The 72,089-nt window shown below is 37.8% G+C and overlaps 1 protein-coding gene and 2 long non-coding RNA genes across 4 annotated transcripts; all 3 read right to left on the bottom strand.

The window, feature by feature from the left end:
- Nucleotides 1-34,072: 34,072 nt before the first annotated feature.
- LOC113280093 (troponin I-like) lies at nucleotides 34,073-34,555 on the bottom strand. The gene has a single exon (XM_026528743.1). The coding sequence runs from the start codon at nucleotides 34,553-34,555 to the stop codon at nucleotides 34,073-34,075; it is 483 nt and encodes a 160-aa protein (XP_026384528.1).
- A 1,424-nt stretch (nucleotides 34,556-35,979) lies between these two features.
- Nucleotides 35,980-37,846, bottom strand: LOC113278167. Of its 2 annotated transcripts, XR_003325338.1 has the most exons (4): nucleotides 37,651-37,846; nucleotides 37,473-37,560; nucleotides 37,239-37,371; nucleotides 35,980-36,184 (listed from the first exon to the last, which is right to left on the bottom strand). It is a non-coding gene; the product is annotated as an uncharacterized LOC113278167 (long non-coding RNA). The 2 variants fall into 2 exon arrangements; XR_003325337.1 differs by lacking the exon at nucleotides 37,239-37,371.
- A 3,639-nt stretch (nucleotides 37,847-41,485) lies between these two features.
- On the bottom strand, nucleotides 41,486-42,243 carry LOC113278166. Its single transcript, XR_003325336.1, has 3 exons — nucleotides 42,104-42,243; nucleotides 41,883-41,973; nucleotides 41,486-41,766 (listed from the first exon to the last, which is right to left on the bottom strand). It is a non-coding gene; the product is annotated as an uncharacterized LOC113278166 (long non-coding RNA).
- Nucleotides 42,244-72,089: the final 29,846 nt, after the last annotated feature.

Raw genomic sequence — 72,089 nt, 5'->3', positions numbered from 1 at the left:
TACTTCATAGTGGATGACAGCTCATGTTTCCCTTATTTTCGGGATCACCGTGCGACATTCTCGCACACTAGGAAATTAATGAACTTCGCATACTAACAAATGTTGTGCGATATTTTGGTCCTACATTTTGCCTCTTTTTTCTTGAATATCGCTTGAAGAATGATCTTCAAGGAAAAATCCACTTTGTTGTAGTTGTTGGTGCGAGATGCATGATGTTGCAGTAGTCTTTAATCTTTGTTGTTGAATGAACTACGCGAAAGAATACTTTTCTTGAAAAGTACGTACTTGCCTCTATTCTTTTGTGAAGTTCTGAAACTTTGAGAAGTATATATGAAGCTATCATTCCTTGAAGTATGCGAATTATGAAGTATCTTTGGAGAAGTATAAGAAGTATGAAGTATGAAGTATCCTTGAAGAAATATAAGAAGTATGAAGTATGAAGTATCCTTGAAGAAGTATAAGAAGTACTAATCCTCGAAATATAAGAAGTATTGCTAATCAATCATGCGAAACTTTTGTGATGTGATTCCTATTACATGTCTTCTATTTCTCTTACTCCGTTGTTGGTGAGAATTCTTGTTATTCATGAATGAGCGTCTTCTTTGGAAATGATTCTGACCGAGAGGATAAAGAGTAAAAAATTGTTTTCTTGATAATTCATAGTTGCCTCTATTTTTACTTATGAGGGAATAACCCTTAAGAAAGTGCTGGATGAGCGAATTGATCTTCACGTCTTTCTTCTTTGAGTATAATGTCTTCAAATTGCTTATGCGAAATAATTGAGCCAAAACACTTATGCGATGAAATGTGATGCGATGCTTATGCCATGTAATGCTTATGCGATGCTTATGTCATGAATGTGTATGCAATGCTTATGTCATGTAATGTATAGATAATGTTGAGTTACTTACCTTTGTTCTTTGTCCATCCTTAGTTCATCGTGTCGCATTGTATTGTTGCTTCTTTTCCCTTATTTCTTTGACTTTTCCTCAATCACATTTACTATGCGATCTTCTTCGCATCCTATCCGCTCTTTATCAATTTTTACAAAACAATATTAACTTGTGTTCTATTTTTCTCATGAGGTTTTATTTTGCCTAACGATTCCTTTGCCCATGTGCGAACTTAGTTTTGCTACTCCTTTTTCGGATATCCTGCAAAATAAATATATAGTTAAATAAACATATTTTTCTTTTCTCGGAGGTCTTATTGGCCTTCCTTAGTAAAGGTCTTACTTTTTCCTTTGGGCGGCAAAATCACAGGCCGTCTTTACATTTTCATGCAATGACCCATTGATCTTGCCTTATCATCTCTTGTATTATTGCCTCTTCAGGATACTGATGCGATAATGCAACAGGCCTAAGTACTCCCGTGAGTAGAAGCCACATAACATTGTCGTCTTTTGACACAATTCATCTCCCTAATAAAGGGTGTCGTCCCTATCTTCCCCTCTGTTTGCCCCTTCAAGGAAGCTTACCTCTATCGGGTTAAGATTATGGCTCTTCCCATCCGTCCTTTCAACAACCAGTTGTTTTCGCAGCCTCGCATATACTACCGATAAGGTTTATGGTAGCAAGACTGCACCCTAGGTGGGGCATCTTCGGACCGAGCGCATCATAGTCAGGACTTGTCAAGAGTGGCAAGGTACGCTCCAGACGCCCCGGGCACTCTAGACTCAACCGAGTACGTAGGCGCCCTGATCGAGTTTCTGCACTCCTTAGGAGAGCCTTTCTCACCTTATTTTCTCAATCTACGGGTGTTATCTTAGACTGAAAGTTTAAGGTATCTCTCCCGGATGGGCATCATCGTTTTATTCTCATCCCAAATTATCTCCACAACTCAAGTTCCGGGGTCGGTGTAGCCTTCCCTTGAGTTATGCCATCTAAGTATTTCCAATTATGACGCGCGATAGGTCTTACTATATTGCCTCTTGCATATAAGCGAACTAGGGTGCACGCCACATTCGGATTCCTAACCAATCTGATAATAAATATCATTTATGTTGTCTTTTCTTATAAGGTCTTATTTTATCATTTTTGGGGCCTTTTATTAAGGTCTTATTATTGCCTCTCTTTTTTTAATTTTCTTTCTTGTTGGATCGCTCTTGATTTAAGTTCCTCTTGGTGCTTAAATATCGCGTTTGACTAAAATAGTTATAGCCTTGGATCCGTTTCTTCTTGTTGAAACTGCACTTGTATCGTTGCCTCTTTTTCTTTAATTTTCTTTTTTGTTGGATCGCTCTTGATTTAAGTTCCTCTTGGTGCTTAAATATCGCGTTTGACTAAAATAGTTATAGTCTTGGATCCGTTTCTTGTTTTTATCTTCTCATACTGTCTTTGGGCAAAAATTCTTGTTTTTATCTTCTCATACTGTCTTTGGGCAAAAAATGTGTGTATGGTGAGACTCGATCTTGGTACCAACTACGCAAATTTGAAGCATCTAACCAACTATGCAAGCTCCTTTATGCGAAATAAACGCACAATACGTTTCTGTTAATTTTTCGCTCCGGGAGTTGAAGAAATCAAGCAAAAAAATATGATTGATGAGAGGATCGAACATGCGATGTCATCCTCGTTGTCTTCGCTTGTAACCATCTATACCAGTCTCTAATTGCGAAAGAAAGTCATACTGCTGTCTTGATATTATTATCTTCTCGCTGGCTTCATAGAAAATGTGTCAAAAAAGAATATTATTGCGGTGAGGATCGATCTGGTGACATCAAACTGCTCGTCTAATCCATTTACCTTCTAAACTGGCTTCTATTTGTCTAAGTTCTGCGAGATTTGCACAACTTATTTCATATTATCGCTCTTAGTATAATTTCTCCGTCTTTTCTTCTTCTGCTCCCGTTGCTTAGCTTGTAAAATCTGATTATCTCTGAATCTCATCTTTTAACTGCAGATTGATAGGTATTTGACTCCATTCTGTTCTTTCCATGAATTTTTAACGACCTTGCTTAAGATAGTTGTTATTTGAGGGAACTTGTCTTCGTTTTGCGGGTGATGAATTCATGAGAAATTTTTTTTTTTTTTTGTGTGATGAATTTATTTCATCCTTTGTTGTTCTTTCTGTTACTTCTATGTTACTTGTTTCTTCATGAATTCCCTAAGTCTTCTTCCTTGCTTGCAACAATGATCTATTGCTTTGACCTAATTTTTATACCTTCTTGGATAATTCCATCTTTCTTATGATGAGAATGATTGTTCGCAAATGTAGGTACACGAAATAGGATTGCCACGTGTCGAACTAAGTAAGGTAATGAAATCCTAGTCAAAGATTTGTGTCAGTAACCTATCAAATCAGTCAACATCAGAGGGCAAGAAACGGATCCCCGAACACGAAGTATTTCCTTACCCCGAAGAAAAACAGAAGGACCGTCAAGATGCTATAGCGAAGTCACAAAAGGATTTCTTGTCAAAGAGGACAAATCGCGAAGTAGGAGTAATACGGCGTAAGAAAAGGACAGGTGTCCCGACAAGACCACGTGAGACAACGAAAGGTGGGGGAAAACTTTATGGAATATGCACCAGGCGAAGCATAAAGTAACCTCGGTGAGATTATATGAGTTGTATACCACTATGGTTGCTTAGGCCTATAAATAGAGACCTTTGAGCAATGGAGGGGAGGGGGGATTCTGGCAGGAGAGAGTGGAAGAAAAGAGTGAGAGTTTTTTTGTAACCCATAGGCTTAGAGAGAGAATTAGGGTTTCTCAATAATCCACGAGTATAACTTGTATTTCGCTGGATATTAATAAAGAATATTTTTCTCTTGCATTTATCATGTCTTAGATCTTATTTACTTTCCATTGAGGTGTGTTGCTGGATTTCCAGTAATCACAGTTTAGCGCTAGAAACAGGGACTGAGCATTGGGGGTCAATCCTCATCTAAGAGTTAGAAGAAAGGCGAGGTTGTGAAAATAGGAGATCTAGGAAATTAGGGTTGGAAGAGTTCAGCTGATATTGAAACAAGGATAGGTTGACGGCTAGAGTACCAGATCGAGCAGCGCATGTAATAGCGGTAAGGAAAAGCAAACGATTGGCGAATAAAAGGGGAAGGATGGAATGGGCCGGAACATCAGCTCCAGGAGGCAGACGAGAAGAGAACCGGCGGCGGATGGAAGAAGATGTCCTCAGGGAAGGATCGGTGCACAGCTCCGATATAGACACTGTTGTCGAGGAGGAGATGACTCGGGAGGAGATGGAGGAAAATATCGGAGAAGAAAACCTGACGTTGGACCAGCTAAGGGAGACGCTCCGTCGTGAACGAGAACGGGACATGGACTTGGCGGAACAACACATGCAGTTGGAAAGGCATAACGCTAGGTTGAGACAGCAAAACCAACAACTTACCGAAAACGTAGAGGATGCCATAAATTCGGAAGGAAATATTGTATCTTCGGAGGAAGAAGAGCTGCGGAGAAGGAGATATTAAAACGAGGAAGACGAAGGAGGACGACGAATAAATGAAGACGAAGAAAGAGACTTAAGAAGAGCACGGGAGATCTCACAATGAGAAGATCAAAGGCGGAGACAAGAGGAGGAACAAAGACGGGAGGACGAACTACAACGTCGGGCGAATCTTATCCGAGATGAGGAGGAACGACGAAAACCAGGTGAAGGAAGGCTTAGCGTGATGATAGGCCGTCACCACGAGGAGGACGGAGGAAACTTGAACCAAGAAGTTCTAAACGAGCTGAGAGAAATGAGGGCTTTAATAAATAACTCACGAAGAGGTGGAAGAGTACAGTTAGCAGAAGCGATAGAGGAAGCAGATAAGTCACCATTCACCTATGAGATCATGCATGCGGAAATCCCGGAGAAATGGGTGTTACCAACGCTTGCAGGCATATTCAGTGGATCGGAAAGTGCAGTACAACATTTGAAGCAATATACTCTTTCGCTGATGCAGTGGGGGAGAAATGACGCAGTACTTTGTCGAAATTTCCCTGCGAGCTGAACATGGGAAGCATTAGCCTGGTTTTACGGGGGTTGGTCACGAGATGGAGAACAGTATGCAGCGAGCTAGCAGGGAGAGTTGATGAACGAAGCTTCATCTTAGCCTTCGTGAATGCTCTGATCCGAACGAACCTATTGTACACACAAATATTCATTATATGAAACTCGATAACGATGAACGAGCTGAGGGAGTATCAGGAGGAATACATAGCGTTGGAGGAAACCAAAGGAAGGTCAGTGAAATGATGCTGGCCCCAGCGAAAGAAGGGAATTCTAGGTTGTTACCAAGGACGGTGCACACAGTAGAGGATGAACTCGGGCGAGGAAAGGTCGAGCCAACAGTTCCTGTCCCATCTAATCTTGTAGCCGTCTCGAGTGGAGATCAGTAATGGATTGATCAACAAAGGTATGAGGAGTCGAAACGAAGAAATCATGAGCCACGAAGCTACAATGTGGGATACCAATCTAGAAATAACCAGGGGCCCAGATACGGGGAAAGATGTCCCAATGGACCGATCTTCGAAGATGTGAAACTCCCACGACTTAACACAACTGTGGAAAAAGTGTGGGAGGGAATAGTGCTTATAGAGGAAATCCCTCCCCCACCGAATTTCGGGAGAGATCACCCATCGGGGTCACGAAGTCATGAATTCTGTAAATATCACCGCTTCCATGGACACCACACAGGCGATTGCAGGAACGTTCGGCGAATCATACTACGCCTGATAGACCAGGGGAAACTCGTGCATTTCCTAGAAAGTTATGTGCCACCCCCGCCACCTCGTGAGAATCAGTCAGTATATCGGATTGAGATAGATCGAGGAAAGCAACAATTAAACTGTAACTCAATAATCCACGCGGCAAAAAGTCTCCAGGACTTTTATGATAATGTGCTTAAAAGAGTGCACAAGAGGTATTTCGAAGGAAACGAAATATTCATCGTCATGAAAAAAGAGCCGCTAGAGGAATGGAAAAAGAGGGAGATAACCTTCTCGGCGAAGGACGCACCTAATGGGGAAATTTCGCACACAATCCCTCTGGTCGTGACCTTGGGATTCGAAAAATATTCAGATGGGAGGACGAACAAACTGAGGAAAGGAGAATTTAGGCAATAGACAGAATCATGTTTGATACCGGGAGTTCAGTCGATATCCTATTTTATCATACCTTTAAGACCATGGGATATAAGGACTCGGATCTTGTACCTTCCACGTATAACATATATGGGTTCAATGGGTTAGCGTTTAAGCCGAAAGGGGAGTTGACCGTAAAGATTCTCGCCGAAAAACTAGAGACCAAGGTCACAGTTTGTGTCGTAGATGTTGATTCTCTCTACAACGCTCTCAAAGGGCGGCCTTGGATACATGGAATAAAGGGAGTTGCGTCGACATATCACCAGGCGATCAGGTTCCCGATGCCAAGTGGAAACGGCGAGATAAGAGGAGATTTGAGAGATGCAAAAGAATGTATAACAAAAGATGTGCATGACTGTGATGATAAGATAAGAAAGAAGATGGAACAAAGGAAGAAAGTCAATAAAGAAAGAAGAGCCGAGCAACTGATGGAGGCCAGGTCAACCAAAAGCCAGGGGGAAAGGCCAAGAAGGGGAAGGTTGCTGAAGGAAATTAAATGACAAAAAACAAAAAAGAAACTCCCACGACAAAAGAAAAATAAACTCCACGAGAAGGAGGAAAGATGAACCTATCAAGCGGTAAAAGGGTGCAAGGACAAGAGGTCGAGGAAAGCATTGAAATACAAAATTCGCATAATAAATGGAAAGAAAGTCGCGAAGACGAGGAGATGGCACAGTTAAAGGAGGAACTTTATCAAGAGAGGCGAAGGAAAGAAGATCTGGTCAGGGAACAAATAAGGTTAAAAAGGGAAAATGAGAAGTTGATTATAAGAAATAATCATTTGAAAAGGAGGCAGGTAGATAGTGATATGCATGAGAGGAGATATGCTACGGGAAGATCACGAACTGAAGGAAAACATTACGCGCGAAAACGAGAAGGTCCAGGGCGTGGTGAGCAAAAAGAACGAGAAGACCTGAAGAAAGCCATCGAAAACAGCGGAAGAGAATTCAGGGAAAGAGAGTATCGAATGCAGCAATCTATAGCGGTTACTCAAAGAATAAAAAATATCCCTAGGGAAGGGAGACAAAGAGATTTACAAATGATGAACAAATATTCAAGTAGCGAGCCATGCAAGCTAGAGATAGCAACGCTCTTCTCATTAAGGAAAAGGAAGAATGAGAGCTTGCGAAGCATCGTTGCAAGATGGGAAGCGATACGCAAAGAATTGAAGGGAAGAATCTCAGAAGAAGAGTTGGTGCGATTGTTCATCTATGCTTTGTCAATTGGGCAGCCGCTATTCTCGGCACTATTAAATATAATAAATGCAGTACGAACGAAGGAGTTGAAAGAATACCAGGCTGAGAACATTCGTAAGGAAAAAGAGTAGATGAGATAAGATAAATGTATTCACTTTATTTTGATGATAAAAATGAAACAATGGATGTACTCAATTTCCGAAGAGCATAGCAATAAAAATTTGATGAAATTTTGATGAGATAAATATTCGACGAGTAGCCAAAGACAGTAAGACCTCAAGATTAGGAGGAAAACAATTAATATGAAATGGAAGTTTCTAGGGAAACTTAAAACCTTCGCGTAGGAAGGAAGGGAACCCACTGCATGCACCCTAGTTCGCATAAAAATGCAATAGGCAAAGACCTAACGCATGTCGTGGACAACTCTCGGACAGAAAGCTAGGGGCAATGATAAGACCTATCCGCTGGGGACCCCTTTTATGATGGCCTTCGCTAAGGAGTGCAAAAATATGACCAAGGCGCCGACGTATTCGGTTGAGCTGCGGGTTCCTGGGACGTCTGGAGCGTTACTGGCCATGTCCGTCTGGCAAGTCTTGGCTACGATGCACTCTATCTCAAAGAAACCCCACTTAGGATGTGACTTCGTAACTCCAATCCCTATCGACGAAGAGGATAAGAAGTCGCGAAAACAACTGAATGTCGTAATAACCAGATGGGAGGAGACCAACATGCATGTTAGGGTTAACCTCCTTGAAAGGGAACTCAGGGGGGATATAAAGGGATGACACCCTCCAGATTAGGGAGCTGTGTGACCAAAAAAGACGACAATGTCATGGGGCTGCAATTCATGGGAATAGATAGGCCTGTCATATTGTCGCGAAATGAAAACTTAACAAAAATGTTAAGGCGAGGTTGATGGATTGCTATTTGCAAAAATAGCAAGCGCCTGAGACTTTGCCGAAATAATACCCTTGAAAACAGGGTGAGGCGCAATAAGACCTTAATTAGGAGGCGCATTAAGACCTCATAAAAGGAAGTAAAAGGTAAACAAAGATAGACGAGCACACCGCGATGACGTACTTATGAAGAGCGTAACCAGAATACTCTTGTCTTGATCGGACAAAGCTTAATGAGAACAAGAGGCAAGTATATACTTTTGTAAATGTTGTTCTTTTTTAGCATTCTCCTCTCAAGAATACGAAATGCTCAAGGAATAATTTAAAAGATGAAAGACACAAAGGAACACGAAGGAAAAAAGCGAAGTCGAAGGCATATTCTAAGAGAAGGAATCAGAGGCAGAAAACTGAGACCGAGCGCATACTGTGGTAATCGGTGCTCCTTACTCTTCTAAAGTGAGCATTCTTAATTCGCCGAAAATAAAAAGGCAACATGGATGAGTGAAGAAGAAATAAAAATGAAAGCTCGCAAAAGAATAAAAGGCAAGTATGTACTTAAAGGCTTCGTTATTCTTTTGAGTGTTTTCATAGTCAGTATATACTTGAGACAAAGGGCAGACAACAAATAAACGCACACTTGATAAGACCAAATTATAATATCATAAAATGAGATGGTACCCAAAATAAAGTGTTTGCCCCCCAAGTTTGGGAACGCCCATAAAATTGTTGGTTGTAAAACAGTAATCCGAGACAAGAGGAGACAAAACTAAAATTTCTACTAAGGAATGACTTCAACAATGTTGGCGGGCTCAGGGACCTCACCACTTTCCCCGGTAATGCTAGTAGAAGCTCCCTCGGACCCTTTGTTGTCCTTCGCGGTGTCACCTTTTGGTTCCCCGTCGTCTTCAAAAGATGCTTCCTCATTGGAAGGATCAACATCTTCATCCTAAGGCTTCTCATCATCGGAGAAAACCTCTAAAAGAAAAGAAGGAGGAGGAAGACCATGCTCGGCGCAGTAGTCATTGAAGAGCGGAACCAAATAGCTCTGAGTATTCTTGCGGGCTGTCTTGTCTACCTTCTTGGAAGATTCGATGATCTCATCCATATTTTCATTTAGACTTTCAACCTCCTCATTAAGACGAGAAACGTCACCACGAGCTTCGTCCCTCTCTCGGGTGATGCAAAGGACCTGGCTCTTATGACGCTCATCTGATTCTGCGAAGGAAAAAGGAATTACATTAGAAACCAAGTAGTAAGCTGGGACGATCAAAGATAATAATACCCCTAAAAAATACCTTCTGCATGAAGGATAGTGGTATTGAAAGTACTCTGAACATCATAGTATAGGTGATCAAGCCTTGCTACTTTGAAGTTGGAATCTTCAAGCTGAACACATAACTCGTGATACATTCTATCCCAGCCTTCACCATGAGGGGACTTAAAAGTGCTCTTGTCAGACTGAATGGCGAGGACACCTTTTCCACGAAGACTTCCAGGCTTAAGGGGGAAGAGGATTTCGCGGTTTTTGGACGAGAGGAAGTGGCTAACTTAGCTTGCAAGAGTTCCACCTTTTTTTTCAGACAATCAACCTCCTCGTTTAAACCATCCACAGTGTTCCGAGATCTACGAAGAGTGGTTGCGAACTCGGTTTTGCTTTTGAACACTCGGTCGTAATCTTCCTCTAGTTTCTTATAGTTGGATATCGATGAAGAATAGAGGCCCCGCGAGGTAGTAAGAGAATTAGAGATCCGTTGAAGCTCTGACTTAAGGCGCAGGTTGTCATTATGGAGGTGGAGGTTCAGTTCCTCATTGCGAGAGAATTCAACTGACAAACGGTCCACTTGCAAGCAAAGGGTCTCGGCCTTTTCATTAAGAATGGAGTTCTTCGAAACATAAATATCGTTCTGAGTTGTAAGATTCACCATCTCAGCGCAAATGTCTTCCAGCGAAGAGGAAGCTTCGTCGGCGCTCATTTGACGTTGCATGCATCGAGCTTGACGAAGCGTAGAATAAGAAAATAATGGAAGCAAAGGCAAGAACAATAGAGAAACGTTCAATAAAAAAGAACTTACTCAAAATCTTATCTATCTTTTGATCTTGCTGATGGGAATGCTCTTTTTCTTTCCGAAGATCCTCTGATAGAGCTTTGATTTTGGCCTCATCTTTCCTAGCCATCTCAAGAACGAGCCGAATATCCACAAGGGTGGCCATATGACGGTAGACTTCCTGCGAAGCAAAACTTGAACTCAGAAATAGATCCCGGAGCTGAAAAGAAAGAATGACGGAAAAGGTACAGGGAGATCACCTGATTCATCAAGGCAGAGTGATGCTGGAGAGACAGATTCATTGAAGCACTCAAGAGCGTCTTGAAATAGGAAGTCATCAGAAACAAGGGCGGATAAAGACTCCAAAGAACGAGATCTCATAGCAGGATCTTCTTGGGCCTTCTGGTAAATATCTCGAAGGAACCGCATGTCAGAATCGAAGAGAGGATTTGACATTGCAGGATGGACAAGTTGCTTTCCCTTCTCGCCAGAGAAAGGCACCCCGAATAACTCTTAGGTTGCTCAACCCCCGACTGAACAGGAGAATCCGCGACCTTAGGACGAATGACAGAATCGGTTTCTTTCGGAGGAGTAGGAGCACTAAATGAAGGGGGTTGTTGCTTAGTACGAACAGGACGACCAAGGAGAGCGGAGGGTTGAATTGCGGCTAAGGCATCCACATCCAAGGTCTTTCGCGGCCTCTTGGATGAACCAGACGAAGGAGCACTTGTCTGTGAAGTCAAAATTCAGAAACCAAAAGGGCTGAAATTTACAAACAAAAGGCAATAAGGATGATACCTGAGAAAAAGGAGGGGGGTAGGGTGAGAACGTTTCTTGTGACCCTTGGGTACCTCAGAAGTAGGTACTCCGCCCTACAAGAAGGCACGATTTCAGGATAGGAAAGTCATAACAAAATCTATAGCAAATGGACGACAATGATACCTGTTCAGAAGGGGTCTTCTTAGCAACCGCTTTCTTCTCCTTGCTCGCCTTGTCGATTCCAGCAGCGGGCACCACATACTAGAAAAAATTAAGAAACATAAGTACAACAGATAATCCCAAATGATGCAAATCTCAGTAGGAAAAGTCATACCTCGCTAGGAACAGTTCAGCGAAGTCTCCAGGGATCACAACCCGAGAGGTAACAGTGTCTGGGAAAGGGACCATCGCGAGGAAAGCCCTTTTCGTCGTAACCCCAAACCAAAGGACCGCCAACTATTAAAGGAAACCTCGCCCAGTCGTCGGCAGAGAGACAAAGTTGGGAATCCACATCCAGAAGAAGCTCCTTGGTAGGGGAAAAAACCGCTTTTCTAACAATCTAGAGACCCCACTCCTGATGCTCACTGGCGCTTGTAGAGACAGCTAAATAATTGTCCATGAAAGAGTCTATGTTAAAACCAGGAAGATGCCATCGCGAGAACTAACTTTGAACTCGTTGGCAATCCGAATCGAATTACCAGTGAGCTGGAAAACCCTGCAGTGAATCCTTCCGATAATCTCTAGGAAGATGGGATTTGAAGGATCATACAAGGGGAAAGATAGTCCCGCTCTTAGCTGACCTAGAGAGATTATCGCCTTATCAGCAGACCAGGTATCCGAGCTAAGCCACCGATAGTTCCGTTCCATCTCTTGGGTAGCAAGAATAGCAGGATCAGGGGAAGAATCGACAGCAGGAGTTAAGGATAAACCTAACTCCTGGAACTCGGCTTGAAACTCCTCGAAAGTTTTGAGAGAAGCAGATGCAGCATCGCCTTTGGAAGACATGATAATGAAGAAACTAGAGGATTACGGAGGAATAAGACGAAAGTGAGAGCAGAGGTTAAGCAAGAAAATAACTGGGATTGGAGAAAGCAGAAAAGAAACTCAAAGTAAGGATGGAAAAGTGAATTTATAGCAAGAGGAGGGGACCGACAAGACCGGGAAGCGGTATGATCGAAGTGAAACTGACCGGTAACGAACGGTTACCCAGGGAACGTGGCCACGTGGAATTACGGGAATTGAGAACGTAACGGTTAAGGAAAACTAATACGGTTCTTATTCCATCCTCGCCGCAACTTAGACGGAATAAGAAAAGGAAAAATGTAGGTACACGAAATATGATTGCCACATGTTGAACTAAGTAAGGTAATGAAATCCTAGTCAAAGATCTGTGTCAGTAACCTATCAAATCAGTCAACATCAGAGGGCAAGACACAGATCCCCGAACACGAAGTAATTCCTTACCCCGAAGAAAAACAGAAGGACTGTCAAGATGCTAAAGCGAAGTCACAAAAGGATTTCTTGTCAAAGAGGACAATCGCGAAGTAGGAGTAGTAGGGCGCAAGAAAAGGACAAGTGTCCCGACAAGACCACGTGAAGACAGCGAAAGGTGGGGAAAAACTTTATGGAATATGCACCAGGCGAAGCATAAAGTAACCTCGGCGAGATTATATGCGATGTATACCACTATGGTTGCTTAGGCCTATAAATAGAAACATTTGAGCAATGGAGAGGGGGGGATTCTGGCAGGAGAGAGTGGAAGAGGAGAGTGAGAGTTTCCTTGTAATCCATAGACTTAGAAAGAGAATTAGGGATTCTCGATAATCCACGAGTATAACTTTTATTTCGCTGGATATTAATAAAGAATCTTTTGCTCTTGCATTTATCATGTCTTAGATCTTATTTACTTTCCATTTGGGTGTGTTGCTGAATTTCCAATAATCACAACAAAGCTCCACTGATCGTTCATCTTCGCATGACTATTCTCCTCCGTGTGGAGAATTCTTTTTAGGCCACCTCCACGTGATTATGACGTGTTTTCTTTTGGCTTGGTTTCTGTAAGTGCAAATTCGCATAGTTCACTTGAACAAGTGATAGATGCAGCTTTGTTTTGCTTCGTTGACCGTCATCTTCTCCAAATTCGCATAGTTCATTCGTTGTTCCTTGTCTTCGCACGGAGCAAGTCTTTTTTTTCGTCCTATCTTTTGGTCGAGGCTTTACTTCACGTCTATTTGAATGGTGCTAAATATGTCTTCACTTGTCTTTGTCTGAGAATTCATTCGCACCTAAATTGGTTGTCTTGTCAATTTCTCATCTCATCGTGCCTGCTGTTGTTATCTTGGCACAACATGAACTCTATTCTCTCTTCTTCTTTTTTTTGGTTAATGATACTTTGTATTAACTCTTCTTTATTCTCCTTTAAGTTCTCTCGCCTTTGGTTGTACCTGTACGTCTTTGAAGTTTGGTTGTTCTGTGCGATGACCTAGATGCATCTGTATGAGGATTTCCTTGTTCTTATATGTGATGACAAAGTAAAAATAGTTATTGCATCTTTTGTCTTCGCATGAAAGCAAGCTCCTCCTTTTCGTGTAAATTGCCTCTGTTGAAGTATGTCTGCTTTGCGTGATTGTAACTGCTGCTGTTTGGTCAAATATTTGCGGCTCTATTTCATCGCTTCCATCTATTTCTTCTTTTCATAGTCCCATTGCTTGATGTTTTGTCTTTAATATTCCTGAATAACTTTATGCTTGTGATTTTTGTGATTGTTCGCTTGGAATTTCCTCAACGCGTCCTAAATTCATAACCATGTTTGCTGCCAAAAAATTAACCAATCCAGGGAAGAACTAAAATAGCTGTTATGCTGGGAAAATATCGCACACTTGGTTAGGGATTCTAAGATTTGTTCTCTTCTTATTAGTTAAGGATTCACGTCCTTTCCTTTCATTTTCTTCCTTTCTTTCACATATGCGGCTTTGTTCTTTTGTTTGCATCTTTTTCTTCGCATTAAAGCTTTAGATTCGTTCTTGGATTAGTCTGGGATTTGTTGCGGTAACATTCGCACTGTAACCATATGTTGTCACCTTTTCGCTTGTAATTTTTCATGCCGTAAGAAACTCTTGATCGCATATCAATATGGATGAATTCTTGTCTGTTTTTTCCCTTATAGTTCTCATAAGAAACTTCTACATCTCGAAGATTAAACACAGCGAGAAGAGATTTGTTCTTTTGATAGCACCTGTAGAAGGTTTCGATAGATTGATTTTGTGAACTGCCGGTATTCTTTCGCCTGCATCTTTTCACGTCAAGATATTTTTAATCCACATCTTCTTAATAGTTAATTGGTAGCTCATCTCAGCTTATTACTTCTTCGCATCTGCACAATTTATTTGCATGAACACAAATTCTAAAAATTCTAAAATCAGATCAAAATTTTAATTCATAGAATTCCTCAAAATCTTATGTGAGTTTGTAAAGCAAGCTTTCTTGGTTGTAAATCTCAGATCTGGACGATTGGACACAGAATCACAAATATGTTTAAGATATTTTTCTCTTGAAGATCGACATAGATTCTCTTAATCTCTGCTTCTTTGCTATTCTTTGGAATTTGTTGCTAGTGCTACTCTAAACGTTTGATGATGTTTGTTGCTGGAGAAGAAGATCTTTAACATAAATTTCCATTTTCGCCCCTTAGAGTTTAAGGATCCATCCAATGAAAATCATTACCAACCCTAACCAATTTTTCTAAACTTTCTTGAACCAACAAGGTCAGGTAGTGTTTCTAGCGCCAAAAATGTAGTTGTAGGAAATCCTACAACACATCCCATTAACTATTCCTAAATTTAAATCTATTTCACAATCAAAATAAAGATTAAAGTGCTAAAATTATAAATTGAACACAAGATTTACGTGGTTCGATCAATATGATCTACATCCATAAGGTTAGGTTTCACTATGGTCGAAGAAATTACATATGGTTTACAATTTAGACTCCATTAATGAGTATTTGGAGCTCTAGGTTGATGAAGGAGATAATAATACCAATTCTACCTCCTCTCTTTACAGAATGTGTCCTTATATAAAGTGTGTCTCTTTCCTAAAAGTGTATTCTCCTTTCTCTCTCATTCCTTTCTCTTTATATAGGTATTTACATAGTGGATGACAGCTCATGTTTCTCTTATTTTCGGGATCACCGTGCGACATTCTTGCACGCTAGGAAATTAATGAACTTCACACACTAACAAATGTTGTGCGATATTTAGATCCTACACAGGGTACAGTAAACACTTAATACATACCAATCGACAAGGATATGCTTGTAGGATTACCAGAAAAAATGAACTAGTTATATGATAAAGAATAAAATGGATGTTTCGACCTCTTATTAAGTACAGTAGAAACTCTTTAAATTAATAGTCTTGGAACCAGAGAAATTTATTAATTTAGAAAAATTATTAATTTAACGAGTAAAATTTTAGCTTGTGCAATCTTAACTGGGATCGTTAAATTATATTATTTTAAAGAGATAATTAATTTAACGAATATTCATTTAAAGAGTTTCTACTACTGTAGTATGTCATAAGGTTTGTCAGCTATCATTCACGGCCGGACTTGCGCCAAAGTAGCCGAAGCATAACTTCTACACAAAAAGTGGGGCAGCAAAATTTGTTGTCTGTGGTTAACTAGTCTGTAGTTAACTAGTGATGTTACATAGGGGATAAGACAAAATAACTATTTTTGTGGATGTAATTTGAAATAATTATATCATTAGCGGGGCAACTAAATGAAAACTCTATTAATTAAAGGGATGGAAAACAACAAACATAAAATATTGTTTCTCCAGAGGAGGTCTTAAGGCTGATTTGTGAAAAATGGAGGGGTAATTAATTGATTACCAAATACTATAAGAATAGGCCCTCCCCGTGACATGTTGATTCAAAATATCAAGCAAGAAACTAATAGAATTTTGAACGACTTTGGAGTTGCTATAATCTCCGTTGTTGACTTTATGATAAAATGAAACTTTGAGTTATATCCATATATATTAGACATTTTTCATTAATTGTATGCTGATAAACTCCGATGATTTTCTACCATTTGGCCATCGGAGATGTTGGTCGTGGTCAATGATGACTGACTTAGTCAAGTATTCATAAAGGGCAACACTTTCTTATTTGCTTTGGGCAGTAATAATGTCAGGGCCGGCCCTGATAGGCTATCATCCACTCTTTTTGCTAGTGTTACTGTGTTGTTGTTAATCGTGATATGTTTTGTGTCATTCCCCTACCTCCATTTATGAAAAATATAAAAGATTTCTCAGTACTTGTAGTTTTACAACCTACTAACAGTTTGCACATTGGTTTTATCTGCCACGGTTGCGCTCCAAGGATTTTTCCGGACACTTATTAACAACCAACAGAGAGTGAAAAAGAGAGGACTATGAACAGATATTTAACCCATACATCATTAGTGTTATGTAAATGAATACAAAATCCAGTGAACTGGAAGAAGGTACTGAATACCAAATTAAGTGATAACACAATGAAAATGCCAAATTAGTACAAGAGATTAATTTCTTATAATTGAATAGGCATCCATATTATGTGAAATCCTTGACTTTTGACTATTACCAATTTGATGCTTTCAAATAGGTATACAAGAGAGGTAGCGGACGAGAAGAAGCTGCTGAGGCTGAAACAAAATAGAAAATCCGAAAAGAAGCCATTAGAGAAGAAACACACCAAATAGAAAATCCGAAAACAACACCAGAAATTCTAAAAATATGCTAAAATGAAAAAATAAAAGTACCATTTTTTCAGAAGCGGAGGGAGTATTAAATTGTTTTATCTAAGTACCATCCACATTTTTCCTAAATACCACCCACAATCTAAAAACACAACAGTTGTAGATCTAATCTAAAGTGAGTGATAGAAACACACCCTAATATAGATCCACCTATAGTAGCCGTGACGGCCGCCGCCCGCTGCCGTCATCACCACCACCACGCCACCTTCAATAGAGGGTTATTAAGATCTTAATTTGATTAATTTAATTTTAATCTTACTTGCATTTTAGTTTTAGAGATGAAGGAAGGTCTTTATTTTATGTTATTAAGATCGATTGGGTTTCGATGTTTAACGAAGACCAATTTTCGAAGGCTATACTGTAAATGCTACAAAATCAATTCGAATCCATGATAAGAGCAGATAGTAACCAATATCCAAATTACTAGCAATTAGTGTTGGAGTCTTCCAAACATCTCTGGCTTCCCGCCTCATCACCCAGTAATATATAATGATTTTGGTGGGCATAAGGAATGAGGTGGTGCGGTTTCTACTTCTAGAGTTAGTGGTAATGATAACAATGGATCTGCATTAGGGTGGTTGCAGAAAAGAAGATAAGTTAACATTACTTACTCATGATTAGGTTTATAATCACCAAGTTTAAGATTAGAAAGATTAAGGTCAAACTTTAGATCAGAATAAGAATCGTGATAAAGATTAAGAATATTTTTGAAAACTAAAACTTAAATCGCAATACAGTTAGGGTTTTGATGTTTATGTCACGGCGCCGGATATCGCAGTGATAACTATAATCAATAGTTAGGGAAGAAGGTGGGTTTTATTACCCACTTAAAATTAGGTAGAAAATTATTTTTATTTTTGTCGTGAGTGGTGGTTAGGAAAAACATGGGTGGTAGTTAGGTAAAACCGTATTAAATTACCCTATTTCAGAGCTTCATGTGAAAACTGGTTGATGAGTTTGCGTTCAAAAGTAGTTTATGTACTATTCCCTGTCAATGCTTGCCATTGTACGGTATGCACACATAGTTGAGATTAAATTCATTACCAGAAAAGAGTTTAGGTAACACCACTTTAGAAATTTTCCTCTCGAAATGTTGTTTTCACAATCCCATGAGAACAAAAGAAAAGCATTTCATTTCATGCATTTCAAACAGTTCAAAAAGGATAAGTGATATTATGGGATTGGTCGCCCGTCCAAAAGATCTCTTCTCAGACCTCCCATTTACTCAAGTAGGGAGTAGAAGCCTCTCCAGCAAAATCCTTGGCGCATAACTGAACCAAATATGCAAACTATCTGTGGGTTCTAAAATAAAACTACACAAGTATAGAGAATCTTTATTTTTCATAAGTAGAGGTGAGACTTTTACATCAAAAACCGATCACAACCACAACCTCACGGTTCATCACAGTAGCACATTAATACTAGTTAAACAGTAGATGATAGCTGACAAAGCTTTGCACAAGACGGTGCAAACCGATTGAAACATCCATCTTATTCTTCCTCATTCATTCTAGTAATCGACATTCATTCCTTATCGTTTCGATATGTACTCAGTATTCACTGTACCCTGCAACACAATAGAGAAGACATTTAAAACAGGTATCAAAACCGTATTTTCAGTATTTAAGCTAGATGGACACAAATCGTTTCGACGGTTTTTGGTCCATCGGCAACTGAATGCTGCTTTTTATCTGCATTATACTATATTATTAGGCAACATTTTATTTTTTCTAATCTAAATGGATTTAGTGTTTGCGTATATACTAAGTAGTGATCTGCCTTGTAATATTCAATCGTTTGGTTGAATAACCTGGTTAGGTGTCAAACTTAGGTCCTGTATTCAAATCTGGTCAACGCTATAAATTAGGCTACAAGACCAAATGCAGAAGTCATATTACCACACCGAATCAGATTTTTCAGTCACCCCTTTCAAAACCTATTGGGGGTATGACATGAACAATCTTAGCCGTCTAAAACCGACTTCAAACCATACTACACCACATTCTCAGATCTTTATCTTGTAAGTAGAAAATAAACTCGGCGGCGTGAGAAGAAGAACCCTAGTTAGATCTATGATCATCAAATCATATTGTGTTGTTAATGTAAGAGACATGGTCTATGGGCTTCCAACAATAGTTACTTACAAGAACCTTAAATACAGGAAGATTAATCAACTGTTAGTTTCTACTATAAATCAACAATTCTTTTCAGAAGTTATGTTTTGGTGGCAGGTGGAGTTAAATCACAGAAAGTACCCTCCTAAAGTTGAAGCATCGGCTGATTGCATTTATGATTTAGATAAGAAAATGGTGGAAGCTGATTTTTATGGTTCTCTTGGTTGTATATATGACATTTGATTTCTCCAGCTTCTACGGTCTTTTAATTAGGTTTTGATTCTTTACTACTTTTTCTTTTTAATTTTAGATCGGGGTTCTGTTCAGATTATGTTTGTTTTGTTGCTGAAACCAGTTTACTTATTAATTGTTTGTATATCAGTTCTACCATAATCCATCCGGTGGAACCAAGGCTGAAGCAGCATCAAGTTTACCGTTGATATTATAAAATGTCATGATATGTATCAGTCTAGAATAGTTAATTAGGGCTGCTTTTGCTCCCCCAAGATGTAACTTGAATGGAGGTGTAATACCTGATTAGGGTACCTATATTGTGTTGATTAAGCTACGCATGAGAATCATAATAAACTTGATTAATTGCTAATATGTAGATGAAAACATCAATTTGGCCTATTGTATATACCATCCTAATCATCTAGCTCGGCATTTGTCAATTTGGCCTTGATCTTTATTTCTTTCTAAGCCTGGAAAAACTGCAATCAGAATTTACCAACAAATTATTAGCTCAACCTCTCTTAATTTGACCGTCAGGAGTTACCAACAAACCAGCATTTCCTTTCATGCATCTGTTTTAAAGCTTTAAGCCTGTATATATATTTTGGTCTTGATACAAATGTCTCTTTTCAATTCTCTTACCGGTGCTGGGTAAAGGGTGTAAAAGCCTTTCCGGCAAGTTCTGTGGTTTATCCGACGGTAATTAAAGTGTGTAACTAATATCTTGACTGATGACTCCAAGAGTGATGAGAATCATTTCATCTTGTGGTGATAAAACTTGGCCTTTGCAGCGTAGGAAATTCATTTGACACTGTTTTGGTAAACACCATAGTCCATATTATGCTAATATACGTCTTTCTTTGGTACTGATTGCTTGGCCATTATAGTTGTCGTCTCTAATCTTCACTCTGAACCAAAGGCTTCTCAGGCATTCTGCATCTCTCTCAAACGTATAACTTTGAATTTTGCGTCTGGCAAAAGATGCTTGTACATGTAACTAGAAATAAGAATAAATACAGCACATAAAATTGCTGATACTTAGGTCATTTGTGAAGTAATGTGGTTCGACCAAAACCAATTCACTTGTTATATGCAAGTACAGTAAATCAGTAACCAAATTGGCAAACCTGGTGTACAAATATTTCTCGAAAATGTGTGACGGTAGTATTTTATCTGAAAAAAAACAATGCCCAATATCAAAATCAAATTAATTAAGCAACAACACCCAGTGAGACATATGTATTCAGACGCATTGGCTTGGTCAGCCCTTCTCGACAATCAGTTTATTCGTTATCTTGACTAGTTTGACTGGCGTCAACGTACCAACACTAATTTCGATCACCCCCCTTCAAAAAAAAAAAAAACCATCCACGTGTACAAAGAACAATCGAAACCGTTCATTGATGCCCCTCCCTGGATATATAATGAATTTTATGGCTAAAACCCTAGTTGGCTTCAGATTTTTTCTTGCAAGGAGAGTGAAAACCAATTCTTCTTGCGAGTAGAGTGAAAACCAACAAAAAAAGAAAGACAACCCTAAATCGACAACAACAGATCTCTGTACACATCAATGTCCATCCAAACAAAACCTGCTGATTTTATAACTTATTATCACAATGATTTCTCCTCTCAATATTTTGACTTCTGGCTGCTAGATCAAACTTATGTTTCATAACTGCTGTTGGTCTCTCATGAATATTCACCATTCTTTGGAAAAGAAAATTCCATACCAGTACTCATGTGGCGATGTTACGAATGAGCCAGCTGGTTTGGACAGAAAAGAAAATCAAATAGTCATTCGGGTTTCTCGTCACTTGATGGGGTTGTTCTTTGTTAACTTCAGAATTTCTCATCAGCGTTATGGGGTTTCAACAACGGTGGAAGAAGAATCATTATCCAATTAAATCAAATATCTTTCCGTGGAATCAAGAATTGAAGAATCGTGTAACATTGATGATGATATCTATCATTCGTTACTAACTGGTTCAGTTTAGGGCAGTTAATTTTGTAGCTCCCCTAGCATGTAATAATTTTGAATGGAGATTGAAATAGTAGATTATGGTGTCTATCTATGTGTTCATTAAGGCATGCACTTAAAATTGACTTGATTGATTAGTTGCTAATCAGACTGTTAAAAAAATGTATAGTCAGTAATGCTAAAACGGAAGGTGATAAATAAATTTAGGTGCAACCCCAATAAGCTTTTGCTTTGGAAATTCGCTAATAAGCTTTGGCAAAATGCAACCCTATCTTTGATCTTGGAAATCACATGTGCATGATCCTAATCATCTAGCAAGATTTACCAACAAATTCTTCCCTCATCAATCCAGGTGAACCAAACACAAACAAATTCCGTTCTTAGATTTGGAAATAACATGTGTTTTGGGGATATGACTTAGCCTTCGAAGTATACAGTTGATAGTGATTGTCGATAATAGCCCATTTATAATGGTTGTGATTCGACGAACAACACTACATTCAGATCTTCTTCTTACAAGCAATATTTGAAGTTAAAACTTGGCAGAGAGAAGAAGACCCCAGATAGTAGATCAACAAAACAGCAGATTATCGATGTATGATCATTAAGACCTCCAACTACAACCTAACTATTTGGTTTTATGTGCCACACTTAGGTGCCAAGGATCTTCCCGAATAGTTATTTAGACTCTACCGACAGTAAAAAAGAGAGGACTGAGAAGACAAATTTACCACATCTATCATCAGTGTTATGCGACCTTTTCTCAACCTACATATAATCGTCCACCGTTAACTTTTATGGTTGCAATATTTCCAACGTGTATTGGAGTTGGGCATAGTGCAGTAGAGGGTCTTGTCTTACAAAATATCACTTATCCTTTTTGAACTATTGCTTTATTGGTTGAATAATAAGATTGCTTACAAAATAGATCCAAGTCTTACAACAATTTAACTTGAGACCTAAATTCACTTTCTTTCTCCCTCGTTTCTTAATCAAGACTTACCTTAGAATCCTCCCACAAACAATGACTCTCTCCTTTATATAGGATTTTACATAGTGGATGACAGCTAATAATTCCTTTATTTTTGGGATATTTATGCGACACATTCGCTCATATACAGTCGCTCATCTTCGCATAACTTACAATTTCGGATAATTCTTCACACATTACTCGTGACTTTGCTGACACCATCTGGCATGTCATCTCAATTTATTGTGTGCGATACTCCTCGCGTACGTCATATTCCTCTCTTCGCGTAGTTATTAACGTGTGCGATATTTAACTCCTACAAGTCTTTCATTCATTCACAAATGGATACTTTTTCAAATTTTTATCATATAATTCAATTTTTTTTTATCATATACTTTTTCAAAATTTTCAAATTGAGGAGGAATAAGAGATTCAAGACAAGGCCATATTAAGAGTGGTTTTGAACGACATTGAACACTTTTCTTTGATAGAGATTGATGCATCTGTTCAAGAAATGAATTTGGCCTCAACTATCAATGAAACCATACATTTGGAAGACTTGGTCTAAACGAATATTCACCTACAAACCCAACTAGGACTGGGCATAAGCCTTCTAACCAGAACACAACTACAAGCCTACAACCCAACTAGAACGGGCACAAGTCATTCTGGAAATTAGATCTAATAAATTGAAGAGAGATTAACGCACAAGGCCAATTTAAGAGAGATTTGAGCTCCATGATTAAGATTACATATATATATACACGGAGAAACTGGTACAAGATAACATATTTGAGCTCCATTTTAAAGCTAAGATGAAACTGGTTTCACCCTGGTTTAGTTTGTGATGTACATGATTTCATCCATGTTTATGCCGGAATGAAATTGGTTTCATCAAGGTTTAAACTAGGATAAATTTCAAGGTTTAGTATATGGTGTAAATGATTTAATCAAAAACCTATTGATGAGTTTAAACTAGGACATCGCTCTCCCATAGGGAACTCTCTAACCAGAGTTATGTTGGTTTGTTTTTGTTTGATTTTGTATATACTTTATATTTAAATACAATTATCTTCAGTTAAAATTTTCTATTGGTAGTTGTTTAACCAATATTTTATGTGTTGATTTTTGTTTAAAAGTACAAACTCGTTTTGTAATACATTTATGCGATTAAATTGTTCATGCTAATATGTTTTTTACATCTTATAAATCATATACAAATAAAGTTAGTTTGGTAATAAGGTCATAATACTTATTAATTTATCATATATATAAGACGAATTTTAAGTGCCGAACTCATATTTATAAAACGAATTTGCACGTACGTATGCCGTTCCGAACTACTATCCGAACAACGAACCGTTGACCGTATTTTTTACCGAATTTGAGCTAACTGAATCCGTATAATTCCCGTACATATATCGTCCCGAACTACTATCCGTACCCCGAATTACTAACTAGGGCTATTAGTACTTACTACTCACAACATTTTTTAAAGCTTTCATGAATTATTGTAGGATCCGTTGACATGGTTATAATGACATAATCTTGACATTTTAGCGCCATTTTCTCTATCAAACCCAACCGACAATGAATTTGAAGCTAATTTTTTGATGACATGTTCTTCTTATAACTCCCACAAAAAATGAGAGCATTTCGAGATGTAAAAGACCACCGTTTACCATTTCGAATATCAACCGTTGAAGATTCACGGTTGAAAATAAAATTTGTGGATGGTGAAGTTTCATATTTCGGAATACTCTAATTTTTAATAGGAATGTAGAGTTTTATATGAGCAACATGTCACCAAAATATTAGTTTTAAATTCATTTCTGGTTGGATTTGGTAGAAAAAATGATAACCATGTCAACGGATTATGTCATTATAAACATGTAAATGGATCTTTACCCTTATATATATTCACAGATCGTATAAGTCTCGACCAAAATATATATTCACAGACCGTATAAATCTTGACCACGTTATAACGATACCAACTAGTAGACTGGTAAAACGCAATAAAAATATAGAATACGGTGGTTAGACGCTAACAAATATATGGAGAGGGCACTTTAATCTACTGTTATAAATGAATTTGGGTAAAATAACCAAACAAAATATTAAAACAATATCTTTTAGTTTTTATAGTAATATCTTTTTTTACATATCTGTTTGACATAGGGGGAAAAAATTATAGATTATTTAATCAATTTACATTACTTATGCATTTGATTTTTTTTCCTCTTCAAGTTTTCAGTGACTTTAATGCATAAAACTTAGATCCAATTTTATACCCTTAAAAAATGTAATCTTATCTTTAAAATAATCCATAAACCTGCTGCCTTTATTCCTCTATTAACTTTAACTGTAAAACAAATCTATTGGTTATCCGCATTCAATTCGTCCATCCGTGCATTCATTGGAAACAAATCCGTTGGATGCTGGATTAGATGCAAATGTCAAATTTGAAATCCATAAAAAATTTGATTGGATGTGGATGAGATGAAAACTGGTCCATACCGGTCCATGCTCAACCCTAAGAAGTAGGGTGTTTGAACGGAAAATTAATGAAGACTAATCTACGGGGACTAGCCCAGTTGCCTAGGATGGAATTCTCAAGTTATAGGTTTGGGATTCGAATCCTCCAGACGATCGATCGTGTCAGAAAAAAAAAAGTAAATAAAAATCATATGCTCTTGAATCGATTCAGCTCACTTGCTTTCAGGTTTAACAACTAAGTAAAACGATTCAGTTCACTTACTCCCAAGTTTAGCAACTAACTTCCAAAACGGAAGCAATGCTTAAGTTGGCATGTTTTGTTCTTGCTTGCATGATTGTTATTGCACCTTATCCTTGTGCAGCTGAAGGCGCAATTACATGTGGTATGGTGGTTAGCAAGGTTTCACCATGCATGGGGTGATGGTCAACGCGTGTTCTATGAGACGTGATCTAAATGCATTTTTCCTTCGTTTAACGAGATGCATCAAATGCTTTTAGTTTTTTGTTCAGAGACAAAACAACACGGTTTCGAATTTACGAGGGATTATCATGACAATTTATGAGGGATTATTATGAGAAATCCTGATGGTGAAAATAAGATAGGTTGATCTAGATATTTAAGCTTGTAACTACGGAAAACTAGTAGTACACCCAAATAATAAGTCAACGAAATCTAAGACTTGATATACCAATTTGATTAAAGAACTTTTATTGATTTATAGAATGAGAACTCTCGATTACAGGATTACATACAAAGGAAAACCCTAATCTTACTCTCTAAGCTAAGGTTCCTACTCTACCAAAAATTCCATCCATCATTCGTTGCCCAAGGACCTCTATTTATAGGCATATCACCCTTAGTGTCGGACAACTCATTTTTCTTCGTGGCAGCTTCGTGGTTTTGCTTTATCCTTCGCCCGACCCGTTTTCCATGAAGTTTTTCCCCTTCTTGCGATGATACCCATGTGATCATGTCAGGACACCTGTCCTATTTCTTGCTCAATAAGTATTATCTTCGCCGAATGACTTTTGGGCCAAGCAATCGTCCTTCGTCTGTATACTTTTTTCGTGTGATACCTCGCCGAATACTCCCACAGCTTCCTCGCGGTTTGCACTATTATCTCGTGCACGTATCTTCGCCGGTTCATTAATTATGACTTGATTTGACAAATCACTGACGAAGATTTTCGATGTATGATATATGATCTTTGACCAGATCCTTTTGAATGACTTCGTATTTATCATCTCGTACACGTTCCAGATGCATATTCGGTATCCACATTTTACCTTTTCTTATTCCGCTCGATCGAAGAGAAAGTGGAATAAGAACCGCTAGTTGTTTGGTATGACTGCCATCTATCCATCCTCATGTTCTCCACGTGGCTTCTTTTCTCGCCTAACCATTGATTACCGGTTCATATTCTTCGGTCTGGGGTACTTTCTTGATTCGCCATAAATACCCCATTTATCTTCATTAAAACCTCTTTCTTCTTTATTTCTTTCCCGCAAGTTCAAGTTTTCTTTCCTCCTTCATCATCCTCTGCAACCTCAGGCTTTCTTTCCCTTTTCATTGTCTTTTGCAATGGACCCTCGGAAGGTTCCTTATCCCACCACTTCTACTTCTCTCAAAGATTTTCAGGCAGATTTTAAGAAGTTGGGTTTAACCTTGTATCCAGCAGTTGACTCTTCTGTTTCTCCTCCGGTATTGGCAACCGATTCCATGAAACTGAATTATCGGTGGATTCAGTTAGAGAACTGGTCTTCTACCAGGATGTCGATCACCATTGGTTAACTGAAAGCATGTCTTCCCTTTCCCCTATATGATCCTGAGAATCCCCTCTTCTACGAGATTCTGGTTAAGATTAATCGAGGGGTTTACCAATTAAGTGGAAATACCATTCGTCTTACTAAAGAGTGCATGAGAAGGGCTACCGGTAGACCTTCTCAGATCCCTGATTTGGTGACGGATTTTGATCCTTCTGACTACACGGCTGACTCTTTTGCGGCGAACTATACTGGTAGGACCATGTCTACCAGATCTTATCAAGAGTGGGGCGTCAAGCTCGCTCGCAAAAATCCTGGCAATTTGTTTAAGGTCCTCCTCCTTGATGTTGATCCTACTGGCGAGAAGAGGAATTCCAATCTTCATTTTTCTAATGACGAGGATTGGATGATGTATCCTTTGGTGGTCCAGGGCCCTTTGGTTTGGGGTTACGTTGAAAATGGTGTTGCCAGAACTGGTCCTCTCACGGAGCATGCTCACCTCGCAGCGTATGATCCGGGAAGATTTAACTGGCGAGAAAGACCAACAATGGTTGTCTCCCTTCCTTTTAATTTATCCTCATTTTCTTCCGTGTTGTTTATTAATATTCTCATCATTTTTGCAGTATGTTACTCCTCCTCTGGGTATGATTAAATATCGCTCTCGGAAGCCTAAGCAAATGCAGGTTGGTACTTCGCAGCTTTTCTCTTCTCTTCGTTTAAGCTTTTCTCCAACCTTCTTATCTCGCAGGAGGATGGTACCGAGGGTCCTGCTAATAATACAAGGAATCGGAAACGCTCCGGGGATCCTCCGTTTTCTTCTCAGGTATACCCTTCTTCCTTTGTTTTCTTTTTCCCTTCTCTGTGTGATGGATTAATTGCCGGCTTTGTATGTTTTAGGGTGGACCTTTGACTTCAGTTCCTTCTCAAGGTCCTCAACGTTGTTCTCGCAGGTCACTTGACACGGATTCTTTAACTCATACTAAGCCTTCTAAAGTGGCCTCTCCCCAGACGAATCCTTCGCTTACCCAACAACTCAGTCCTGTTCGTGGGGTTGATCCTCCACGAACTTCTCCCAATGCTCCCTCTCCGGGAATTCTTACGAATAAGGATCAACTAAAGGCCCACGAAGTGTTAGATACAGCTTATATCCCTGATATGGGATTTTTGCGGAAAATCTTTGTCTCCATTCGTAGGGATCCTTCTTTGAGGCCGACAGCTATCGAGTCTTTGACCTCTTTCAGCTCTGATGCCTTTATAATGGAGGATCAATCTTTTATTGAAAATGCGTCCTTGAATCTATCTTCGCAGCAGCATGCTCCTATCATGGATCTGGTGAGTTTATCATACCTATTCTTCCTCTCTCCTTCTTCAGGGTATGCCTTAATCGAGACGCGTTCTTTGGTCTTTCAGGAGCGGAACCGCAGTATGGCTCATCTCGTGGAACTGAAATTCTCCCGTGACCGGTTGGTGAAATCCGGTTCTCGCATCTACCAGCTTACCCAACAGCTTTCTGAACGATAGAAGCAGGTGAACGATCTCCAAAATAAACTTGAGAAACTCTCTGAACGGGAGAAGCAGATGGATGATCTTCGCCGTAAGCTACCTTCTTATTTCCTTTCCTTTAAAAGTTCGTTTGTCTTCCCCACTTGATTTTTGCTTGTCAAGATCTGAACAGGAGCTCAGGAATCAGATCTCCCTCATTTCTCGGGAAAAGGGTAATCTTCTTAAGAAGGTATCCACCTTAGAAGAGGACGTCAAGCTGTTGAACGAAGATTGCGATCGGAAAATGATGCCCCTAAGCTTGCTAAACGTATCCGCAGAAATGCTCAAGATGATAAGGTCTAGTTTTCCAACGAGTTCTGTGATTCTCGTAGAATTCCCCGTGAGCCTTTGGACCTTGAGGTGTTCTCTGATGACGAACCCCAACCTATTTCCAAGGAGCAACAATCTTCTTCTGATGAGGCTACTGAATATGACGAGGGTCTTCATTCAGGAGACGAGTCCTCTTAACTCAATGCTGGATTTTCTCCTTGTAGTTGTAATAGTTAACTTTTCTTATTTTATCTTTTCTAGGCGCTCCCGAGCTTTGGGGGAGGGACTGCTTCCTTTGCAGTTGTACTATTGTCCTCTTGTAAATGCCTTTGTATAGCTAATATGGTTCTCGTTGTCGTAATTGCTCTTTTTTCAAGTATATACTCTCTTGGGAGGATAAGGCTTCATAAGAACATAAGACTTAAAAGTATATACTTTCCTCTTGTTCTTATGGAGCATTTATCCGATCAAGATAAGATTAATTCGTGCTTATTTTACCGACCATAAAATTCTGTGTTTCGTCGTTCTACAAGGTCTTACTGTGCCTCGTAGTTAAGGTCTTATTTTTCCTAATCCTTTATGAAGGATCTTAATTCGACGAAGTATCAGGCGCTTACTACCCTTTCAAGTAGTAATCCATCTACCTCGCCTTATCATTTTATTGGATTCCTTTCTCGCGACGATGTAATAGGCCTATCCATTCCCGTGAATGTTAGCCCCATTACATCCTCGTCTTTTTTGGTCACTTAGCTCCCTAATTCTGGAGGGTGCCATCCCTTTATATTCCTCCTGAATGCCCCTTCAAGGAAGTTACCCCTAACATGCATGTTGAGCTCTTCCCATCCGGTTATTATGACACCATTTGTTTCGTGATTTCTTATCCCTTTCGCTGATGTGGCTATTGGTTACGAAGTCACACCCTAAGTGAGGTTTCTTTGGGATCGAATGCTTTGTATCCAAGACTTTCCATACGGTCATGGCCGGGAATGCTCCAGACGCCCCAGGAACCCGCAGCTCAACCGAATACGTTGGCGTTCTGGTCTTACCCCACATCCCTTAAAGAAGGCCATCATAAAAAGGGACCCTCAGCGGATACGTCTTATCATTGCCCCTAAGTTTCTGTCTGGGAGTTGTTCACTACATACGTTAGGCTTTGCCTCTTACACTATCGTGCGAACTAAGGTGCATGCCGTGGATTCCCAGCCTTCCTAGGCGAAGGTTTTAAGTTTACCTAGAAACCGTTTATTTCGTGGGTCTTATCTGCCTCATATTCTTGAGGTCTTATTTGCCTGCTTTACTTGCTTCGTTTGTATAAAAATTAGACATGAAAGATATTCCATTGAAAACACTTGTTCAATTACATGTCGTTATATCTTCATCTACGGATAATACTTTTTGATATACACGGGGTTCCACGGGTAGTCCAACTTTCGATCTTGTCTTTCAATCTCGCCGTATATTATCTTGCCTTCCACGTCATTTCCCTTTCCTTCGCAGTCTGCTAATTCGTACGCCCCGTTCCCTGCTACTCTTTTCATTATGTATGGTGCTTCCCAAGTAGGCTCCAATTTTCCTCCTGACCCCCTTTAGTATGGTGGTATTTCTCACAGTACTAGCTCTCCCAGTATGAAGCTTTGTGCCTTTACTTTCTTGTTGTACTCTCTTGATAATCTCTGATGGTAATTCATCATGTGTTGTAGTGCATCTCTCTGTTTTCTTCTAGATCATCCAATTTTGCGAGGATTAAATCGGTGTTTATCCCCTTTCCCATGCTTCTCTCCTTGTTGTTGGGAGGATAGCTTCGGTGGGAAAGACTGCCTCTGCCCCATATGTCAAACAGAAGGGTGACATGCCTGTGCCATCTCTCCTGGTAATTCTGCATGACCACAATACATTAGGAATTTGCTCACATTATCCTTTGTGGTGTCCCTCCAATTTCTTCTTTAGTGTGTATGTTATCGTCTTGTTCGTGGCCTCTGCCTTCCCACTGCTCTGAGGGTACAGTGGAGTTGATTTTCCACTTTAAATTTTGAAGGCATTGAATATCATTCTCACATTTTCTCCTTCGAACTGCTTTCCATAAACTATCAACACGGGTATCCCGAATTTGCATATGATGTACTCAAGGATGAAGTCGTATACATCACCATCTCGTGTGTGCTGCAAAGCTTTGTCTTCAACCCACTTCGTGAAATAATTTTTGGATACTATTAGATATCTCCATTGCTTGGTTCCTGTCACAAATGGTCCCACTATGTCTAACCCCCACATGGCGAAGGGCCAAACACTCAATACTGAGTTTAAGCTCGTGGACGGTGCGTGCACTCTTATCCCATATCTTTGGCATGCTTCACATCTCGTGGAAATGTCTTTCGCGTCTCTGTGCATAAATATGGCCAAAAATATCCTTGTGTTCTGGTTTTTAGAGCTAGGAATCTAGTCATGCTGTGATTCCCGGCGTCTCCATAATGGATCGACTTCATAATTTCTATTCCTTCCTTTTGTGACAAGCATCTCATTAATGGGCCTAGGTACTACCTTCTGTATAGGATTCCATCTTGCACCTCGTAATGTGTGCATCTGTTTCTAATTTTTTTTCCTCTTGTCTGTCTCGCGGAAGGTCTCCTTCCATAAGATAATTATAGATAGGTGTTCGCCAGTCATCTTCGCTCATTTCGGTGCTTTCTTCCTCTATGGCCATCACCTTAGGCTCTCTTTCTTCCCTGCTCACCGACGGTTGCATCAATCGCTCAATACGGATATGGTCTATATTTGGATCCTCAATCATGGACGTTATGAAGGCAAGGGTATCTGCGTGTCTGTTATTGTCCCTGCCTATGTTCCTCCAGATGATGTTTTGTATCTTCGCGGAGTATTATTTTACCAATTGCAAGTACCTTTGCATCACGGGATCAGCCGCATTGTATCTTTCTTCAATTTGGAGAACTAACAATTGCGAGTCGCTGGTAATTCTCACTTCGCTCAATTTCATTTCTATTGCAATCCTCAAAGCTTGTATTACCGCTTCATACTAGGTTTCATTGTTTGTTGCTTTGTAGTCTAGCCGAAAACAGAATACCAACCTGATCTCCGTGGGAGAAGTGAATACTATTCCTAGGACCCCTCCACAGCTGTTCGAGGATCCGTCTACAAAGATCTCCCATCTTCTTAGATTGCACTCTTGCAATAAGTATTTAGGGTCTGGTTGGCTTTCATCAATATCAATCATTTCTTCTACTCTTTCGTCCTCTTCTGAGGGGAATTCCGCGAGAAACTCTGCAACAATATGCGACTTCGTCGAAGTTTGCACCTCATATTTCAATCCAAAGAGATCAATCTGCGTATTCCATCTCACGACTCTTCCTGTCCTTTGTGAATTCTTCAGAACGGACTCTATCGGAATCCTTGTCAGGACTTTAATCTTGTGGGCATGGAAATAAATTCTTAGCTTCTGTGACGCATACACCAATGCCAATATCATTTTTTCAATGTTTGGGTAATTTTTCTCAGCAGAATTGAAGGTTTTGCTGACATAGAATATAGGCTTTTCGACCCCTTCATTTGTGTGAAGTAAAACTATGCTAAGAGCATTTTGTGTTACTGGGAGATAGATGAGTAACTCCTCCCCAGATTCTGGCTTCTGCATAATTGATAATTTTATGAGGTACTCCTTGATACCCTTTAGAGCTTCCTCACATTCTTGAGTCCACGCAAACTTTGACCCTTTCTTCAAGATATCAAAGAAATGCTTGCATTTGTCCGAGGACCTGGAGATGGCATATTCAATATGGCCTGCACCTTTGCTGGATCTACCTTTATGCATTTTTGCGAAACAATGTGTCCCAAGAACTTCGCCGATTCAACCCCATAAATGGATTTTAAGGGATTTAACTTCATTTTGTATTTTCTCATTTGCTCGAAGATCTCCCTTAAATCATCTACATGGTCTCCAGTATCCTTTGTTTTTACCAACATATCGTCCACGTAAACTTCCAACATTGTGTGCACCCATTTCGCAAAAATTTTCTCTACCATCCGTTGGTAAGTAGCACCCGCATTCTTCAACCCAAAGCGCATCCGCGTGTAACAGTATAACCCTCGGGGAGAAAAGAAAGCCGTATGCTCTTGATCCTCTTCGTTCAAAGGTATTTGATTGTACCCACAATATCCATCCATGCATGTCAGCCTTTTGTACCCTGCCGCTGACTCTACCATTTGTGGAATGTTTGGTAGTGGAAAGCTATCCTTCGGACAGGCAGTATTGAGATCACTAAAATCAATACATACTCTTATACTGTTGTTCTTCTTAGGCACTATCACCATGTTGGAAATCCATTTCGCCGGTCTTATTATTCCCGAATTCATCATCTTTTGGAGTTCCTTGTCAATTTGCTCGTGTTAAGCCGTGGATATCTTCCTTATTCCCTTTCTTATCGGTTTAACGTTCGGGTTCAGTTTCAGTTTGTGACATGCAACTTGTGGATCGATTCCCGCCATTTTGTCTATGCTCCAAGCAAAGACATCGCAATATTGTCTTAATAACTTGATCAGCCTTGCCTCTTCTTCTTCCTCCATCTTTGTCCCGTTTCTCACTTTTTTAGGGTCTTCGTTCATCCCTAAGTTGATATCCTTTGTTGGTTCTACAACTGCGAAATTCATGACGGGTTCTCCCAAGTGAGTTGGCTCCTTTATTAGTCGGATTGGATCGTCTTCCTTTTCTAGGATCTCACTGGGGATTCCCACTCCTATTTAGCCTTTGTCATGTATACCATCAATTCTTTTTCCTTCTTCGACTCCAACTATCTCTTCTTTCTCTCCTTCCATATTCTTAATCTCTCCTCGTAGTTCTCAATGTCCTTTTCACCGCAGTCCTTCGTGTCTCCCCAATTCCCTCTTATTTCGCCAATTCCGCTTGGCATGGAGAATCTTATCGCATGATGATAAGTGTATGCTACCCCTTTAATCCCGTGGATCCATGGCCTGCCCATTAGAGCATTGTATGGTGATTCCACATCTACCACACAGAGAGTTACGTTCGTTTCTAATTCTCCCGCGAAGATCGTCATATTTATTTCGCCTTTTGGCTTTGTGGTCACTCCATTGAACCCATATAGAGTGTAGGCTGAAGGCTCCATGTCAGCACCCTCATACCCTAGAGCTTTGAATGCATGATAGAAAAGAATATCTACCGAAATCCCCATATCTACCAAGACTTTTTCCATGGCCCAAATCTTCCATTTATCACTTCGATACTCTTTCCTCGTGATGGCTCGCCAATTTCCAAGGTAACGACTAACGAGTGGGTATGCAAAACTTCTTCCTCCGGTAGATCCTCCACTGAAAAATGATATATCCTTCTTCTGCCATTCCTCCAGGAATTCTCTCGTCATCATAGGGATTATTTTGTTTCCTTAATAATCCCTTTTATATACTCTCCAGAGTACATTTTCGTGAAAGTTCTGGAAATCTCTCTCCGAGTGTGCTATGAAATCACAACTTTGTCTTCCTACTCCATGGATAATTTCGATCATTAGCTCGTTTTCCTGATTCCAATGATGATTGTAGAGTGGAAGCGGTGGCAACCTATGATCTTCCAAATAGTGTGCGAGTTTTCCTTGTTCGATCTGACGAAGTATGACTCTCCGAACATTCCTGCAGTTATTGGTGTGGTGCCCGTGAAAGTGATGATACCTGCAAAACTCATGATTTCTTCCCAGCTACGGTTCCTTCCCCCTGTTGGGTGGGACTGGTATTTCCTCAGTTAGTACGACTTCCTCTCAAATTATTTCTATGGTTGTATTAAGCTTTCAGAGCTTCAGCTCTGTCCAAGCCAACGCATTTGATTCAGTCTTCGTCACCTTTATACTCCTCGCCCCTTGATGGTTTAACCTATCTCTTCGCATTTGATTCAGTCTTTATTGTGACTCCTCTCGCACCGAACTTTGATTAAGCAGTTTAAGCTCCCTTAATACATCTTCCCTTGGTTGCTCTGCTAGCCTTTCTCTTCGTGAAACTTCCATCTCCATCCTCACACCTCGTAGCTCATATAAGATCTCTCGGTTTAGTGTCCTTCCCTGCGCTTCATAGGTGCTTTCTCGTCTTTCTTCACTTTCTCGTGCCCTCCGTTCCATGTATCTCAACCTTTGGTTTTCACACCTCGCGTCTATCAGTAGTCTCCTTAACTCCCCTTCACGATCTTGTTTTTCTTGTCGCTCCCCTTTTCGTGTCTTCTTTCCCTTACTTCGTTCCTCTTCCTCGTAGTTTTCCCATGGATCACTCCCTAGTTTCAGGATCTTCTCTTGTGATGAGACAGGTATAGCTCTAGCGCTAGCACGTTCTTCCTGCAGATCTCTCATTTCTTGTCGATCGTCGAGCTCATGACCAGGTTGCCCCCACATGATCTCCTTGTTCCGCCACTTACGTCTGCCTTGTGGAGTCAGTTCTTTTTTTTTTCACGCGGTGCCCTTTTAACGTCTTTAGTCTTTACGATCCTCACCGGTTCTCTTCTGGCCTCAGCATCTGCTCCTCTTTTCTTCTTCCGCCGACTCTCTCTGCCTTCCCCGTTCACGATCTGCATGACTTCTTTTCCTCCTTTCTTTTGTGCCTCTAGCCGCCTGCTTTTCCTTGTTGCTACCAAGTGCTTCGCTCGATTTGGAACTATAGCCATCTATCAATCTTCAACTTCCACGATCTTTCTCTTCTCTCCACGCGAAATTCCAGGATCTCTTTTTGTTCTATGTCCCTAACCTTGTTTACGAATGTAAAAACTCAAGATTTACAACCCTAACTTCAAACAACTCGCTAGATCTATCATTTCTATAATTTCTAAGACAACTTCTTTCCTTTTCTAACTCTTAGATGAGGATAAATCCCCAATCTAAGTTCCCTGTTTTTGGACGCCAAAATGTAACTACCGAAAACCAGTAGTACGCCCAAATAGTAAGTAAACGAGATCTAAGACTTGAGATACCAATTTGATTAAAGAACTTTTATTGATCTATAAAATGAGAACTCTCGATTACAGTATTACACATAAAGGAAAACCATAATCTTACTCTCTAAGCTAAGGTTCATATTCTACCAAAAATTTCATCCATCATTCGTTGCCCAAGGACCTCTATTTATAGGCATGTCACCCTTAGTGCTGGACAACTCATTTTTCTTCGTGGGAGCTTCGTGGTTTTGCTTTATCCTTCGCCCGACCCGTTTTCCATAAAGTTTTTCCCCTTCTTTCGCTGATACCCATGTGATCCTGTCGGGACAGCTGTCCTATTTCATGCTCAATAAGTATTATCTTCGCCGAATGACTTTTTGGCCAAGCAATCTTCCTTCGCTTGTATACTTGTTTCGTGTGATACCTTTCCGAATACTCCCACAGCTTCCTCGCGGTTTGCACTATTATCTCGTGCACGTATCTTCGCCGGTTCATTAATTATGACTTTCTCTGACTTGATTTGACAAGTCACTGACGAAGATAGATCTTTGACCAGATCCTTTTGAATGATTTCGTATTTATCCTCTTGTACACGTGTCGAGCCGCATATTCGGTATCCACAAAGCTCATCATTAAAGAAACTTTTGGATAGTTTTGCACTGAAATGTCTAAGGCTAACAAAGAAATCAAACTTAATTAACCAGAGCTTATTAGCCAACTCTAAAGCCTGTGGTGCGTCGTGCACAAAGTCAGTATTGAGCATATAATTTTCACCTACATTTTCGTAGACTTGATCAACATTCTGATTAATAACTAATCATGCCTATAATAATACATGCTTTAATCAACACAAGATAGACACTATAATCTTCTAGTATTAAACCTCTTATTCATACTAATGATATTAAGAATTACAGCTATACTACAGTAATAACTTATACAATTCATTACTTTTGAAAATTAGTATCAATGTTACACTTGATAGCGTCAATCTTGGCATGTTCTACTGGTAAATAATTCGATTCCATTGGATATCTTGTTAGGATTCTTCTTCCACCATCGTTGGAATCCCCTTATGGTGAAGATATATAATCTGAAATCAAAATCAGAGGAAAAATCCATTAAGTGACAAGAGAATTGCGTTATAACTAAACAACATGAATAACAAAGTAATCTAATTTGAACACTAAAAATTGCGTTTTACTTTCCCATCATATAAAAAACAACCAAATTGGTTGAATACATGGCTCCCTCAGTTCTTGCATAGAACAACCAAATTCGTGGAATCACAACAATTACAAATGGGCTAAATATTGGTATTCAGTGTATTTATTTTCAAAATCTAAGTTATACATTTTTTACTAATAATAAAAAATTAGACATTGTTTGAAAGAGATGCACAATGCAGGAGATGCCTTTGGTGTTCTTGGTTCACACAGCAGGGGATGGAGATAAACAACAGTTCAGAGTGAAGGTTAGAGAGAAACACTGTAATGGCTAAAATTTTACAAAATAAGACTAGCTTGGAAGAGCAAGTGTGAGTAGTACATGTATGATGCAATCAGTATCTCGTAATCTGTTCTCAAGTAGGTTCCCGGCTACATCACAATCATTAATAAATCAATTGTTAAGGTTTAAATCAAAATAAAGCCTACTAGTGATAAGTAACAATGTGACTCAAAAACTTTTAGATTTGTGGATGCCCGATCAGTTCTTCGAAACTGGGAGATAATTTTACATATGTAACTCTGTTAATCATTGAGATAATGGAGTCTGCAGCTTCGGTAAACACCATTGGAAGAACTACATTCCTAATAAGGTCTGCCCTGCAACGAAGCAAATGAATCATGAGACTTTCTACTTCTTCTCTATTATTTCACGGTGGACATCTGGATGCACTTCTTGTCGTCAACAGTTTGAAGCATGGGAAAGAAATGTTCTAAAAAGGTTTGGAACTTGCGAAACGGAAGTGTTTGGTGCTCGTGCGTAAAATCGACTGATTTTTGGAGCTGTAATTTGGTTTTATTCTTTTAGAATGGTTTTTCCTAACCAATTTCTGATTAAGCACTTAGTTTAATTGGAATACAACAACAATTACAATCCAGTGATAACCAAACTGTAAACTTGATATAGAATCAGATAAAAACCTTGATATGTTTTCTGTAAGTTATTGAATACAAAGATTGATTCTTGACACCGAAATAACATATTATCAAAAATGAACGTGTAAATTTGATGCTTTCAAGTGACTACATCAGTAAAAGCAAGAGGATCGGGGGGCTGAAACCAAGAACAAAATCAGAGAATTAGACCACCAAACATAATTTCTACACCACAAGAACCCCCAAATCACAGAAAAGATAAAAGTAAGGAAATCAAACCTGAAAATTTTGAAGAGTCCCAAAAATTAGATTACCAGCCAGCACCATAGGCTGAAGTATCGACAACACTAGAGGATAGAGCAAGACCCTAAAATCAAAATGAAAATTAAAGATTAAATGAAGATAAACTGATATATACAATTAAACCACAAAAAATTAGTTGCAAATATTAAGATACCCGTGTGTAGAGTTCCTATTGAAATGAAAATAATGAGAGGAGATATCATTATGCTCAGATAAAGATGTAAGTTTTAATGATGCTGATCGATGGTGTTCATAATTCATCCATGGTTTTGATTTCACTATAATAGATCTTCCGCTGATTTACTAGGAGGGCTCTTCTCTTCTCTCCGCCGAATTTCACTTCTATGAAGATAAAGATCCAAGAACTCACTAGGGTTTTCAGTCATATAAAATCTTTATATAATCAGGTAGGGTGCTAATAGTTGGTTAAGATTGTGTGATCCATACACGTGGAAGGTTTGAACGCATTCGGAGCCAACGGTCAGGATTAAAATGTTTCGTTAGTATGATCATAGTGCGGCTGCTCAGATCTATGATTGTTTTAGGTTTGTTTCCTCTGAATCTGCTAAAACCATTATAAACATGTAGGGTTTTTGATAGACGGATTAGATTATGTGTCTGATACCGTGAGGGTTTTGAACGACAATGCTTGAATTGAATTTGGGGGACTGAATGATTTTTGCAGTTAGACTTGGTGGTCAAATTTGTACTGTTGTCCAACGTTAAGAGCAGACAAGATTGAAAAAGCGGGGGTCTAACAACACCACCCAATAATTCAATTAGCAATCTGTATGGACTAACTCCGAAATACTTTGCTAGAGAATCAACTACACGGTCAGACTCAATCTAGATAAAAAGAATCTCAAAGAGTTAATATCTCAATATCTCGATTTAATCTTACTCAAGCAAACCGCGAGTCTCGATTAAAGAGAGATAACTTGGGCTGTGCCAAAGACCAATGTCCAAGGATCAATCAATATCAATCAACAACCAAAGGTTGGATTTCCAATTGATGATCTGAACGCACAACTTGTATTATTTCAATTATATAAAATATAACGCGGAAAAAGAAATAACACAGACACCAGAAATTTTGTTAACGAGGAAACCGCAAATGCAGAAAAACCCCGGGACCTAGTCCAGATTGAATACACATTGTATTAAGCCGCTACAGACACTAGCCTACTCCAAGCTAACTTCTGACTGGACTATAGTTGAACCTCAATCAGTCTCCCACAGGTCCAAGGTACAATTGTACTCCCTACGCCTATGATTCCAGTAGGACACTGCGCACTTGATTCCCTTAGCTGATCTCACTCACAACTAAGAGTTTCTGCAGCCCAAAAACGCAGACTTGATAATAAGCAAATCTGTCTCACACAGAAAAGTCTATCAAAGGATAAATCCGTCTCCCACAGAAGAACCCTGGGTTTTTTTTTCCGTCTTATGATATGAAATCAAGGTGAACAGGAACCAATTGATAATCCAGTCTTATATTCCCGAAGAACATCCTAGATTAATCAATCACCTCACAGCAGTCTTACTTGTATAAACAAGAGGACGTCGAGGAATCACAAACAGTGAGACGAAGATGTTTGTGACTTGTTTATATTGCCTATCGTAGAACTCTCACGATCTCAAGCCAATCAATAGATTGTACTCGTACGACAGAAGATGCAAGATCATATCACACAACTACGATAAAAGTAGTATCGGTCTGGCTTCACAATCCCAATGAAGTCTTTAAGTCGTTAACCTGGTTTTAGAGAAGAAAACCAAAGGTTAGAGGAGAATCGACTCTAGCGAGCGCACTAGTATCACACAGAGGTGTGAGAATCGACTCTAGCTAGATGTCTCCTTTATATAGCCTTCAAATCAGGGTTTTTCCTTAGGTACAAAGCAATCAATATTCACCGTTAGATTAAAACCTGATTTAGATTCAAGCTAATATTTCTCAACCGTTAGATTGAAAACTTAGCTTGTCACACACACTTGAGATATACGTTCACTGGGTTTGTGAAAACCGTGCCCAAACGTGTACGTGTATGTTGGTTCAACATAGTAACCCAAAAGGTTAACCATATGAGCATTTCATATTCACCTTGTTCTTCTTCACCATAACTAGTTCAATTGACTCAAATGAACTAGTTAGAGAGTTGTTGAATTGCTATGAGATCTTATGTAAGTACACAAGACACAATTGAAACAAAGATGATTCGGTTCGATTTGAATCGGCTCATGAAATTTATAGCCACGGTTTGCATACTGCATTCCTTAGTAATTAAGTTTCATGTTCAGAGCACATCCTTAGATCATAACCCACTCAAGCTCGCAAACAAGTTCGCGGACTTAAGGCAACCGACAAAAAATCTCGGAAAAGAGACTTCTGCCAGTTCGCAGACTAAACACGCAAACGAGTTTTTGGAAATCCCGGCATAAATTCTCGGTAAGAGAACTTCCGTCAGTTCGCGGACTTGGCAAAGCCAATTCCTCCAGTTTTTCTCAATTAACAAAGTTCGCAAACTTCGGATTAAGGAATAGGACTTGTGCACATATGTGTTACCACACAATGCTTATATCCATCATTGGTTATATAGACTTAAACTCTCATTTCAATCATTGAAACATTCTTAAAGGACGTTATATAGTTGTTACACTATTTCTCCTCAAAGTGATTGAAACATTATGACTTTCGTCACTAGGTGAAGATAAACCCGATCAAAGCAAAACGCTTTACCAACACATGATTTCGAGATAAATATAAGTAGAGTAAACTCAGCTCGAAATATCAAATGTGTATGATCCAGTCTATATAGCATACGACTTTTGTCTCATAAGAAGTATGAGATAGGATAGATAGACTTTTGAGTGATAGATAAGTTCAATTCTCCACATACCTTTTTGTTGATGAAGTTCCACGGTTACTTGAGTAGATCTTCGTCGTTGTACGATGAATCGCCATGAATTCCTTGATCTCAACTACACTTTTCTATCCTAGTCCGAGACTTAGTTATGTAGACTAGAAATCAAGACTCATAGGTTTGATCACTAACATTGACAAACATGCTTGATATAGCAACGCATGCAAGGTCGACCGAGCTATGCTCTAACAAATATGTATTATTGGACAACCGAAGGGAGTCCTTCTATATGATCACAATGGAGACCAAAAATGCAATTGGATGCAACACTTTTTTTGCATTTTTGATTGATTTAATTGAACATGAATTGATAGTTTTTTTCCATGATAATAGAAGAGTTATAATACCCAACTACTAATAAGCACCATTAAATCGATGAAAATGTAACTTGGTTGTTGGTTATTTCGACCTAAAATCCTTGAAAAAACCGTGGCTTAATCTAATTTGCCACATTTTTATACAATTTCATTCAATTCGACCAAATTGGATCAAAATGTATCGTCATTTCAAAAATTGGTTTGATAATCAATGATTTTGGATCCCCTTTTATATTTCTTCTCCATCAAACCGGTTGAATGCGATCAATTTTACCTTCAATTGCTTCAAATTAAACCAAAAAATTGGAAAAGTCGGGTGTACAAAAAATGTGATGTAAAACAAAGACAATTAGTAACGCATATATGTGTTCCTATTTGGATTTTCTGTTGCAAAGTGAAAGAATTCAGTAAAATTAGGAATTTTGATGGAATCTTCGGTCGGCCTCCCCACCGTGCGCGGTAATCTAGTGATTAAATGAAAATACCTTTGTTAAAATTGAGAATTTTGTTCTTGTTTAGAATTGGATTTGGATTGAGCAGTGATGCTTAACCTGCCATATGTGCTTCTTGATTGCATCATTGTCGTTGCACCTTATGCAGCGGAAGTTGCAATTACCGTGGTTGGTAAAATGACACCATGTATTATAATCCTTGCACCTGACACCTTAATTTAGCGAACAGTTTGGTTAAAGTAATGGAACAAGATCATCACTTTGTTTCATTAAAATTATAAGACAATTATAATACAGTGATGACATATCAAACTGTAAACTAGAGTTAAAAACTAATCAAGACAAGATGAACACCCTAATTAATCAAATTATTAAACCAAATACTTAATACTCCCAAAATTAAAATTAGCGACAAGAGACTTTTGAGATTCAATAAGATTCCTCTCTGTAATTCAACTTGTAAAATCCGAAACTTTTGATCAATATCAATTGATGCTTCAAAAGCGGCTAGATCATGAGATTCTTGTGAAATCCGAAACTTATAGAGTAATTGAAGAAGCTCATATGCTGTGGAGAGATCCTGAAAACCAAAGTGAAAAAGAACCCTTCAAACTACTACTAGAATAGAACAAAACATAATTTGTACACCAGCAGAATATCTAAAATGAAAAGATAAACGAGGAAAAAAAATCAAACCTGGAATACCGATTTTGCTGCAGTATTAGATTGGTAGATCCACCATCAAGACACCTCAGGATCCACCTCAATAAAAAAATACAGCAAAGCTCTGAAATCAAAATGAAAAATTAGAGATTTAATTAGAAGATGAACTCATATAACAATAGACCCCAGAATAATAATATTTCAGTAACCTAGTTTGAAGAACTACATACAGTTAATAGCAAACATTACAATACCTAAGTTAAAATCTCTCATAGAAGTGAAAATATTGAGAGGAGAAATCATTATGCTGATATATAAGTTGTAATTGTTGATGATGAAGCAGAAGAATCATCCATGGTTTCATTTTGATTTACTAGGGTTTTTTTTTCCTTCCGCCGAGTTTCACTTTTGCTTGCAAGAAGAAGATCGAATGTACTAGGGTTGTTAGCTATAAGAAAAATCTTTATATAGTCGTTTAGGGTGTTGATAGACGGTTAAGATTGTGTCTGTGATACACATTCTGAGCCAATAGTCAAATTTGTAATGTTGACCCAAATTCAAAGTAGTCAACAGGTATAACTAGCTGATGGGAGCACAAGGGCTGAGCAATGGCTCACGCAGCTTTGCACACAACAACAAAATTCATCTTCGATCGACTCACTACCATTACAAATAGTTTCAACTCTATTTTCTGTTTTCATCTCAACAGAAGTTTATTTGAACTCGTTTATTTGGTAAAGGAACTATGCATCTTTTCTTGAAATGAATTTGGTCTTAACTATTTATGTACGCACTTGTGCTAAATGATGCCGAAGCAGCCTAACTATCAATCGGTCTTAACTCTAACGCCGTTCAAGATCTTGGAGATGGGAACCAAGTGGGATTTTTTCGGTAAAGTCTAGCTACAGCAAAGCACATATACTGCTTTCCCTTACTCGAAGGTTTGGAATTCTGAAGTCCCTGCAAATATTACTTTTTTTGTGTGGCTGTTGCATCATGGAGCTTTTTTAACTCGAGATAATCTCGCAAAAAGAGGCTGGATGCTGAAACCATCAACCATCTATTTATGCACTCCCCAAGGATCCATTCTGTCTGGATGTACTTCATGAACGAATTTAGGAGGGACTGGGTATCAAGCTTTAACACCACTGATCTCTTCATAGGCTACGGGGCTCTCCTAGAAATGGTATGTTGCTATGGAACTATTGCCTTTTTCTTTTGTTTGGGGAGTTTGGAAACATAGGAATTCTTGCAACTTTCAAGGTCTAGACTACTCACAAGACTGTCTCGTCAGGAAGATCAAATCATTATCGTTTTACTGGAACTCTACAAATGTATTGTTTAGAGGGATTATAGGTACCAAAACCTGCATTACAACTGGGATCTCGTAATGAATCAGCACCAATAAGCTTTTGGTTTGGGGTTTTTCTCTTTCTTTCTTTAGTTATATATAGTGCTGTGAGTGGTTGTCATTGATACTGAATCATCAACCAACATTTTCTTTTTGTCGTTCGGCTTAATTAGTGGCTGCTGTCTTTCCTACTAGGGCGTTGTTTCTCAATGAGATCCGCTGATCTTTTTGTATATCCTTTCTCAAAAATTTTAGTACCATGTGGAAGAGTATGTAAATGGTCATCAACTTCAAATTACAACCCAGCTAGTACAATTGAGAGCTTATATAAACCCCTCTGCACGCTTTGTAACCAAAACAATCGAAATCATACGCCCTTCAATCGATTCAGCTCAGAAAAAACCAAAAATGGCCACGATGCTTATGTTGGCATGTGTTGTTCTTTCTTGCGTGATTGTTGGTGCACCTTATGCAGCTGGAGTTGCAATTTCTTGGGGTATGGTGGTGGCATGGTCTCACCATGCATTGGCTGCTCTTCAACATGTATTCTGTTAAATCTAGAGAATTCAAGAGGATTAAAGACAAGGCCATATTAAGAGAGGTTGAGCTCGATAATTAAGATCATATACTCGAAAACCCGGTAGAAGTCATGCATCAGAACTGAGAGAACCATATTATAGTATAATCTTCTTTCTTTATAATTAGGGACCCCAAAAGTGCCACGTGGCGCAACCATAATCATTCTGCTATATAGCGAGGCCATGTCAGCACTACTGTACATGTCAGCGCCATGTCATTACACACTTTTCACTCTAATAGGCAGCAATGAACAGTTGGGTAATCTTAACAGACTATGCATATCACACAGCTTGGACGAAAAAAGGAACTAAGTCTCCCTTTTGGTAATAAACGTATAAAACTTAAATCGCACCTCCCGTCACTTTTTACAAATTCGGAGATCAATCCCTCCGAGTCTACTATGATTATGCTGCCAAAAAGTAACTCCTTTCCACTTACAAAACCAAAAGTTTTATTTCGTATACAAAGAGACACATTTTAAGTTAGGATGAACATGAAAGGCTACAGGTTAAAACTATACGGACACGCCATTTCACCAACAAGTGACAATGTTTTGGTCGCGAAGCAAGAAACACCTTTCCAAATTTCGTTTTTCTCTTGGATAAAAGTAGCCATTTCACCAATCGTTCCAAATGTAATCACCTATGTTCATCACTAACCGGTAACAACGTTTTGTCTATGAAAGTGACCAATCGTCCAAAATCTAACCACCCATGTTCATCACCAACGGATGGCAACGGTTTGGTTACTAAAGCAAGAAACCTTTTCAGATTTCATTTTTGTCTTTGATGAGAAACACCCTTTCACCAATCGTCCGAAATTCGACACTTATGTCCATCCAAGGTTGTAGGTCCTATAAATATATAAGTAGGAAAACATTCATTTTCAAAAAATTAAGATTTTATCTGAGAAGAAAAACATCCATTTTTTTCAGCGTGTAGTTTGGTACTCAAATGATTAGAAATCTTCTCACTTATTTTGCGACAAAAAGTCAGAAATTTTTATTAGTCACTACAACAACATTTTAATTAATTGTTTAATATTCAGAATTTACGTGTTAATTTGATAAAGGGTTATTCTACTTATCCTACAGATACGAAGTAATGGCGAAGTATCAGCGGACATTCAGATTGCAAAAGCAAGGGCCTCGTGGATAACACTGTCAGCGAAAAGAAGGGACACAACAAGCGGAATAAAGCATCACATATTTTCTCATCAAATGGTTTTCGAGAATGGAACGGTTATAAGTAGGGCTGCACATACCCGATCCAACCCGCCGACCCAACCCGTACCCGACCAAAAAATACCCGCACCCGACCCAACCCGCCGAGGCATGGGTCGACTATGGGTGAGGCACGCCAGAACCCATCTATTTTGGGTCGGTTGCGGGTAGAAACTTCCGTCACCCGAACCGACCCACCCACCCGCCCAAAACTAACGTAGGATTCCTGACCCTTAGATCTAACCTAGGATGAATTATCAGAGCCGTTGAATTGATGTATAAAAGTAGAAGACCTAACCTAATCACATTTTCCTTCTCTTCTCTTCCGCGGCCTCTTCTGAGTCTTCTCTCCTTCTCAGACAGACTCCAAGTCTCCAACTCCATTCTTTTTTCTTCGCTCAGTCTCAGATTCGCTTTGTGGATCATCGGCATCACCAGAAGCAAACCAATAACGGAAGGTAAGATTAGGAACCGTTGTAAACTTGTAATTTTTTGATGATGTGATTTCTTGTAATTTTCAATTTAGGGTTTATCTGTTTAGGGTGTTGTTTTTTAATTTCAGTTTGGAATGAATTGGTATGATGTTACTATGTTAGAACTCAGTAATGAAGAGTTTAATCAGTAGATTCAAAGGATTCTTGAATGTTTATGTGTTTAGGCAGCGCTCAATTTAGTTTAGTTATGTGTATGTTTATCAACCGAGAATTTAACAACTTAACTTTTTCCGTGAACCTATTTTCCTGCTATGATGATTTTGCACACCGACATATTTAGCTTGAAATTGTCTATTCTCTTTGTGTTTAACTCTTAATATCAAGATGTGTATATATTTTAATGTGATAAATGATTTCATGAAGATTTGTAAATCTAGGCAGCCAAATAAGTTATAATTACCATCATAAATCAAGCCTTGAATTGATTACCTAGCAAGTTCTAATTGATTTTTTAGAGTAGCCTATAACTGTTTGTGAAAATTACCTAGTCAATTAGAATTTTGAAACTTAAAATACAGTCTATAAATGCCGTGTGGACCTCGTTGATTCATGCATTTTCAATTTAGGGTTTAACTTGTTTGTATAAATGATAATATCAGGGAGAAGTCTTACTGTGGAGTGTGGACCTCGTTGTTAATATTTATGTGTTTTTAGAGGTGTTATTCTTCTAAGATGCAACTGCAAAAATGAGTATTTGGAAAGCAGAAAATGTTAGATGTGCAGTATCTTCATCAGAATATGTGGGCGAGACTAATTCTACTTCTACTCAAAGTTCTTCGAGTTTTGGAAGTACTATTTCTAGCAAGGACAAGTATATGGCGGGAAGGATCAGCATTTAGTACCGGAAAAAGAATTTTGGATCCTTTTCGAAGCTCCTTAAAGCCCAAGACACTTGAGGCCTTAATTTTGTTACAAAATTGGTTACGAACACCAATAGACATGGATTCATCTACCCTTGGAGTCGAGGAGGAGGAGATTGATATTGCTGAGTCTGGTATGTCTAAATTTTCCTTGGCTCTATTGTTGTTCATGACACTGTGAGTTTTACTGCAGCATGTTTATTACATGAAAGTACATGGTTTACTAAACATAATGCATGCTATGTGAATAGATTAACTGCCCTGTTATGTTAGTAATCTATAACAAAATCTTTTGAAATCCGAAGATCACTCATAGTTATCTCTATATCAACATGTCAGAGGCATTGTCACAATGTCGTGTACCTCATATCAATTGGATTTCTTAAATTCAGTTATTTTGTTCTTGTTTCTTAGATGATTTTTACTTTTATTTTTACATAATAGGATTCCTCTTTAGATGCTAACTGTTAAATAAATTTATATCTGTTTGATGTTTGTTATACTGTTTTCTATGGTTTGAGAATCTTGAAATTTGGATTTTCAAATTTTGCTTTGATCTGTGTATTGTCTGTTATCTTGATGTTCTTAGTATTAGGATATTTTATATGTTCTTATAGTTGAATATGGATGTGAGATTATGATGAAGCTGAGTTTTTTTGCATAGGTCAGGGCAATCATTTTTTGCATCTGAGTTTTTCAAGTTAACGACCTAAAAATAGGGTTGTGAAGCTTTATGTTTGGACATTATGTTATTGAGGTCTTTTGGTTATTGGGGTCCTTTGGTAGTGAAGCTTTATGTCATGTCTGTCTAAACTTTGTGTTCTATATTGAGGTCGTTAATGTTCAATTTATGGTATTGTGTTTGTATTAGTATCTAGAAGGATAATGCTCAGATTAGGTGGTGTACTGATTAGAGAATTTTTGGGGTTTTTCACTTCAAGACTTCGAATAGCAGGCAGGACATCTAGCTATCCTATATTTAGAACGTTGCTGTAAGAGAAGTACAATAAAACTGTAAAGCACGCGTAGCTACCATGTACTATTTCATCTAATTACAGTGACTGTCCGGTGTACTGATGGGCAGTTTGTGTTGGTACTTGCTGTTGTTGTGGATGGATAAACTAAAATGTTCATTTCGCTTGCAGAGCTATTTTACTTGTTTCAAGAAATTCATCTACCCTTTCATTCATTCTAATTGTTCATTTCGCTTGCAGAGCTATTCAGTTTCAGTGACCTTGCTGCTTCTTCTATCGTCATAGACTCATAGATGATTGATTCCTATTGGCTTAGACAAGGTAATGACGCCAAGGGTCATTGTCAGTAGCTTGATCTTTCTGAGTTCATCTTTGTTACTGTGACTAATTTACAGACTTCGTTTTATTTCAGGCTTTCAGCGCATTCGGAGGTAAAACATCCACAAACTTGCAGGCTTGCAGCGACTCGTTGTTGGTCGCTTTATATGATATTATACTTTAGTATAGTAGGCAATATTCAATAGTAAGCACTCTTTTATCTTTTGAGCTTTGAACAATTGAACTTTGTTCCTTTTTATTGTTAGCTTTATCAACTTTGTTATACACTTATACTGTTATACAGTTATACTCAATAACTCTATTCCTTGTTAATGTAATGTCATTTTATTTTATGGTGGGTAACCCACCACCCACCCGACCAAACCCGCCTTCACAATGGGTCGGGTGAAAACCGACCCATTGTGATGTTGGGTCGGTTGCGGGTGACAACTTCTGTTACCCGCCATCAGTGGGTCGGGTGGTGGGTGAGGCCAAAACCGACCCAAACCGATCCATGTGCAGCCCTAGTTATAAGTAAAATTTCATCACAAGCACCCGACAGTTACCCAACCCAAACCCAACGCATACCAACCTGTTAGTGAAGGCGAAATGGGAGTTGATAATGTCATGCATAACTGGGAAAATTCTCTAATACGTGAATTTTTTGATATTTGTATAGGAAATATGTTGAAGTAGTCAGTCCAATAAATTAGTGTTAGTCGAGTCTTTAGCAAGTATGTCCTATTGTTCAGGACAATCAGTTTATTTTGAATTATTCTTGTTGCCAGTAACACCACTTGTTAGTCGTGGTTGTTTAGATCCTACATTATTGCTTTTGTAAGGCTATATATAGTCATTGTATTTTCACTATTGAATAATAAGAAACACAGAGATTTCTTATACTTTCCTGTCTCTAGATTTGGCATCAGAGCCAGCTAAAGCTGGTTTGTTAAAAAGGAGTGTGAAAGATTTGTGTGTGTTAGAAACAAAAAAGTGTTTTCCTTGAGTGATTTGAGTAAGGTATGGCCACAGAAAGCAGCTTTGTTCAACCATCAATTCCAAAGTTTGATGGTTTCTATGAACATTGGTCGATGCTGACGGAGAATTTTCTGAGATCTAAGGAGTATTGGAGTATAGTGGAAGAAGGAATTCCAGTTGTTGATGCAACAACTACAGAAGCTCAGAAGAAGGAGTATAATGATGCGAAACCGAAGGATCTGAAGGCTAAGAATTATATTTTCCAGGCCATTGATCGATCAGTCCTTCATACCATTCTAGATACTTGATCAGCCAAAAGTATTTGGAATTCCATGAAGCAGAAGCATCAAGGAACTGCTCGTGTACAACTTGCACAATTGCAAGCTCTCAAAAGGGACTTTGAGGTGTTACAGATGAAGGCAGGAGAATCTGTGAATGGATATTTTTCACGTACCTTAACCATTGTCAACAAGATGAGGCAGCACAAGGGTAAGGTAAGTGATGAAGATGTTGTTGAGAAGATCTTAAGATCGATGACACAAAATTTTGCCTATGTGGTTTGCTCAATTGAAGAGTCTAAATATCTCAGTACGCTCTGAATTGATGAACTACAAAGCAACTTATTGGTTCATGAGCAGCGAATGACTGCACATGTTGATGAGGAACATGCATTGAAGGTGACATATGGAGAATCATCGAGAGGAAGAGGACATAGAGGCAGTTTTTGAGGTCGAGGCAGAGGCAATGACAGGCCTAATTACGACAAATCGACAATTGAGTGCTTTGGTTGTCATAAACTTGGACACTTTCATTATGGATGTCCAAAGAAATCTGAAGAGAAGGCACACTATGCAGAAGAAAAAGAAGAGATGCTGCTCATGTCTTATACAGATCAAGCAAAGATAAGTCAAGACGGAGTATGTATGTGGTACCTTGATTCAGGATGCAATAACCATATGAGTGGCAAGAAGGAAATGTTTTCAAATATTTATGAAGACTTCAGAGAAACAGTGAAGCTAGGGGAAAATTCAAAGATGAAGGTGATGGGAAAAGGAAATATTATGATGGTGGTGAATGGAATTACACAGATTGTCACTAGTGTGTTCTATGTTCCATATCTAACAAACAATCTGTTGAGCATTGGGAAGCTAGATGACAAGGGTTTGAAGATTGTTATACAGCAAGGAAAGTGCACACTATATCATGCTCGTAGAGGTTTGGTTGCAGATATTGTGATGTCCTCAAATCGCATGTTCAAGTTATTTGCAACTATAAAGAAGAAGGAAGAGATGTGCTTCTCTGTTGTTGATGATGTGGCTCAAATATGGCATCGCCGATATGGTCATTTGAATCGCAAAGGACTGAGACTCCTTCAGTAACAAGGAATGGTAACCGGCTTACCCTCGCTTGGAGCTATGTCAAAGGTATGTGAAGTGTGTCTTCTTGGCAAACAACACCGATTTCCCTTTCCAAAGGAAACTACAGGGAGAGTTACACAAGTTCTTCAACTTGTACATGCTGATATATGTGGACCTATCAGGCCTATGTCCAACAGTGGAAAGAGGTACATAATCACCTTCATAGATGATTTCAGTCGTAAAACATGGTTATTCTTTCTTGTGCAAAAATCAGAAGCTTTTGATGTTTTTAAACTATTTAAGAGTCGTGTTGAGAAAGAAAATGGTGTATGTATCAAAGTCCTTTGTACTGACTGTGGTGGAGAATTCACCCTAAGTGAATTTAATGATTTTTGCAGCAATAATGGTATACAAATGCAACTGACAACCTCATACACCCCACAGCAAAATGGAGTTGTAGAGAGGAAGAATCGCACCATCATGAACATGGTTCGTAGTTTGATTGTTGAGAATAATATTCCAAAACCATTTTGGGCTGAAGCTGTGAATTGGGAAATCCATGTGATGAATAGAAGTCCAACAAGCGTTGTGAAGAATAAAACCCCAGAAGAAGCTTGGAGTGGTATTAAGCCGTCAATTCATCATTTTCGAGTATTTAGTTGCATTTGTTATGCATATGTGCCTGACAGTAGACGCATTAAGCTAGATAACAAAAGCATCAAATGCATATTTCTTGGATTTAGTGAGGAGTCAAAGGCGTATCGGCTAGTTGATCCTGTTTATCAAAAGATCATAGTAAGCTGTGATGTTATTTTTGAAGAGGATGAAAGCTGGCAGTGGGACAAGGATCTTGAACAAGATGTTGTTGCTGATCTAGAATGGGAAGATGAAGACTTAGTAGTTGCACCTAATGAGTCTGCAACAATACCAATTGAAGCATATGTTCATATGACAACTGAAGCAGTCGATCAAATCGAAGCTGACACACCAAGAAGCAATATCTCAGGTTCAGGTGATGATTCTCCATCTTTAGTTGCTCACAGAAGAGATAGAAGACCACCAGCATGGATGAGAGACTACACCAGTGGAGAAGTACTTTCAGAAGAAGAACAAGATGATGATGCGGTTTTCTTTGCAATGATGGCTGCCTCAACAGATCCAGTTTACTTTGATGATGCTGTCAAAAGTGCATCATGGAGAGCTGCAATGGATGCTGAAATTGTTGCCATCGAAAGAAACAACACTTGGGAGTTAAGGGCTTTACCAACTGATGCAAAGAAGGTGGGAGTGAAATGGGTCTACAAGACAAAATTGAATGAACATGGAGAAGTTGAAAAACTTAAAGCTCGTTTGGTTGCAAAAGGGTACACTCAATAGTATGGAGTGGAATACACTGAAGTATTTGCACCAGTGGCTAGATTAGAGACTGTTCATATTGTGATCTCTCTTGCAGCACAAAAGGAATGGGATATCTTTCAGCTGGATGTTAAATCGTCTTTTCTTCATGGAGAGCTCAGTGAAGAGGTGTTTATTGCACAACCACCTGGCTATGTGATAAAAGGAGAGGAAGATAAATTTTACAAACTGAAGAAAGCCTTATACGGACTCAAGCAAGCTCCACGAGCCTGGTACAGTCACATAGAAGCTTATTTCACCAGAGAAGGTTTTCTGAGATGTCCCTATGAGCATACACTTTTTGTCAAGTTAGGAGATAAAGGTAAGATACTCATTGTTTGCATCTATGTTGATGATCTGATATTTACTGGCAATGATGAGATGTTATTTAACAAATTCAAGAGCTCTATGATGCAAGAGTTCGACATGACAGACCTTGGACAAATGAAGTACTTTCTTGGAATATAAGTGATGCAGAGAAAGGATGGCATTTTTATATGTCAGAAGAAGTAAACTGAAGAGATACTAGAGAAGTTTGGATGAAATTCCATGTTTCTTTTAAGACATTAAACCAAATCTCTTTGGTGGATTATAATATATTTGCGCTAGTTAGTTTATTCTGGGTGTTACCATTACCTTTATTGTTTCCTTTTGCTGAAGTTGGATACACCATAAATATACCAAAGAAAGACGTCCCCTGAACCAAAGGCAAAAAAAGCCAGAAGCTTACAGTCGGGTGTCGGGAGGAGTATTCTGCGTTTATCCATGGGCACAACAACGAGCAAATGAAGGCATTATTGTAATTCAGGGATGTTGTCATTTCCAACAAGAGTACTCTAGACTGAGATGGGTTAGAATAAGCCAGAACAAATCAGATAACTCTACAAGGACAAGATGAAGAAATCTGACGTCAAAAAAAGTGGCACATTCACGGAGCATAAATCATGTTTTTTTGATGAAGGAGAAAACGACTAATTAGAGTTTCATATTTCCACATATTTTCGATGATAAATTGTTTTCTAATGAAATTTTTATGCAAGATCCATTTTGCGATGGCACATTAGGGTTTATTATTGCATGCCGACACCTTAGACACTACCGGTGCGTATGCACCGGGTAAGGTGCTTGTTAGAATAAAAAGAGTACTATCAATCTATCATAATCTTGAGTGAATCTAACAGACGCAACGTATTCCTCATTGTAAATAATAAATAAGCTTGTGAAATCCGTAACTTTTGACAACTATCGATTATTGATGTTTCCAAGTGGGTAGATGAATGTTAATTTGTCATCCGTTTAGAAATCCCATATGCTGAAGATAATCCCAATATGAAACAAAGAAAGAAAACTCTTTAAACTACTAGACTAGAACCAAACATAATTTGTACACCACCACCAGAACTTCATATTCATTTCTGCTAGCAAGTCCAAATGAAGACGTATTGGCACTGGGTCAAATCTCTGATTCAAAGACAACTATCCCTATCTAAAACCCTTTTTAAAGACTCCATTCAACTAACACCTTGTTTGTTAGCATCTGACTTGGCGTCTGGGTCTGAGTCAACCCCTGACTCGCGCAGAGTCAGATGTCAGACTGTTTGTTTTGCATTTTTTATAATCTCTGATTCGCTATCTTACTTGTTTGACACCCCTGACTCGGGGCCGCGGGACTCAGGTGTAAGATTACCCCTTACTCGGCGCACCCAACCTGAGTCGAATAAAATACCTAAAAAGCCATCGATCCTTTAAAAGAAAATCTTTCTTTGTTTTTCGCTTTTCCTTCTTCAGAGACAAACAACCCAAAACCTTAGAAATTTTTTGAAGATGATCAGTACGGGGATGATTATGGACCAATATAGAGCTTAAAAATCCATAGATCGAAGATCAAATGACAGGTATCTGTTGGAGGTTTCTTTTCTTTTCGTCTCATCTTTCTCTCTTTTAAATGTTTTGTTTCTAAGGTTATCTATTGTGAAATTGTTTTCTAGGGTTTTTGGAGAGTATAAATTGTAATTGGAACTGAACACAAAAACCCTCTCTTTGAATCTTATTTCTTATCATGTCTTTAGAGTTTCTAGGGTTTGGTTTGATGTTCAAATAGGTTTTGTGGGGGTAGTTATTGTAAGATTTATCTCTTATCCTTCCATGGTTGATTGTTTGTTTGTTGATGTGGAGTAATCCATGACATGATTTTTTTTTTGTATGAAGTGTTAAAGTATGGTGATTAGTTTGCTAAATTATATAGGGGAGCAGCGACAATGATATTAGCAAAGTAATTGACCCATTTTTGTGTTTTGACTTGAATTTTGTTGGCAACCATTATGTACAGTTAAAAATGCAGGAGACTTTCTCCTTGATGAAGTTAGGCTTTTATGTTAATCATAAGAGACGCCTTATCAGCTGTCAATTGAATTTTCAAAATTTCCTTTTTTTATGGGTAATTCTCTTTTTCTTGGTTGTTATAATCTGTATAAATCATGTGTGTTAAATTAGCGGATATAACAATGTAGTTGTGACTGGAACCAATAAATTTTGGTTGAACCCGGAGAGCTTATATAGATGATATATTAATTGAAATCCCTGGACGCATACTAATAGGTAACCCATCCATTGACACCCATCATTTTGTTAATACTGTCTGTTTATCATCCTTGAGATTTTAGTTCTTGTTCACTGCCTGAATTACAACTTATCTTTATATTCATCCATGGTCTCATATCATTTGAGGGTGTGTTCCCATCTTTATTAGACCATCAGACAAAGCTTTAACGAAGCTATGTGATCAACGTGAAGCAGTTAAAAATGGTTATTGTTCTAGACCACTCCATACAGGAAAACTGCAAACATGAAGATGCTAGTACGCCATAAATGGTCATACTTTCTTGATTGGGAAAACTAGCAGTTGGTCATACGTTGAGGATATCTCTGGGTATGAACTGGTAATCTTTGTTTAGATTTTTGAAGAAATAGTATTTATGGGTTGCTGCAGACTCGAATTGGATAACAAAGACCCATTTTACAATTCTAGTGTTATTAACATTATATATTCTTCTAATTAAAAGTTCCATTATTATCATTCATGCCATGTTTTCGTTAGACTGTGTTTTATCCTATCTATTTGGACCTTAATATCTTTGTTTGGTTAAGCTATATTAATTTGTTTAATGTGCACTTGTTTAGTCAGTGCTGCATATATATATACTTGAGACTTTAGCAGTGTATTTTGCTTTTCTATTCGGGGAGTAGGATAGGTATATGCAGGAACAAGGTAATGAATGTGGTGGTGACACGAACAAGGTTATATCTACATGCACCTATTCTCATGACATTACCAAATGATATGTAGTCAGACTCTCCTGATTTTCTTATCTTTTAATGGGACAGGGTGAGTTAAGTCTTTATAAATCTAGACATGGATGGGCTCAAGCAACTTCATATACAATTTTAGCTTCGGATTTAAGCTGGGTTACGAAAAATAAATACTTCGAATGAAGTTTGTCATTAATATAACTATTACAAAGAATTCAATTTGAATCTAGCAACAAGTTCAGCAAAGAACATGTAATTTGATATTCACTCCTCAGAAATGGTATCTTTTTTTCTTTTTGGTACTGTTTTGTTGTTGTAGAGGCTTTAACATATTTTGATATATGGTATGGTTTTTGTGTCTCTTCATGCTTTTCTATTAGACTCTTTCATGGATCACCTTTGCTTGATACAATGTGAGCAGCGAGATATCGGCATCGCTTGCATATCAATAAGTAACTTTCTGCGCCACAATGCATTGGGTGATCGGTTGTTTAAACAATATGAGAACGAGGCATTTGAGATGAATGAGACACATGTGGATGAGGAAAATGAAGGGGAAGCCGAAGAAAATACACCTTGTTTATTTGGAAGACAAGAACAAATACATATGAGCACTTTGAGTCAGACCTTGGTGAGTCAGATCCAGATGAGTCAGGTGATTTTAGTCAAATCCAGATGACTCAGACCCAGACGACTCAAATGAGTCAGCTGCAAACAAACAAGGTGTAACCCTATCTAAAACTTGAATCCCGATAACCCTGAATCAAAGACATACACACATCAACCAGTGAATCACTCACTGACTCACTCACCGATTCAACAACATTTTACTCAATCTAACCACAAATTGAACTAATAACCAATTAAATGAAAATTAAAGAATACAAACCTTAAGATGGTTATGGTGGAAGAAACCAGAGGTGAACATACAACGAAGAGAAGCTAACATTGAATAAGAACAGAAGACCTGCCTGAAATAATCAAAATGAAAACCAGAGATTAAATAGGAAGAACAACTGATATATGCACAATGAGACCCCAGAAACACAATTTCAAGTAAGTAAGCTAGTTTGAAGAACTGATATACAATTAATTGCAAACATTACAATACCTGAGATTAGTTATCTACGGAAAGTTATAATATTGAGAGGAGAAATCATTGTGCTAGAGATAAGTTGTAATTGTTAATTAGATGGTGTTGAAAAATCAGGCATGGTTTTGCTTGGATGATCTTTAGATCTGCTGTTTTTTTAAGTTTATTTCTGCTGCAGTTCACTTCTATACTTCAACAAGAAGACCTTGATCCCTAAAAATCCTTATATACAAGTAGGGTTGTTGATAGACGGTTGAGATTATATTGTTGATAAGATTTTGATCCTTATGTTGGAATTAAATTGAGTACATGTATTTTCCTGGTCAAACTTGTAATGTCGATTTAAGTCAAGAGTAGTCAACATATATTATTAGAAAAAAATGTTGAGATGGAGAAAAGGTTTGAAACTTAAACTACTAGACGAATGCTTGGTAGCCCCCAACATTTTACACCGCTTACGTGTCAAAATGGTATTGGTTCATTTCTTAAAACAGACCCTCCTATTTCTCATGGTGGGGTAGAGTGGGAAGGAATCAATGGTGGATCCAATTGCCACATAGTCCAGATGAAGACGTTTGGCAGTGGCTGGAAAGAAAATTGAAAAAGATAAGACATATATCAAGAGATAATGACCACATACATAATTGGTTAACAAATCTATCCTAGGTCTTGTTATGTTATTTATCTATTTAGTCAATGACGAAGTGCATGTAAAACTGAAAGTTCTGCGGAACATGCCTTGTCAAATACAAGCGACTCCAAGTTAGGTGTTGCTTTGAGCAAAGCTATTAGTGCTTTATCGTCGGTTACTTCCTCCAATATATTCAACTGCACGGCATTATGAAATGTAGGCAATTTTTCTAAAAGATTGTCTGCAAAGGAGAGAGCCTATTCATGACAAGACAATAACAAATGATAAATAAGTTTAGAAGCAGAAAGTACTTTAAATTTAGAAGGAGGCAAGAATACCTGTAGGGTATCATCAAACAGTTAGGCATACTACTTTTTCAATGGTTCTAAGAAACTGACTTATTGCTGCACCATGAGCAATCCTTTGCTGTCTTATTGCAACATATGGTTTAAAGCCAAATTCGGCCGCTGCTCTAAGTAGTAATGGGAAGGTTGACAAAACATACCCCCCGAAAATACTAACATTGTAATCAAAAGACTCTAGATTTAGTGCATCAACTTTCGGAGTACAACTTCGTAACCCGTTACCTTCTCCATGCAGTAACCATGCGTCATCCCTACTAATTCTTAAGTGTTTAGTGCAGGGCTTAAAATACAAAAAGTTGGCTTATCTGAGCAAATGCAGTTCTCGAAAATGAGATCCTCAAGGGTCGAGCAGTGGAGAATTCAAAACAGACTTGATCAGGGTGGTTCTGCCAGATTGGTTTAGTGTTACACTAACCTAATTATTTTTGAGTCAGAAAATGAAGTTTTAATTAAGTCATAATGGAAGAGAATTCCTATGTTCACTGGTTGAACCAAAGTATTGTCCTAGACATTAAATTTTTACTTCAAAACCAAGATTGCAGTAGCAGATGTAGTTGCTGAGAAAGTTAGAGGTAGTGCTGCTAATTTTGAGTATGATGATGTTTTCCTACCTGATATTAGTTCATGGATACATGAGGATATTACAAGATGTAATTTGAGTTCTTAATCAATGAAATCTTTCCTTTGAATCAACACTAGTAAAAAAATGGTGTTATGTGACAATTAAAAACTGTTACTGTATTGTTTCCGTAACAGTTTTAGGTTTTTCTGCGTTGTTATTAAAGCCCCTGTTAAGGAAAGTTTATAAAACCTATTACGGAACGACTATTGAAAAATGGCTCATAAATTCTAAAACTGTCACTGTTAATAGTTTTTGGTTACAGTTTATTCAATATGTGTTACTGAATAATTGCTATGGTAGTTTTTGGTAACAGTTTATTCAATATGGGTTACTGAATAATTGCTATGGTAGTTGTTTTTCATAAAACTGTTGATATTATTTGAGTAACCGTAACAGTTTTTATGAAAACTGTCATCAAAAACAGTATAAAACTAAAAAATTAAAGTGAAACTACCACCACCTCCACCACTAGCGCCTCCACCACTAGCACCGCCGCAACCATCACCACCATGCCCGCCACCATTCCACAACCACAAGTTGGGCTTCTTGAGCTTGAAAGATAAATTCTATAAAATTACTCTTCTCAGTATTACCTTGAGACCCATTACAACTAACTATAATTCTTGAACTATTATTCCATGTTTTGTTTTTGGTTAATGTTATCCATATAAAATACTTATTCTCATTAAACAATAAACTATCGACGTGTACCACAACCTTCGTTACCACCACCTTCGTTGTTACCGCCCAACTACAACACATTTATATTGTAGTATTTCTACATATCGTACCACTTGTTTATTATTTTTATTAGATTTGAATTTCTATCTAACCTGAGATAACCATCCATGAGCCATGGCTAGATCTAGTGCATGAAATTAAATCAACAAGTAAATTATGACATGTCGGTCTAGAACTAGTTATGTAGATAAATACTAACAATTATTTTATATAAATGCCACGATAAGGTCAACTACGGTGACATATTAAATATGTCATAGTAACATCGGTATATGGTAACAATTGGTCTAGAAAATGTCACGATAATGTCAACTTAATGACATATTAAATGTGTTACAGTAACATGGGTATATAGTAACAGTTGGTCTAAATAAATGTCACGATAATGTCAACTATGGTAACATATTAAATCTATTACAATACATGGGCATATAGTAACACTTATTATAAAAACTGTTACAATATAAAACCTATATGACAGTATGCAACAGTTCTTACAAAAACTGTTACCATTCTTTAACAACCTAACATTTAGTAACAGGTAATTTACGAACTGTTACCTAATAAAAACTTGAATTGTTACTAAATGTCACTTTTCTACTAGTGCAATTAATTTTTATGGATATGTTCCATATGGATAGCGATGTCCATCTTCGTAATTTTGGTAGAAACTTTAGAGATGGGGTGTTCACAAAACTGACCAGTGAGCCATATACTACTCGGCCTATCTTGGCAATCTAGCTATTTATCGTTGTTGATTGACTACTTTTGAATGTAGGTCAACATTAAAGCTTGGACTATTGACTTGAAATCATGGAACCCTTCAGGTGTATCTAAGACACAATCCCAATCGTCTATCAACACCTACATGACTATATAATCACCTTTAGAAACCCTAAAAACATCTCAAATCTTCTTTTCCTCGGCGAAGAAAAGAAAAAAACCCTAGTAAATCAACACTGCATAAATCTTTGTTTATATGTATGAACATCAGAATAATTCTACACCATCAGCATCATCAACAATAACAACTAGGGCTGTCAATGGATGTTAACGTAACGGATATTGTCTCTTCCGCTGCCGCTGCCATTAAAAATTAGCGGATATCCGTTATCCGTTAAGTTCCGGCGGAAATAGAAAAATCAAAAACGTTGTCGTTACGTTGGATTTACCGGATAACGGATATTTATCCGTTACCATCCGGTACAAACAGAAAATAGGCTAAAAACACATATCAGCTATTAAATCCAACAAAACAGGTTCTAAATCCATGCCACACACACAAAAACAGACATACAAATATTCAGATGTTTTAGGCTTCTAGCAAAAGATAACATCATGTTTTTTGAAAAGAAAAAGACATTTCCATGACTCCATCTCCATTTTCGACGATACACAAACACAACACAAGTACAAAAATAATTTACACGTGCAATACGCATGTTAGCGGATAACAGAACTAAACCTAACGGAAATTCACGGTTCCACTACCGAAACGTTAAGAAGGGATTATCCGTTAACTTATCGGTATCGGATATCCGTTTACCGCTATGTCGGTCGGTAGCAGTAACGGATAACGGATTATCGGTATCGGCTAACGGAAAATCGGTATCCATTGACATGCCTAATAACAACTCATATAGCATAATGATATCTCCTCTCACTGTTTTCATTTGCTTTGACTCTCCGTATTTACGGGAAGATGTTCGTCTTCGAGGAGCAAATGGAGGTTTCCTTTTAAATGGGCCTTCTATTCCGACGATACACTTTAGGAGAAAATGGGAAAAACTAGTGAAACCAAGATGGAGAAGAGATCGTGAGAATTCAAAAGGGTGAATGTCATTCTGAGCATATAGGTGGGTTCTTCAATGATTTTCATTTTGGTTTTAGCATCTTTACTGGATGGGGTTTCAAAAATATATGTTTGAAGAATTAGTATTACCTTTCTATCCAATTGAATCAAATTAAAGTCACTAGTAGAAAAGTGACATTTAGTAACAGTTCAAGCTTTCATAAGGTAACAGTTCGTAAATTACCTGTTACTAAATATTAGGTTGTTAAATAACGGTAACAGTTTTTGTAAGAACTGTTACATAATGTTTTCTAGGCTGTATATTGTAACAGTTTTTATAATAAGTGTTACTATATACCCATGATATTGTAACAGATTTAATATGTTACCATAGTTGACATTATCGTGACATTTATTTAGACAAACTGTTACTATATACCCATGATAATGTAACACATTTAATATGTCACCGTAGTTGAAATCATCGTAACATTTTTTATACTAACCGTTACCATATACCAATGTTACTGTAACAGATTTAATATGTCACAATAGTTGACTTTATCATGACATTTCTATAAAACAACTGTTACTATTTATCTACATAACTAGTTATCTGAAATCCATTTCAAAAGGATTACCTACCTCTAGACCGACACAAGTTACTTGTTGATTCAATTTCGTGCACTAGATCATGGATGGTTATCTTAGGTTTAATAGAAACTCAAATCTAATAAAAATAATAAACAAGTGGTATGATATGTAGAAATACTACAATATAATGTGTTGTAGGTGGGCGGTGACAACGAAGGTGGTGGTAACGAAGGTTGTGGTGGAGGTCGATAGTTTATTGTTTAATGAGGATAAATATTTTATATGGATAACATTAATCAAAAATAAAGCATGGAATAGTGGTTCAAGAGTTATAGTCAGGTGTAATAGGTCTCAAGGTCGAATCCTGTGAAGAGTAATTTTATAAAATTTATATTTCAAGCTCAAGAAGCCCAACTTATGGTTGTGGAATGGTGGCCCGATGGTGGCGGGCATGGTGGTGATGGTTGCAGCGGTGCTGGTGTTGGAGGTGGTGGCGTCGCTAGTGGTGGAGGTGGTGGTAGTTTCACTATAAAGTTTTACCTTTATGTTGTTTTTTATGACAGTTTTCATAAAAACTGTTACAGTTACTCAAACAATAGCAACAGTTTTATGAAAAACAGTTACCGAAACAATTATTCAGTAACACATATTGAATAAACGGTTACCAAAAACTACTAACAGTGACAGTTTTAGAATTTATGAGTCATTTTTTCATAGTCATTCCGTAACAGGTTTTGTAAACTTTCCGTAACAGGGGCTTTAGTAACACCGCAGAAAAAACTAAAACTGTTATAGAAATAATACAGTAACAGTTTTTAACTGTTACTGAACATCATTTTTTTACTAGTGAGTGTAAAATGACAATTTTCAAAAGCAACTGCACTGTAAATTAAATCTTTGATTTGTGGTCTGAATCTTCTAAAAATAATTTCTTCTGCAACAACAAGAGGAGCATCCATATAAAAATTTCAATAGCAGCAACAATTATAACTTTCAAATCCGAAACTCCTAAGCCGATTTGGCCGATTCGGACAGATTACTTGTGGTTTACTCCAATTTAGAGAACCGAAAATTGGTCATTTGTCCAAATATTTTTAAAACATGGTTCAAATGGACGAGTAAAAATTATCATGGGTGAAAATGGACACCAAAAAAATAGCAAGGATGAAACTGGATCCATCTTGATGTAAATTAAAAATAAGAAAAAATATTTGAAAATAGGTAGGATGAAATTGTTTACATCCTTCCTATTTTTACATTTTTGTCCATTTAAACAGTATCAAAATCTAAATGTCCTTTTCACCCATGAATTATTGATTTTAGTCTTTTTAATCAATTTTGTGTTTAGAGAACCTTGGTTACCTTTGTTACCTTATTACTAAAACCCTTGAGAGATGGTTGGATCATTTTATGATCCTAACATTACTGAATTGCAGAGTTTTTTTTATTCGGTTTGGATTTGTATAGAACAATCCAAGCATTGCCATCTAACCTTGTTTACTGTTTGAAGGTTACTGATCTGAATGTAATAGCTCAATCTGTTCTTATGTTTTAGAGAAGTAGCTTTAGCTTCGATGTATGTTATTTAATCTCTGATGTTATTTTATCCGGCCAGTCTTGTAATGTCTCTTGAGAGGACTGTTTTCGCCTTTAAATTTTAAGGCTGCAATATCTCCAACTTCGGGTGGAGTTGGCCATACCAGATTTGAAATGTTTGGGTTCAGTAAATGGTTTTGTGGATACTCTTGTGGAAATAATTGATGCCAACCTTTTGTCAAAACAATACCTCACATTTGAAAGAGATGCATGACATGCTTCTAGTCTTTCGTTCATTCACAAAGGGAGGCTTTTTCAAATTTTTATCTTTTAACAAACTGAAGAGGAATAAGAGATTCAAGACAAGGCCATATTAAAAGAGGTTTTTAACGGCATGGAATCGAGTCTTTGAACTCTTTTCTTTGGTAGGGATTGATGCATCTGTTAACGAAATGAATTTGGCCTCGGCCATCAATGAAACCATACATTTGGAAGAGTTGGTTGAAACCAATTGCCAATTAACCCAACCGGAACTGGCATAAGCCTTCTAACCAATTTTATTCACATTAAGTATTCAAATGGCGTCATTTAACCTTGACACGCACAAGTCATTCTGAAAATTAAATCTACGAAATTGAAGAGAGATTAAAAGACAAGGCCAAATTAAGAGAGATTTAAGCTACATGATTAAGATGACAGACATATACGGAGAAACTGGTACAAGTAATTCATGATATAGGTTTCTCCAATAAAAAGACAATTGCTATCCAGTGATAACCAACCAGTAAACATGACTTTGAATTGAAACCTTGGTGAAGTATGAGACCCTGGAATCAAAATAAAATCAAAGAAAAACCAATTATTAAGTGAGAAGAACTCATCATATAGGATTAGACCAAAAAATTACTAACAAAGTAAGCTAGATGGAAGAACTGATATACCGGTCAATAGGATCAGCTGGAAGAGGAAAGTGAAAATATTGGGAGGAGAAATCATTATGCCGGAGATAAGTTGTAAATTGTTGATGATGATGGTGTTGATAAATCAGCCATGGTTTTGATTTGATGAACATGGATAGACAGATCTGCTGTCGATTCATTAGCTACGGTTTCTTCATCTCTTCTCTCCGCCGACTTTTAACTTTCTACTACTCTTTGCCAGAAGAATAAGATCTGAGACTAGTAGGGTTTTTAAGCGATAGAAATCTTCATAGACGGCTAAGATTGTGTTTTGGATACACGTGGCGTGTTTTGAAATGAGACTTTTTGACTTTTTTGTTTTGGATTTGATAGTCAAATTTTATAAGATTGAGTCTATTTATTTGCCAAAATCTCAGATGTTTAACTATATCAGCTTGGGGAGAGCAGAATAGTAATGTATGACAAGAGGCACGGAAAAACTAGCTCTCAATTTTCTGCCGGCCGATGGATCATCCAGGTATTCAGCCTGAAATGTGAACCGAAATTTTGAAAGAACTAGGCTCAAGTGACCTTTTCTGAAGTCACTTGTTTAAGGTTTTTATCTCCAAAATGATACAATTTTCAAGAGCAAAACAATTCAATTTTCAATACCGTATAAGGGTAAGTTTCATCCATAAAACATGAAATAACTGTGATCACTCTTACAGTCGAGAGTTAAGATCTTCGTTAGCTTTATTCGATGCCATCAATTATCCTTCGCATAGAAAGAAATGAGTAAAGCCAAGGATATTGGGGTTGCATATGTCCGGCGGAAAGACCTATCACATGTATTTGCGCCAACTACTATGCACGAACATTATTGAGTTTCAACTAAAATGAACAATGCATTATATGCCTGTAGTCCTTGGTTGAGTTTCCGCAGGATCGAGGGATGAACAAAACTAGAGGGGAAAATTATAAATTGTGATAGCTAAATTTCTTTGTCAAGCTGGCTATGTTGAAAATTTAGGGCTTAAAATATTGGTAATACTATTTGAACTCGTTATTTAATTTGGTACGGAACCATATATCTTTTCTCGAATTGAATTTGGTCTCAACTATGTATGCAGTAGTTCTAAAATAATCCTTAACTATCAATAAACCATTGAATTTACACCTTCAACTACATACATAATAATCCCTAAGCATGTATGCAGTCGTTCTAAAATAATCCCTAACCAACACACTATAAATCCTTGGCACTTGGATTTGATTCTATTCATCGAAAATCCATCACTTCCTTTCAAGCTTAGCAACAATATGTTTTGTTTTTCTACAAGCTAGGAATGTTAAAGCTAGTAACACCCCGCTGATGGCCAATCCTAGGCTAAATTTTTGACAGGGTGCAATATTTGATGGGTGCATGAGGGAAAAATAGGGAGCAGCCATTTGTCAAATAGCATTTCAACCACCAAATTCTCATTATGTTTTGCAATTTTCTAATCTCAGTCGGTAGTAGTGCCATTGTTTAACGCATATTTTGTATAACTACCAAATGCTTGTTGCATTGTATGACTATGTATGCGCAGCCGTGTCCTTAGCTTATCAATAAAAACCATTTCATGTAGAAGAGCATCATAATCAAACTATAAACTGCAATTAATTAACTAAAATAAGGCTATTCATAGCAATTAATTACTTGTTACAAAATAAGTTCTTTAACTAATCTTCTAGATAAATAAAACACAACATTAAGTGATAGATAGACAAAAGATTTAATTTTCAGCTGCTATTGAAAATTTGTCATTTTTACACTTATGCATCAAATCTTGGTTCTACTACTTGCAACTTCATAGTCATTCTTCCACCATTGTTGATAACCCATATAATGAAGAATATAAGAGATTCTGAGGGAACTGAATCAGAGAGCAAACCACGATCTCCTCTTCATCTCTCGCAATTTTCGCATTTCTTTTTCGAGTATGCCGAGAAGTGCAAACAATTGAGCTAGATTAAACTCCGCGAAGGAAGTGAAAATATTGAGAAGAGAAATCATTATGCTAGATAAGACGTTGATGATGCTGATGGTGTTGAATTTCTATTGATGTTGATTTACTAGGGTTCTTCTTTTTCTTCTTCTCTCCGCAGAGGTTCATCAATTCCGCTCCTTGCAGGTAAAGAAGATCTGAGAGTTTTTTAGGATTTCTAAAGTTGTTTATATAGTCATGTAGGTTGTTGATAGACGGTTGAGATTGTCTTCGATAGAGGAGAACGATTCTATGCATTTGGAGGCAGTAGTCAAAGCTGTAATGTTGACCTACATTCAAAAGTAGTCAATCGACGAGTATAATAAGCTGGCAGCCAAGATGGGCTGAGTGATCACTGATCAGTTTTGTGAGTCCGATCTTATGCGCACTCTATAACGAGAGTGGTACATGATATATTAATTTCCTTCATAAATATTATTTAAGAAATTACGTAAGATTTCAAAGGAAAAAAAAATACTCATTATGATTACCGACAAGCTAAGTTGTAGTTGCAGGAAATCTTACAACCACATCCTTAGTAAAATCCATAGAACAACTATGTAATCATCACAAGAATCATAAAAACTTTTATTAAAATTTTGAGATCACATACAAAGGTATGAGAAAACCCTAACTTGGGAGGCACATAAACTTTTCTCTCTCCTAAATATCTTGTCCAAGCTCTCAAAAAGATCTCTCCCAATACAAAGTCGCTCCGCTCCTTATATAGGAGTTTACATAGTGGAAGACAGCTAATAAAGCCCCTAATTTTGGATCTGACATGCGTCAATGTCGCATGAACTTTATCATTGACGCACGACTTCTTTGCTATCGCACGACTCTTCACACTTTACTCGTGACTAAGGTGACATCATCCGATGCGTCATTCTAGATAAGCTTTACGTGGTTGTCTTCGCTCAGTCTTGGTGATCATTATTTCACATAGTTGATAGTTGTGCGGTATTTTGTACCCACATTTTGCCTCTTCTCATACCGTTTTTTTGATAAAGAGAGCGATATTAGAATCTTTGATCTATCTATCACTTGTTGTAATCACCACCCCTAGAGCAGTAGTTACTGAACTTATTTTGTTATTAGTACTTGCTAATGGCCTTATTTTAGTTAGTGAGAGTTTATTATAGTTTGATGATTATGAAATGAATGAATGGGTTGTGAAAAGTAAGGATGAAAAACCTCTCTACTCAACGCACTGAAAAACCCTAGCGCCGCTTGATCATCTGCTGCTCACATCTGCTCCTTTGGAATGAATCTGAGCAGGAAAACCTCTCCCTGATCTGTTTCTTTGGCACCTTAATCACTAGTAGTCTCTTAGATCATTGTATTTCCGTTTGATTTCTTTGCTCTAGTTCCTGTAGTTTTAGGTTTCAGTTTGGGGCTTTTCTGATTGTGATCATCTTAGGCTCTTGTTTGATTCTTAGCTTTTCATTTGAAGATGGTTTGTGGTCTGATTCTTCTCAAAAGAATTTCTTCTGCAACATCAACAAAAGCATCCATAAAAATTTCAATAACAGCAACAGCATCAACCAAAGCAACGACTCCGGTAACAATTTCAGTAACTCCAACAACATCAGCAGCAGATTGTACATCAACAACAACAATTATAACTTTCTCCTAAGCTGATTTTGGCTGATTCAGAGAGATTACCGGCTATTTACTCCGATTCAGAGAACCTTGGTTACCTTAGTTACTTTATTACTGAATTGCACAGTTTTGTTATTCGGTTTGGTTTTGTGTAGAACAATCCAAGCAATGCCATCTGACCTTGTTTACTGTTTGAAGGTTACTGATCTGGATGTAATAGCGCAATCTGTTCTTATGTTTTAGAGGAGTAGATTTAGCTTCGATCTATGTCCTTTAATCACTGATCATATCCTTAAACAGTCCTTAAACAGTATAATTGAAAAAACAACTATATGGTTTTGTTAAGAGAGGTCTTGTTAGATGATTAAGATCGCGAATAGAACAATTTCTTCTATTATCCACCGGCTTCTAATTTGTCGGTCTGACTACGTGCAAGATTTCTTTTCCAGATAATGTATAGTAAAGATTGAGCGGACGAGCCGAGTATGGATGATATAGCTGTTGCTGGTTTAGTGGGTTCACTTCATCTTGGATAAGTTTTGAATATCCACTTATAATCATGTACTTAGAAGCGGCGGTGATCGGCAGAAGCGGCAGCCGCAACAGTGGAGGCAGTGTGTTGACGGCAAACTGTGATGGAAATCTTGAGATCTAATGTTTGTTACGGTTGATCTCTTGTGGGCTTCTTGACTGGGTTTACTTGTGTACTTATGACCGTATGATATTTGGGCTTTCCAAAGTGGTTTGCATAGTATTTAATAGGGCTCATTTTCTCTGAGTATTCTGCGAAAACTACGGATAAACCCATTTTTCAGATTTTTTCCACGGTGAAACCCACCGGCGTAAAAAATTAATCTCGCATCCATATTTTTTTTAAATTAACTGTTCTCTTCTATATCCTTCGTCTTTTTTTCCCTCCGTGATTTCTTTCTTCCTCCATCTTCTCTCTTTTTGTGAATACCTTTTTTGACGAGAGAAATAGGAGAAATTAGTAGAGGATTATCATGTTGCTACCCTTAATTGAGAAGATTTTTCAAAGAATATTCAAAGTAATTTCAAATGTTTCGTGGTATAACCTGAGTAAAGTCAATTATTTCAAAGTGAATAATCTGAAGAATTCGATGAATTTTCTTCGAACTCAGGGTATTGTATTTAATGAAATCCATCTATTTATTTGTTTTGATTCATTCTGTGGTCATAACTTAACCATTTGATCAAAAATTAGGGTTTTTTTTTTTAATTTTAATTTTGAAAAATTACATTATTCGAAAGAATTTTCATCAGGCAAGAAACTAATGGGGAGCCGAGCAACAACCTGGACTTCAATCCCTTTTTGAACAACCACATTTAACCTATGAAATAGAAAGTCTCCTACTCGCACACTAACCCTTTTTTCTGTCTTTTGTCTTTCTTTTTTTTTTTTTTTTGTGATGTTCATTGCATAAACTTTCACCAGTAACATTCTAAAAATCTCTTCTTTCTTTTGTTGTGCATGTGTGCGCGCCTGCTCCTCCTTAACCCATTTTTTTTTTTGTTGTTTGGCTTTTGTATATGGGGTTCTTATTTTTTGTACTCATTGTTCTAGACTGTTCGACTATTTTACAACTCAATGCTTACTTTCCCTGAAGAAAGAATGATGCTTACTAAGGAGCCCTCATCAAGCATGTACATATTTTCTTCTTACTTCATTGCAAAAACAGTTGCCGACCTTCCAATGGAACTTGTTCTATCCCCGATTTTTGTCATAATAATGTACTGTATAGGAGGGTTAAAACCAACAGTGGAGCATTTTCTCAAGACGTTATTTAGGGGTAACTTGCGTTACCTTCCCCGGCGAAGATCATAATTTGCGTTACCTCTCCTAGAGAAATAAAATTTGGGAAACCTCCCCTCGTTACATTTTCCATCCAAGACCGATTATCTGAGTCAGCAACTCTGTACAGGTGGACTAAAACATACACGTGTTAAATGTAATACCCCAAATACCCTCATTTGCTAAAACAATCCAACTGCTGTCAAATAATCAAGGGTACATTTACGATTTCCTTCTCCCAAGCCGATGAACTCACGATGGCCACCACCAACAAGAAAGAGGAAGCTTTAAAATCAAATTGAAAGAGGAGACTTCAGATTTTCCGTCTGTTCTTCTAGCTCTGCTCCATTAAAAACCCTTTTGAGATTGAATTCAACTTGACCCATGTTAAAACTAACCAAAACCAAACCGATATGTGTTTGTTAGAACATCGATTAAGCTCATGTGTACGCAGGTGCAAAATCGATTAACTCTTACCACACCGGTTTTTCTAGTTGCTTCAATGAAAAATTCATTAGGTTTCTCTAGTTGCCATTCGAACCAGTTCTTCCATTGCAGCCATTGCAAGATCCAAATACATAGAATTCTCAATTGATCTATCAACGCCTGATGAAATAGATTGTTGTTGATGAGGCGCCATCTACATGGCTGGCATCCCACCGGAACCACCACTTCCACGAAATTGATTATTATTATTTCCCATCATAAGATTTGGATTAACACCACGATTCATACTACCAAATCCACCATTAATCCCAACAGCAAGGGTAGGTAACGAAATGAAGGTCTAATCCTGACCCACATCTCCAGCAACATCAATTCTTCCTCCATCATCTCTGATTTGTTGTTCAATCAATTGCAGAGACCAAAACCCCATCAAACCTAGATTCAAAAATTCTCAGATTTTTTAAAATTAATCATTCAATTTCTTCTCTCAGTTTTCTAAAATCCCATCATCTCCGTCTCCGTCTTAAGTGAAAGAATAAAGATGATAAGGGCATTTTTCTTTCCTTTTTTCTTTCATTGCTGCTGCCAGTGAGACTAAGAATATATGTCGTGTTGAAGATGAGGGTATTTACGATAGATAAGCACCACGTGTTTGGTTTCACTAACCGACTTTTGGATGGAATTCTTAATGAGAGAGGTTTCGCTAATTTTATTTCTGGAAGGAAGTTAACGTAAATTATGATCTTCGCCAGGGAAGGTAACGCAAATTACCCCCTTATTTACTATTCTTTATAGTGCACTTGATTCTCAAGGCATTGGGCTAGCACTTGGTGTTGTCCTCATGAATATTAGGGATGCTTTAAAATTTGGTTTAGTCATAGTTGAGACGTTCTTTCTAGCCAGAGGGTATTACGTGATTTTTCGAAATTCATATCATGGTACAATTTCAATTCTCCAACTTATTTCACTTATTATCTCTATTAGCCTCCCAATACAAGACCGATGATCAATTCCAGTGTGGCCCACATAATACTACCTTTTCTAAGAGATTAGACCTAACTTGATTGAATTAGACAAGATGAAATCGAGGAAGGAAGAGGAGGGGATTAAAACGAGATTCCGAAGTTCTTAATTGATCCTGCGATTCAAGGTGGTGTTTGATATTTTTTTCTTTAATTTGAAATTTTATGGTTTTTTGTTGTTGTTGTGTACTTGTTTTAGTTGGTATTAAGTTGTAGCTTAATTACGAAATGTGAGTGGTCATTCTGGTGGCTTGTTAGAGATGCATCCGTATAGATAAAGAGGTAGATACTGATAATGTTGGAGACTTACTAATTAATATAGAGTTGGAAAATGCACCAACATTTAAGATAAGAAAAAGAACGTTTATGATAGGGAACTTGTAGTAGTATGAATTGATGTTGGAGATGAAGATTGAGGAAGAAGATGGGGTATGACTGCATAATCCGTCGTGCAGTCGAGAAAATATCCGCATAACATGTTATGCAATCGTGAAAATGGATGCATAACTTGTTATGCAACTACAAAATTTGCTGTATAATTTGTTATGCAGTCCAAAAAACGGTTGCATAGCACGTTATGCAACAATTTTATTATTATTATTGAAACAAACAAAAACAAAGACTGCATAACTTGTCATGCACCTACAATAATATCTGCATAACATGTTATGCAGTCGTGAAAATGGATGCATAATCTGTTATGGATCCGAAAATATGCTGCATAATGCATTATGCATCAACTTTATCTTTACGTACTAAAATCAACCAAGACAATGGCTACATAACTTGTTATAGATGCAGAATTTGTTATGCAATTGAGAAAATGGTTGCATAATTCATTATGCGTCTGCTTTTTCGAAAAATAATTGACGCATGAACAAAAATATGGTTGCATAACGTGTTATGCATATTTTTGGTGTATGCATATTGTGTTATGCATCTTTTTTAGAGGCTGCATAACGAATATGTAGTTAGTTTTCGAAATTTTTCCCCAAAATGATGATCACCTTCGGTTTTTTCGTGAAAAACAAAAATTTGATACTGTTGTTTTTACTCGTTGTGTAGCTCTCTTTAAAAGATTCCAACGACATAAAAATTTTAAAATTCCAAGACGCGGTTTTTTAGATATGTTATATCCAAGTTGCGTTGCCAATTATACCCCTGAAAAATTAAGATGCATAACCCGTCTTGCAAACATTTTTCAAAATTTCATATAATTATAGGTGTCACGGAACTAAAAATTTAATCTTTGACCTGACAATGAGAATATTATTTTTTTGGGCCTGCACCTAATTTCCCCTAGCGTATAAACGTTTTGGCCCAGCGTTCATCCGTTCTGGTCTGACATACGTGAAGTGTTGATAAAGAACGATTTTTTGGAGACCATGGTTTTTTTGGGGGAACCATGGTTTTATTTTGGGTAAAGACATTAGAAGTAAATATAGGTCACCCCTTATCTAGATATTTATATTAATACCTAAATTACCCTCCTGATTAATTTTGGGTGATGATTAGTTAGTGTTAATAATAGTTAGTGTAATGATTAGTGAGATGATTAAGTTAAAGATAATTAGTGAGATTAAAAAATCAGATGGTTTTTTTTTGAAGAAGTAGAATTATTGAGAGAGTAAAGTTAGAGAAGATGAAGAAGGAAAACATGAAAAACGATGGATTTTACCAACCACAACCGGAGGAAGGGTATTTGGGTACCCAGGTAGGCTTCAAACTTAGATAATGTTGGTTGAATTGCTCCAAACTTTCAAAAAAAATGAAATTTTTTATGTAGATTTGGGCCAGTTTGGTTACCATATGTCAAGAACATGTAACCGAACACACCTGAAAGTGTAGTTCGGTTACGTTTTCCAAACACGCAGGTTACCGAACTCGCTCGTTAATGGAGGTTTTGGTCGTACAGTGTAATGTTCGGTTACCTAGGATAAAATGGTAGGTAACCGAACTTTGAACTTAACAATTTATTTGGGTACATCTTGTGTGTTCGGTTAGTTCGCAAACTTCAACGCAACCAAGTTCCCAACCAAACTGCAGGTTAAAAGTAACCTAGTGTTAGAAGTTCGGTTGGTTCGCAAACTTCAACATATTTTGTGAATCAACCGAACCGGGCTTATATATGCATATATGCAATTAGGCGAACGTTCGGTTACTACGAAATTTATTTCTTGGCGAATTAGGTAGAGTTCGGTTACGAAGTTTCAAAGGT

The sequence above is a fragment of the Papaver somniferum genome, chromosome 5 (genome assembly GCF_003573695.1).
Source record: "Papaver somniferum cultivar HN1 chromosome 5, ASM357369v1, whole genome shotgun sequence".
NCBI lineage: Eukaryota > Viridiplantae > Streptophyta > Magnoliopsida > Ranunculales > Papaveraceae > Papaver > Papaver somniferum.
This window is presented reverse-complemented; position numbering and strand designations above follow the sequence as displayed.

Excerpts from the sequence above, each read along its gene's own strand:
- LOC113280093 (XM_026528743.1), bottom strand. The coding sequence starts at position 34,555 with ATGTGGGGGCAACCTGGTCATGAGCTCGACGATCGACAAGAAATGAGA.